The sequence below is a fragment of the Quercus lobata genome, chromosome 8, assembly GCF_001633185.2.
Source record: "Quercus lobata isolate SW786 chromosome 8, ValleyOak3.0 Primary Assembly, whole genome shotgun sequence".
Lineage (NCBI taxonomy): Eukaryota > Viridiplantae > Streptophyta > Magnoliopsida > Fagales > Fagaceae > Quercus > Quercus lobata.
Genome location: NC_044911.1, coordinates 54,594,154 through 54,666,242, shown reverse-complemented (window position 1 = coordinate 54,666,242; position 72,089 = coordinate 54,594,154). Strand labels below are relative to the sequence as shown.

The 72,089-nt window shown below is 35.4% G+C and overlaps 2 protein-coding genes, 2 long non-coding RNA genes and 1 pseudogene across 7 annotated transcripts; 3 read left to right on the top strand and 2 right to left on the bottom strand.

The window, feature by feature from the left end:
• Positions 1-6,415: 6,415 nt before the first annotated feature.
• LOC115954449 lies at positions 6,416-7,542 on the top strand. Its single transcript, XR_004083910.1, has 2 exons — positions 6,416-6,729; positions 7,237-7,542. It is a non-coding gene; the product is annotated as an uncharacterized LOC115954449 (long non-coding RNA).
• Positions 7,543-15,434: 7,892 nt separating this feature from the next.
• LOC115955757 (F-box protein At5g49610-like) lies at positions 15,435-21,025 on the bottom strand. 2 transcript variants are annotated; one of them, XM_031074072.1, is made up of 3 exons: positions 20,876-21,025; positions 19,627-19,667; positions 15,435-17,018 (listed from the first exon to the last, which is right to left on the bottom strand). In XM_031074072.1, exon 3 carries the CDS (start codon positions 17,016-17,018, stop codon positions 15,633-15,635), a length of 1,386 nt encoding a protein of 461 aa, XP_030929932.1. In that variant the 5' UTR covers positions 19,627-19,667; positions 20,876-21,025; the 3' UTR covers positions 15,435-15,632. The 2 variants fall into 2 exon arrangements, with proteins under 2 accessions (XP_030929932.1, XP_030929931.1); XM_031074071.1 differs by lacking the exon at positions 15,435-17,018 and having other exon boundaries at positions 18,090-19,667.
• Positions 21,026-34,409: 13,384 nt separating this feature from the next.
• LOC115957085 lies at positions 34,410-44,980 on the top strand (annotated as a pseudogene).
• Positions 44,981-47,927: 2,947 nt separating this feature from the next.
• On the bottom strand, positions 47,928-58,725 carry LOC115955657 (vacuolar protein-sorting-associated protein 33 homolog). Of its 3 annotated transcripts, none has more exons than XM_031073879.1 (22): positions 58,588-58,723; positions 58,458-58,497; positions 58,089-58,169; positions 57,629-57,823; positions 57,435-57,545; positions 57,253-57,318; positions 56,949-57,056; positions 56,789-56,833; positions 55,841-55,897; positions 55,313-55,407; positions 54,182-54,233; positions 53,975-54,031; positions 53,478-53,540; positions 53,281-53,387; positions 52,390-52,512; positions 52,156-52,237; positions 51,961-52,031; positions 51,082-51,162; positions 49,225-49,282; positions 49,080-49,138; positions 48,629-48,722; positions 47,928-48,282 (listed from the first exon to the last, which is right to left on the bottom strand). In XM_031073879.1, the coding sequence occupies exons 1-22, from the start codon at positions 58,638-58,640 to the stop codon at positions 48,193-48,195; spliced, it is 1,788 nt and encodes a 595-aa protein (XP_030929739.1). In that variant the 5' UTR covers positions 58,641-58,723; the 3' UTR covers positions 47,928-48,192. The 3 variants fall into 3 exon arrangements, with proteins under 3 accessions (XP_030929739.1, XP_030929740.1, XP_030929741.1); XM_031073881.1 differs by having other exon boundaries at positions 48,188-48,316; positions 58,588-58,725; XM_031073880.1 differs by lacking the exon at positions 55,841-55,897.
• Positions 58,726-61,272: 2,547 nt separating this feature from the next.
• LOC115958041 lies at positions 61,273-63,047 on the top strand. The gene is made up of 2 exons (XR_004084442.1): positions 61,273-61,313; positions 62,863-63,047. It is a non-coding gene; the product is annotated as an uncharacterized LOC115958041 (long non-coding RNA).
• The last annotated feature ends 9,042 nt before the right edge of the window (positions 63,048-72,089 follow it).

Here is a 72,089-nt window from a genome sequence, read left to right as displayed (position 1 = left end):
CCGAGAGATTGAGAGAGTGATTTAGCCAAAAAAAAGACCGAGAGACTGAGAGAGACAACGTGAGATTGTGAGCAAAGGAGAGTAGTTTTGCCCTTAAATTACAAAACATAATTTTTTTTTTTTTTTTTGCTCCATCTGGTATGCCAAGTATTGGCTGAAACACCCAAAATTAGCCAGTACACTCAGTACAAGGCTGATATGCTCGGTATATAAACTGATACAAAATGTTGGCGTTTCTATACTTGTGCACGTACTAGTATGGTACATACCATCTATACCGGCCGGTATGATACGGTATTCTCTTCCTTAGTTTCTTTAGTGTTGGGGCTAGGGGAGTTTTGGAAGGATGGTTTGGCAGGAGAAGTTCTGGAATGCATTTGATGATCGAGAAATTAGTATTGTAAAATTGAAGTTATTAATCTTGAAGACCCTATTCGGGTGGACTTCACCATTTGTATCCTTTTCGATAGAGGGACTGCCGGATTTGTTAAATTCCTTGTACATTGGCTAGCTTTCTCTAGCTTATGTTTTTTTTTTTTTTTTTAAATTATCATGAATATTATTTTTACTCTTTCCTTGCATATTGGGATTTCATTTTTTTATTTAAGGTCCTATCCAAAAAATATATATTTCTTGGCAGACGCGAAATATCTAAACAGGAAAAGATATTATGGGCCATACAAACGTGAATGATAGTATGATATCACCTAAAAGAATTCAGTCATTAAAGCCCACCAAGGGGTATGCATGAAATTCATGCGCATTCATCAGTCAAATGCACTGTTGAGAGAACATTTTGAGCTTGAAAAGAACAACAAAGTTTTAATTCTAAATTTAATTTTTGGGACTTAGCTAGGGACAGAACTAGACATCCTCCCTTAAAAGTAGGAGTGTAGCCAAGATTTTTAGTTTTTTTGTTGGGGGGTGGGGGTCATATGTTCATGCATATATTTACAAAGTTATATTTTTACCCCCTAACATTAAATTATTCTTTACTTTTTTTTTCTTTCAACATGTTTAGTCTAGATCAAGCATTGAAAAACAATTGGAAACTTAACAACAATAATAACAATAAAAGGCTTAGTCCCAAATTGAAAATTAAATATAAAAATTATATATGTGTGTGTTTGTGTGTGTCCAAGAGAAAATTGTTTTTTAAGTATTGTCACTCCCTAACATTACATGTCGTCAATGTAGTTTTTTTTTCATTTGATGCTTTGTGACTAACTAATTAAATATTAACGAACAATTTGAAACTTAACAAAAACAACAAAAAGACTTAGTCCCAAATAAAATAACTCTAAGAGAAATTTATTTTATTAAAAACTTACTATTTGAACTCAACAAACAAAACTTACCAATTAAGAGAGGAAAAAACTAAAAATTTGAAAGAAATAACCATTTATGTTACAAGGTGGATAGTTTGTTGTTTCTAACAACTATTTTTTGGAACCCAACAATTAGTTGTTCAATTCTTTTTTGTAGGGGCCAGCTCTTATTTTTGGGAGGGGCCAAATATTGATTTTAAGGTCTAATATTTTAAACAATTGCAAAATATGCCCCCCCCCCCCGCCCCCCCCATTGCTAAGTGTAGCTCCGCCCCTGCTTAGAAGGGTCAACCTCGAGGATAAACACATCACACACTTTACTCTCGTATGTAGTTATGTATGTGTTTGCTACTTACTTAAAAATATGAGTAAAATTTTCATAATTTGTGAGAGATAACTAAACCAAAATTATAAGAAAAATCTTAATTTAATTTATTTTTCAAAATTCTCAATGTAGTAAGTATTGTTGAGATACTATCTTTCACACAATATTTTTAGTTTTGTATGAGATAATTTTTACTTTATTGACCCAAAATTATTTGATTCAAAATAACAAAGCCATACACCAAAAAAGAATGATTTGGTAAACTGCCATTCTAATCAATCCAAAAAAAAAAAAAAAAAAACTCAGATTTTCTTTTCAACTCATATCTCATGTGAATTTACACTTTTTCCTATCGCATTTTTTTTTAAATAACAACAAAATAAGAAAAATAACAAAAAATTGAAGAAAATAATATTTGAGTACTCAAGAAAATTATAAAAATAAAGCATATTAAATTTCTTGTCAATTGTAATTATTCTATACTCTCAGCACGGTTCTTGTGTACCGGGGGAATTTGCTATTTTGTTAATAAATTTCTTCACTTACTTAATAAAAAGAATTTATATATATATATATATATATCATATGAAATAAATGTTTTATTTTAGATTTAACAATAAATTTTCCTTAGCCGCGTACCTTGAATATGATTGTGTTATAATCACTTATGAAGTTTCATTCATTATTTTCACGAAAGTAGTACATTTAAGTGGAGCTTTTAGAAAATTTTTATATTTATTAGCACTCAGGCATAGAAAATTTTTATATTCTATTTGTTATTTTGTTATTTTTTATGAGATACTACAAAATTTTAATTTTTTTTAAAGTACGTACCTTAAAAGAATAGTATTTTTTGGGGATACAATATCTATTTGGAAAGTTATTCTCCTAAGAATTTTAATCTTGCAAAATAATAAAGGTTGCAGAGGTCGGGCCACATGGCCTCCTTTGGCCCAAATGTAGATTCGCCCCAGGTTTGCTATCGATACTAGATATGTTAGTTTGGGTCAGCCACATATATTCAGTTTGGGTCAGCCACATATATTCTTTCTCTATTCTATTCTATCTAAAGTCACTCTCCCTATTACTTCTTTAATTGATATATCATTTCTATTACTTCCACTAATGTTAAATTTGGCATTCCCCTACCTCCTTTTGTTCTCTTAATTTGGATCAATTCATTTTTTCTTACAATTTAATTAATCGTTCTCTTTTGAACATGACCAAATCGTCCAAGCAACCCTCTCTCATTGTTACATCAATAGGGGTCCTATCTTTGAGAGGATTTCCTCATTTCAAATTCTATCTTTTCGTGTATTCCCATTTATCCATTTTAACATTCTCATTTCATCTACACTCATTTTATTTGAATATGACATTTTTTAACAACTCAACATTTGGTACTATAGAGCATATCTAGTCATATAACAGATTTATAAAAATTTTCCTTTAACTTAATAATAGGTATTCTACGATCAAACAATACTCTTAATGCACTTCTCCTCTTCATCCACCTTGTTGTTATCCTATGATTCACATTCTCTTAAATCTTTCAATATTTATGGATTATTAATCCAAGATTTCGACAATTCTCGCTCTTTAGTTTCTCTTCGCCATCAAGTCTTATCACCCATTCATCACGGTTTCTTTATTTACTAAACCTACATTTCATGTACTTTGTTATGGTTCTACCTAAACGAAAACTTTTTAGATTCTATGACGTTTTGCCAAATTTCTAATTTGGCATCAACTCCACTTCTAATTTCATTCACTAAAACTATATCATTTGCAAAAAGTGTAACCAAGGGATTTCCTCTTAATTCAATTTAGTGAGCTCATCTATCACTAATACAAAGAGATATGGACTTCATGTTAATTGAAATACAGGATTGACCACGATTATGTTAACATAAGTGAAATTTATTCTGGGTACTAGGGCGATTCATGATTTTATTCGGGAGCGTGTAACTAAGGATATTCAATTCAATCAATATGACAATGATGAAGATTTACTCCCAACGCAACCTAGATGTTGATGACAATAACGGAGAAGTGTAAACCATGCAACGATCCTTCTTGTCTATACAAATTATAAGAAAAGCTCAACGTTTACGGGTGAATACAAATTATCTATACTACTTTTTGTGTTCCGCCAATCACATCTTGCTAAGTATTTGATTTTTTTTTTTTTTTTTCTATTTTAAGCTTTGATTATTTTATCAGGAAGGTCAAACAAATACATAAAAAGTTCTGATTAGTGGAACAAAATGTGATACAAAGGATTCATATTCGTTAAGGCTCTATTTCTCTAACAATGGATGCAACCACTACATGAGATTTTGTAATATAAAAATATTTAGAGTTCTATTTTCTTATTTAGACAGATTGAGATTAAGTGAAATAGTTATGGTATTGTAACTATTAAAAAAAAAAGTTTAGAAAAAGTAAAAGTTAAAAAATGAAGTAAAAAAATTGTGTGAGAATAGTGAGATCTAGGGTATTGCACTAGATCCTAATCATGTTTGGACTAAGATGAAACAGCAGAGCAGAACTCGGTTTTATCCATGAACTAGTTCTTAGATTGGGAAGTTTATACATGGTGGTACATGTTGGCCCTGTTAAAAAGTTTTAATTCTGGTAAGCATAAAAAATACATAAATATTGTAGGTAAGCTGTTGAAGGTTTTTTGGTCAATCAACTCCCGTGTTAAGGGCTAAAAGGTGAAATGGACATTGGCCAGTGATTGAGGATACCGACTAGATATGTATTAAGGGCTAAAAGGTGACATCGGCATTGGCCAGTGATTGAGGATACAGACTAGATATGTATTAAGGGCTAAAAGGTAAAATCGCCATTGGCCAGTGACTTAGGATACCAACTAGATGATGTCCCACACTATGCATTGATACTTGGCAATTTCCTTTGAAATGATTTTTATGTTTTCTAATACTTATATGTAATACTCATTTTGTTATATAATATTTAGAGGAAAAAACATTCCCCCCCCCCCCACTTTATGTTTGGGGTAGTTCATAATTTTCCCCTTATTTTTGAAACTAATCAATTTCTTTCTTTATGTTTGGGAAATTAGCAAATATTTCAAATTCGCTACTTTTTCCGTTGAATCCAATGAAATTACAATGATTACAAATGCAATCTAAGAAAACAAAAGTGCAGTCTTCAACTTTTTCTCTTTTTTATAGTGTTCAACTAAAAATTTCTTCAAAAATTGTCGTTAGATTTAATTAATAAAATAACAAATTGGAGGTATTTGCTTATTTTTCAAATATTAGAGAGAGAAATTAGTTGGTTTCAAAGATAAAGAGGGAAATTGTGAACTACTCTAAACATAAAAGGGAGAAAGTGCTTTTTCCCCTAATATTTATATTTTTCCACAATATTACTTAATACTTTGAAACTCTATCTTCTTAATTCATATTTTATAATATTTTTTGTCCTATAATTAGTTTCTAATTGAGTGAAATTAAACTGATTAAATGATTTTGAAATCTATAGATGATAATTTAAAGCATAAAATACATTAATATTCTAAAAGTATAGAAATTCAAATAACCTTCTAAATACTTCCTCAACCTTGTTGTCATAACCAAAATACTGACTCCCAAAAGTGAAATACCCATTTCATTATTTCAATGAAAGGAAATTATTTATTAGTATCATCGTAAAAAAGAACATGACCAAACAAAGAAAAATTGGCTAAACACAATTACATTTATCAAGATTTAATTGCCTTTAGCTGAGTTTCTATATCTATTGGAAAAAAAAAAACTAATCTCATCAATAATTAATTAGAATGTGTCTTTCTCTTTATCCTTAATTCCAAAATGTAATCCACTTATGGCTTTCTCACATCAACATTCCAAGCACCCATATCAAAATCAGTCGTCGCCCATATAAAATACAAGCCCTCCTTTTTGGTTATAATCAACTCAAACGGTTTAAAATAAGAGGAGGCAACACAATATTCAACCTTAAATAGTTGGCTTTAATTATAATTTTCATATAAAATTCTGTGCTTGGAAAAGATTAGATCAGATTTTAATAGTTAGGAAGTATAAATCCGAGATAAGATTCCTCGATGAGAAAGAAAAAAACATATATAATAAATAAATAAATAAATAAAAACCTAAACTGAAAAAAGAAAAATAGGACAATAGAAGAAAAATCATTACCCGGAAGATTTAATGAAATCCATGTCGCGCTCCCAACAGAACAGCTCCATCGAGGTCGATCTTTTCTGATCTTTTAGAGGCAGAACGGCTATCAATAGAGAGAGTTCAGATTTGATAGATTGGATGAGTCACCGACGCCTCTCTCTCAGGGTTTTATTTTTTATTTTTTACTTTTTTGGGACAGGGCTATCAATAGGTAGAGTTCAGATTTGATAGATTGGATGAGTCACCGACGCCTCTCTCTGAGGGTTTTATTTTTTATTTTTTACTTTTTTGGGACAGGGCTATCAATAGGAAGAGTTCAGATTTGATAGATTGGATGAGTCACCGACGCCTCTATCTCAGGGTTTTATTTTTTATTTTTTACTTTTTTGGGAACAGGACTATCGAATCTGAACGCACATCGTGTACCGTGCGTCATGCACAACAGACTTTCAACTTTAATATCAACCATTGAACGGGGTATTGTACGGGGTGCAGTAGTTCTAATATCAACCATTGATCTAATCCAATGGTCGTAAACGATTGCCACGTCATCGATCCGTGTCTCATTATTTTTTTTCTCCATTTTCTCCCACTTCACTTCTCTTTCTCTTTCTCTTTCACTTCCTCTTTCAGATTCACCAAATTTCAAAAAATTTCTCTCTTCCGCCAAACCTTGCCGTACGTGGGACACCGGCGTCGAATCTCCATGATCATGGCTACGAATGGAAGCTTCTGAGGCCCACACGACCACCACCAGCGGTGCTTGCCGGCCTGACCTTCTCCTCTCCCAACGTCTCCCTGTATTCTCGTTTTCTCAAGTCCAGCTGTGGCCAAGCTTCTGGTTGCCCCTTCTCTGGCAGTGCTTCTCAGCGGCATCACCAACGTTGGTGGCCGTCGGGTCCTCATTTTCTCCTTAATTTATTTTCTCTTTATGTTTGCTTTTAAACATGACTGAAAGTCTGAAACCCATGTTTTTTTTTTTTGATTAGTTTGATATTGGGTATGGCAGAATGTTCAATTGGCAAGAACCCCATGTTCTTTTTTATTTTAATGTTGATCTTGGAAATGCGTAGAAGATTTTGTGAAAATGTCTATTAGAAACTTTGAAGTAATGTTTCTTGGCTGAAGCTTGACCCACTTATCTCAAATTTCTTAGTTTCTTTCATTGAAACATTACTATGCTTCTTAGCTTAATAATAATTTCTGAAATTGGAATTTATCACGGTGTATCAGTTTTTTCTCATTGTCTTAGTTTGTTATATTTTATAGTTTTCTCTCATTATCTTAGTTTGTTACTATCATGTTTATTTTATTTTAAAGTTGATTTGGAAATGCACGGAAGATGTTTGTCAAAAAATCTATTTGAAACTTTGAAGTTAAGCTAATTTATATGCATATTGTGCAGTCTTGAGGGAGGTCATCAGATTGTGAAATGCACCAGGATGCTCCCCCAATAGGTTGATTCTTTTCATTTCATAGCTAACAAGAGAGGGATCTAGGCTCTAGCTAAGGTGATGAACAGAGTTAACGGTTGATTCGTTTCACTTCCTACACCAAGAAGACTGTCAAGTTCTTGTTTTTCCAATTTCAATTGGCCAATTCCATTTCCAATCTTGACTATGGGGAATCCAAGAATCAACTAATGGCTTTGTCAACAATAATGTATCTTGTATTTATCAGCATGTATCTTCTGCAAACGGGGAAAAAAAAATAGAATGAAAGGGACTTGTTCTGGCCAGGGTGTTGTGTTTTTGCATCCTGTTGTTGCTACGGAATTGAATAGCTGAACAAGTTTTTGCATCTTCATATTATAGCTGATTTTGTGTTGACAAATATATGTAATGTATACAATTTTATTTGTGTTATAAGCTTTCTTAATGCAAGTACTAATATTGACGATGACTCAAAAACACAAATTATATTGAAGTGTTTACTTGACTCTTTATTCTTTTGAAAACAAGGAATACATATCAAGAGTCTTCAAAGAATGCTTGGCCAATTTTACAATCAAAATTCAATTCAAGAGAGTTGACAAGAAATGAATTTGATCTAAAAATGAACAGAACTTTATTAGAATGTGGCTTTGACCACAAGGCCATATAACAACAGTTTTGTTGAAATATACACTTTGTTAACAAGAAACAAATCTTCCCATCATCATAAATTCATAATACAAAATTCCCACAAAAGAAAAAAAGAAGAAGGTCTTTGACAACCGTAAGTGGCATGACCTGCTCATTAAGTTCCAGCTAGTGTGCCTCCTGCCTGCTCATAAAGTTCCAGCTAGTGTGCCTCCAGATTCTTGACTGTACAATACGAATGTAATTATAAGTTTATAACTAAGCCACACATCACATGCATAGACATAAGCAAAGTAAACCTTTTAAATTTAAAGAAGCCTACATAACCTCAGTGGCTTTCAATGTTCCAATCTAAAAGCATTATTTATTTATTTTTAACTTTTACATATATTTAACAAATCTTGGAATTACAACTTCCCCCACCCCTCCATAGGTTTTGCTAGTATAAATATTTCCAGTTCTTAAAGAGATTTGTTGTTCTACTATTGACAAAGAGCCCCTTTTACTTCCACCCATGTATTCAAAATGGAATTTCAACAAGCATGTTGTTCATTTGTATATACAAGAATTTAGGGAAATAAAAATCACAATGTGACCAACAACTTTATTTTAACCATTGGAAAATCCTTTTAACACAAAAACCAAAATTTTGATTTCCATCTCTTTGTGGGTGCATTTCGCAAAAATTATCTAGAAACTCTTTGACCTATACTATATGTTCAAGAGAAAAAAAAAAAAAGGCCATATATGTAGCAGTAAGCTAACTGAAAAGAAGTTTTTATTTCATTTCCTAGGCTATACAGTCATGAAAAGTCTAAAATCCAAAGAAAACAAAGGAAACAAGAACAAGACAGAGGTATTAGTGAAATGTTCTTGTTGCTCTCACTGTTGCACAATACAGAAAAAATAGACAAAATTTCAAACACGTGAACATTGAAATAATTTTTATGAGCTATTGAATCATTGAGTGGTAAAAAAGTGTCTAACATTTGACCGTGCATAAGGTGCTAGTTATCTTTAACTTTTCTCTGCAACTAAAGGAAACCCAAATGCAAGAATGTAAAGACAATATTTGTGCACATTACTAACCAAAAAAGAAAAAAAAATACTAGCTAATAACAGGGGAATTCAGACAGAAAAAGACCAATAGAAGATAATAGAACTCTATAAAAGAAAATAAACAAGTATGCACATATCCAACAGAAATATGAATATCTAATAAACAAATGAAGTCACATTATTAGAAGAGTAAATCTCATCCCTTTTACCCCAAAATCGGTAAGCAAACAAGAGGAAAAAAAAACCTACATACCAAAACAACAGAAATTGACAAAAACCCCCCAATTATTTTTATCATCAGTGAGCTTAACATTACTTCAAAGTTTCTAATAGACATTTTCACAAACATCTTCTACGCATTTCCTAGATCAACGTTAAATAAAATAGAACATGGGGGTATTGCCAATTGAACATTCTGTCATACCCAAAAAATCCAACCCAAGAAAAATCACCAGACTTTACATGCATCAAGAAAACCCAATATCAAACTAATCAAAAAAAAAAAAAAAACATGGGTTTCAGACATGTTTAAAAGCAAACATAAAGAGAAAATAAATTAAGGAGAAAATGAGGACCCGACGGCCACCAACGTTGGTGATGCCGCTGAGAAGCACTGCCAGAGAAGGGGCAACCAGAAGCTTGGCCACAGCTGGACTTGAGAAAACGAGAATACAGGGAGACGTTGGGAGAGGAGAAGGTCAGGCCGGCAAGCACCGCTGGTGGTGGTCGTGTGGGCCTCAGAAGCTTCCATTTGTAGCCATGATCATGGAGATTCGACGCCGGTGTCCCACGTACGGCAAGGTTTGGCGGAAGAGAGAAATTTTTTGAAATTTGGTGAATCTGAAAGAGGAAGTGAAAGAGAAAGAGAAAGAGAAGTGAAGTGGGAGAAAGTGGAGAAAAAAAATAATGAGACACGGATCGATGACGTGGCAATCCTTTACGACCATTGGATTAGATCAATGGTTGATATTAGAACTATTGCACCCCGTGCAATACCCTAGGTATTGCATGAGATGTGAATCCTACAACTAACTGCATTTCAAGTCTGTTGCTGCACCCGTGACCTGTATCTACATTTAATATCACTGAATCACTGACAATGGAATAAATTCTATACTGACGTAAATTTTTACGCCTCCAATATTAACCCGCCACATCATATTTTTGCAACTGAAAAGAGTAGGAACTGCCGCACTAAATCTCACATTCATTCAAACACGCTAAATCTCATTCTATTCAGGTAAAAAAGTGTGTAATGTTGTTTAAAATGTGAGTTATTGTGTTAGAACTAACATGCCAAATAGGGCCTAACAAATTCTAAAAAAATTAATTACTTTTTTATTTTTTGCATAAAAAATTTCTAAAATTTTTTTAAACTCTATAGCTATGTTTGGTAACAGTTTTTGTTTTCTATTTTCAAAAACTTGTTTTTGGAAATATGAAAAAAAAAAAAAACAATTTTCTCATATTTTTGAAATCAAAAACATGTTTAGTTAGTTGAAATTTAAAAGATAGTTTTTTGAAGAAAAAAATAGAAAATACTAAAATAAGTTGTTACTAGGATTTGAACTCTAATGTTAATTCATTAAATGAGACAGATTTATTAAATTAAATGTGTGTTTTCATTGATTTTTGAAAAATAGAAACTGAAAACGGTCTTTTGCATGTTTTCAATTTCCTTCATAAATTGAGTTTTGAGAACAATTTTTGTTTTTTGTCCATTTTGAGTTGCCAAACAAGTTTTTTAGTCTCAAAAATAGAAAATTATTTTTGAAAACAGAAAATAAGGGGAAAAAATAGTTACCAAACATACCCTAAGTGTTAGTTTGGAAAATGGCTACGTCTGTGTTTGCGTTTTAAACAGTGGGTCCCGTGCATTGTTCATGGGACCCACAAGTATGGATTTCAGCAAATTTTTCCTTAAAACTGGGTTCCACAGCACTATTCACACATTTAAAAATTATTTTGCTACAGTGTTTTCAATTTTCAGTAAGAAGTAGTATTCAAACAGACCCTAAGTATAACATATATGTTCCTTCAAAAAAAAAAAAAAAAAAAACGTATATGTTTGTAAAAGGGTAAAACCCGTAATGAGTCCCAAAAATCCCGGAGCGCATCAAGAATGAGCCTTATTTCCAATAGTCGGGAGAGATGGGTGGAGACCCTACGAGAAGGAACCAAAGCTTATATTGCACGTACCACGGAGAGAAAGGGCACACTACCGAGTAATGCCGTGTGCTGAAGGATCACCTGGAGCAGTTGGTGAAGGCCGAGCATCTCAAGGAGTTCTTGGTCGGTCAGGAAGGAGCAAATGTAGGTCAAGGATCAGGAAGTCGAAACAATCGAGCTCTCCCACCTCCTTTGGGAATGATCGAGGTCATTCATGCAACCTCTCGGGGCGTAAGCTTGAATAGCTGGAGTGGAGTACTTAGCGTGGTATCCCCATCTGAAGTAGAGGCCTCAAACCGACTTGATAAGATGCCCCGGAGGGCCTCCGTGCGGATCACCTTTAGTGAAGCAGATTTGGAAGGAACGTCTCAACCGCACGAGGATGCTTTAGTTGTGACTTCCCAAATTGGAGGTTTCTTAGTAAAGAGGGTCATGGTAGATCAGGGGAGTGAAGCAAAGATAATGTACCCCGATCTTTACAAGGGACTGAGGCAGAAATCTGACGATTTGAGTAGATATGATACCCCGCTTATGATTCTTTTTCTTTTTCGCCTTCCTTGATAAGAACTAGAATTTGAAGCAACAAAACCACAGGAACATTTTAGCCTGAGAAGGCCACTCATTGCTGAGGTAGCTGAACATGGGAGCATAGTTGCTAGGACTGAAAAGTGGGAAGTTGGTTATTTAGAATGTAAAGTGGTGTTTGTAAATTATCATCCCAAATCTATTCTTAATCATGGAACTTACAAATTGCTCCATTATTAATGAAGCCAATCCAAATATCAAACCCTATAAATTGGAGAATCCAAATTTATCCACACGGTGGACTCATAAATCTAAAGCATGACATAAACCCTTGTACGGGTATGATCCCGGGCCCATTGAACTTTGGGCCCTGGCCTTATGGAACAGTACATAATCCTATGCCCATTGGACCTTTGGCCTTGGTCCAAGCACACTTTAAGGCCCAATTGAGCCCAAATACCATAATAGGTCCATCTTGTCCTGAACGTATCAAGAAAAAGCCCATGCCGATCGATTATAACTGGATCAGGAATGTGCTTGTCGAGAACAGCCTATGTTCTCGGCAGCCTGGTATTGCCTTGGGGAGTATCACTGCCGAGTAGTCTTTTGGAGGCTGGAACCAGTTCCAATGCCATTACCACCGTTCCCAACAAAGCATCTTCTTATCAGAAATGATGAGATTGGACCCCATCCACACGAGTGAGATCATGAAGTAATCATAACACCATCCATCTCAAGCTATAAATAGGAGAATAGAATGAGAAGTGGTTGGCAATTCTAGAGAGAAAACAAAGAGTAAAAGAGTGATAGAACTAGCACCATCAGGAGGGAGAGCAACCCGGAGAGGAAAAAGAAAGGGAATTCGTAAGAACTAGAAGGTGTCATTAGGTCGCTTGGCAAAGGACTACCCATAGTAGGAAACACTAAGCCCACTATACAAGTAAGTTATGAGCCCAATTTGAGGCCTAGCGTGTTACTGGGATTTTGGGTACGCACAACCCTTAAGTTCCAAGTTCAATATACTCATGAATGTTAGGACACCACCCAATCCACACGAGTGAGATCATGAAGTAATCATAATACCACCCATCTCAAGCTATAAATAGGAGAATAGAATGAGAAGTGAGGGTTGGCAATTCTAGAGAGAAAACAGAGAGTAAAAGAGTGATAGAACTAGCACCATCAGGAGGGAGAGCAACCCGGAGACGAAAAAGAAAGGGAATTCGTGAGAACTAGAAAGTGTCATTGAGTCGCTTGGCAAATGACTACCCATAGTAGGAAACACTAAGCCCATTATACAAGTAAGTTGTGAGCCCAATTTGAGGCCTAGCGTGTTACTGGGATTTTGGGTACGCATAACCCTTAAGTTCCAAGTTCAATATACTTATGAATGTTAGGACACCACTTCCTTTTATATATAAAATCCAGGTGAAAATTGACAGTTAAAGCTCCCATTCACCTATACTCCTCCCAATCCCAAATCCCAGTCCCTACAATTATCATCATCACCCTCTCTTCTCCTCCGTCAAAATGAATTGACGATGGGCGGAAGCTACTGGCGCTACTAAGGTAAGCACAACACCACCAAAGCGTGGGGTTAGGTGATCGGCATGACAAGCTTTGTGGTCAACAAAGAAAAGGTCTACGGATTGGTTAGGATATACTTGATGACAGGTAGGGGTGTCCAACTCAACCGGTGGCCCGACCCATCCGATAAATTCGACCGGACCCAGACCGACTGCCAGCCGATCCGACTACTCTGGCAGTCGGTGTCGAGTTTTCTTCTCCAGAATTCGATCTAGGCGGATCAGTCTTGGATCTTCTCCCCACAACCCGAAGAAACCCGAACCGACCGAGCTTTATAGCATTTTCCGGCGAGATTTCAGCTAGATCCATGAAATCTCCATCGGATTTGGCGAGATCTCGTCATTTACGCTCAGATCCAGCTACAATCTAATGGATTTTGCTCAAATAAGGCTCAAACCCGTTGAAAATATGATGGGTTTTGCTCAAATTCGGCGAAACTCCGATGGTATTGCTAAAATCCGGCAATGATTTGGTGTATTTTTGCTTAGATCTCGTGAGTTTTGCAAAAATCAGGTGACAATTTAATGTTTTTTTTGCTTAGATCTGGAGATTTTTGCACAAATCCGACGAAGATCCGGTGAAAAATACAGTCGCCGTCAAAATGGAATCTTCAGCGGCATCATCGTCGGCTTCGACCGATTTGACCGCCGATCAAACAACTCCGATCTGACCTGACCCGTTGGTGTTTGCGGTCGGCGGCGGGTTTTCTCGTTGGAAATTCGATGTCATCGGGTCGATTCCGGGTTGGGCACAAACCCAACCCGGACCGACCCGTGGACACCCCTAATGACAGGTCTAGGTTTTAGGGGAGCTAAACATTATTTTTATAAATAGTCTGTTTTAGGTCTAGCACAAGAACACATGATGACAAATTGACAATCATCTTTAAAGGAAAACTCTTGTTTACTATATTTGGAATGCAATAATCATCAAGAAGATGAGTGAAAATGGAAAACCGCATCCCAGTAAAATTTCCCTAACACTTAAAATATTGTTGAACACACAGGCTTAAGATGTGTGTGAGTCTGAACCTTTGCTGGTGAATCTGTAAAGAAGATATTTGGGTATCCCACCTCTTAAAATGCACTTGAACCTTCAATCCAAAACTGACCGTCAGGCATAAAATTTCCATTGCCTAGTCATAACTTTAAAACATGGCCTCCGTCTTTGCCTCCAAGACCCAATTAACCACCAGCAAGCTTTTGCAAATTATGTAAATAATAAAATTTTACAAACAACATAAATTGTCCTCATAATACTTATAATATATATATATATATATAAATAAAAGAATTGTCATCAGACTTCTCTAACAAAGAACATAAATAAGACGTGTGGGGGATGACCAATTGTAACTAAGTATTAACTAATTTATAAGGATAAATTTTGACCCCAAACTTTATTGATGCTATTTTTTACAGACACGGCTTGTATTTAGTGCATTAGTGCATTGGACACAATCCCAACCCATTTTTTACAAACCCATTTCTGACAAATTATAAGACTATCTATGTGTATTATTTAAACAAGTCATAAGACTCATTAAAAATCTCATGCGATTAATACTACACATAAATAGTATCTTCAACTGCCGCATAATAGGTTGAAGTAAGACAGTTCTAAATTTGTTTGAAGCCAAACTTTTTTCAGTCTATAATAACATATATGATAACTTTAGTCTAAAATAAAATCCACCAAGTTTCTATATCTTCAGGGTTAGGCTACTCCCAGGTCAATTGCCTACAAGTCAGCACTCTAAAAAATTTGTTTGACCCACAAAGAGATATTCAATCCACCAAGTTTCTATTATGCATTTTACAAACTAATTTTATAAATGGCTAACAATGATTCAATCAATGTCAATTCAACACAAGATTTGGTGCTCTCATAAATGGCTAACAAAGATTTCCTTAACAAATCGTTAAATTTAACGGGTTAACAGGCAAGTACTAGAATTTTGCACAACTAGGCATAAACAGTGGATAACTGGTTAGATTATATGACAGCCAAATAACACCCAGACAAGTGTTTAATCTAAGGTCAGGATATCCATATACAATATCAACAAATGCCATTATCCCCAAACCAAGCATCCTTTTAGGTTTTCATCAATTTATATTCAACACAAGACAACCGTACGAAAGACCTAAACGCACACTTAGTAAAAAATGAGATACCAAAATGAAAAAAACAATCGTTGATAACTTTAGCACTTGATGCAACAAACACAAATATGCCTGAATAGTTAAGATGGTAAGGATTAAGGAAGTCAAATATCTTTGTACATGCCAAAAAACCTAAGGCTTCATTAAGTTGGTAGGCTGATGCTGCCAATTCAAGCAAAAGAAATACAGATAATTCCAATTCAGTGGGCACCTGTTTATAAATGTGGTGACCTTACGGGTTTGATTCTTTTTCTTTTTCGCGTTCCTTGATAAGAACTAGAATTTGAAGCAACAAAACCACAGGAACGTATTAGCCCGAGAAGGCCACTCATTGCTGAGGTAGTTGAACATGGGAGCACAGTTGCTGGGACTGAAGTCAAATCATCAATGGAGTTCTGTTTCACCTTTAGAACACCATTTGCTGCCAAGGTAGCCAAGTACGGGAGCACAGTCGCAGGTACATAATTATAATGGTCCAAAAAAAAGGCATGATACATATAATGACGTTTTAGGACTCCGTTCCTAAAATTATATGACTCCAACCTGCCCCATCTAATCATATAAATAACCTCATCATAGAAAGTCAAAATTCCTAGTGCTAAATAACCAGGTGCAAAAATATCATCCTTAGGAATGCACCCAACACGACGTATACTGAATTGAAGATAGTCAGTCATTACTTGACCTTCCACACGAAACTGATCTAAATTCAACTGGTGCTTAAGGACCCAATCAAGTTTGTGACAATCTTTTAACATCCATACTCTAAGATCAGACTCATCAACACACGCGTAATGAAGATACCCATCTGAATCCCCAAGGCAATCGCTATTTCGAACGCCATATCTCAACATGGGACCTGGTGCTATGATCACTCCAGACAGCTCTTCTTCCAGATCAAAAGTGATTATTCTCTGTTTCTTGGTCAACCAATAAAACCTTCCTTTGATATGAATATATTTGTTCTCGTTAAGATCGTCCTCGCAGTGGCAGACTTCCATGGAGGTTTTCCATTTTCCAGTTTCTGAGGAGTAAATAACGAAGGAATAAGAATTCTGGTCATATTTTTGACGCTGAATGCTCACCACTTTAAAACAAGAGGCCTTGTTTGATGAAGAGCCAAATGGGTAGAAAGCAAATGCAAAGATGTGACCAACATGGCAATTAGTGGGTCTAAGGGAAATCCATTCCCTTGTAATTGGGTTGCAAATGAAGATCACTAGCATTCGTTGTTCCAAAGTTTGACGACTTCTACAACAAACGAGTCCATTACTGGAACCCATTATGACAACTCCTTTTGCAGGAAAACTATCTCGTATCATAATTGGAACACGACGGTCGTCTTCAGAAAAAGGTCCACAGGTAGTAAAAAACGACATCCTACATCCTAAACGATCACCAGTAATATCACTACGCTGCTGAATAAGGAGGGTTGTGATGCCCCTGAGTTGGGACCTTTGGTGGTGAAGACGTAAGAAGGATGGATCAGATATAAGGTTCTTCCACCTCTTGGAGACACACTTGAAACGTGAAAGTTGCAAAGCTGAAAATCGGGATAATATTTCCATTGCAAGATCATCATTTGAAAAGATGGCTTCCATCTTTCTTTAGATCAAATTAACCACCAGCAAGCTTTTGCAAATTATGTAAATAATAAAATTTTACAAACAACATAAATTGTCCTCATAATATATATATATATATATATATATATATATATATATAAATAAAAGAATTGTCATCAGACTTCTCTAACAAAGAACATAAATAAGACGTGTGGGGGATGACCAATTGTAACTAAGTATTAACTAATTTATAAGGATAAATTTTGACCCCAAACTTTATTGATGCTATTTTTTACGGACACGGCTTGTATCTAGTGCATTAGTGCATTGGACACAATCCCAACCCATTTTTTACAAACCCATTTTCTGACAAATTATAAGACTATCTATGTGTATTATTTAAACAAGTCATAAGACTCATTAAAAATCTCATGCGATTAATACTATACATAAATAGTATCTTCAATTGCCGCATAATAGGTTGAAGTAAGACAGTTCTAAATTTGTTTGAAGCCAAACTTTTTTCAGTCTATAATAACATATATGATAACTTTAGTCTAAAATAAAATCCACCAAGTTTCTATATCTTCAGTGTTAGGCTACTCCCAGGTCAATTGCCTACAAGTCAGCACTCTAAAAAATTTGTTTGACCCACAAAGAGATATTCAATCCACCAAGTTTCTATTATGCATTTTACAAACTAATTTTATAAATGGCTAACAATGATTCAATCAATGTCAATTCAACACAAGATTTGGTGCTCTCATAAATGGCTAACAAAGATTTCCTTAACAAACCGTTAAATTTAACGGGTTAACAGGCAAGTACTAGAATTTTGCACAACTAGGCATAAACAGTGGATAACTGGTTAGATTATATGACAGCCAAATAACACCCAGACAAGTGTTTAATCTAAGGCCAGGATATCCATATACAATATCAACAAATGCCATTATCCCCAAACCAAGCATCCTTTTAGGTTTTCATCAATTTATATTCAACACAAGACAACCGTACGAAAGACCTAAACGCACACTTAGTAAAAAATGAGATACCAAAATGAAAAAAACAATCGTTGATAACTTTAGCACTTGATGCAATAAACACAAATATGCCTGAATAGTTAAGATGGTAAGGATTAAGGAAGTCAAATATCTTTGTACATGCCAAAAAACCTAAGGCTTCATTAAGTTGGTAGGCTGATGCTGCCAATTCAAGCAAAAGAAATACAAATAATTCCAATTCAATGGGCACCTGTTTAGAAATGTGGTGAGCTTACGGGTTTGATTCTTTTTCTTTTTCGCCTTCCTTGATAAGAACTAGAATTTGAAGCAACAAAACCACAGGAACGTATTAGCCCGAGAAGGCCACTCATTGCTGAGGTAGCTGAACATGGGAGCACAGTTGCTGGGACTGAAATCAAATCATCAATGGAGTTCTGTTTCACCTTGAGAACACCATTTGCTGCCAAGGTAGCCAAGTATGGGAGTACAGTCGCAGGTACATAATTATAATGGTCCAAAAAAGGGGCATGTAACATATGATGACGTTTTAGGACTCCGTTCCTAAAATTATATGACTCCAACCTGCCCCATCTCATCATATAAATAACCTCATCATAGAAAGTCAAAATTCCTAGTGCTAAATAACCAGGTGCAAAAATATCATCCTTAGGAAGGCACCCAACACGACGTATACTGAACTGAAGATAGTCAGTCATTACTTGACCTTCCACACGAAACTGATCTAAATTCAACTGGTGCTTAAGGACCCAATCAAGTTTGTGACAATCTTTTAACATCCATACTCTAAGATCAGACTCATCAACACACGCGTAATGAAGATATCCATCTGAATCCCCAAGGCAATCGCTATTTCGAACGCCATATCTCAACATCGGACCTGGTGCTATGATCACTCCAGACAGCTCTTCTTCCAGATCAAAAGTGATTATTCTCTGTTTCTTGGTCAACCAATAAAACCTTCCTTTGATATGAATATATTTGTTCTCGTTAAGATCGTCCTTGCAGTGGCAGACTTCCATGGAGGTTTTCCATTTTCCAGTTTCTGAGGAGTAAATAACGAAGGAATAAGAATTCTGGTCATATTTTTGACGCTGAATGCTCACCACTTTAAAACAAGAGGCCTTGTTTGATGAAGAGCCAAATGGGTAGAAAGCAAATGCAAAGATGTGACCAACATGACAATTAGTGGGTCTAAGGGAAATCCATTCCCTTGTAATTGGGTTGCAAATGAAGATCACTAGCATTCGTTGTTCCAAAGTTTGACGACTTCTACAACAAACGAGTCCATTACTGGAACCCATTATGACAACTCCACTTGCAGGAAAACTATCTCGTATCATAATTGGAACACGACGGTCGTCTTCAAAAAAAGATCCACAGGTAGTAAAAAACGACATCCTACAGCTTAAACGATCACCAGTAATATCAGTACGCTGCTGAATAAGGAGGGTTGTGATGCCCCTGAGTTGGGACCTTTGGTGGTGAAGACGTAAGAAGGATGGATCAGATATAAGGTTCTTCCACCTCTTGGAGACACACTTGAAACGCGAAAGTTGCAAAGCTGAAAATCGGGATAATATTTCCATTGCAAGATCATCATTTGAAAAGATGGCTTCCATCTTTCTTTAGATCAAAGACTAGAGTCACCACAGGAAAGCTTCTGCAAAAGATATAAATAAGAAAATTTTACTAATAAGATAAATTGTCACTACAATCTTCTGTCAAAAATATTAATGAAGAATAGAAATAAAACTAATTGACTTAGTGAGGTGAGATGAATGGGGACAACGCTAATGGACCATATGTCAATCGCTGTTGATTTGTGTGTGATAGTGTCTATGATTTGATTTGCTCCAAATTAACATTTTAAAAATCCATCAGGTTCCTACATCTTTCAGGCTGATCCCAGGTCAATTGAATTGAGTAGAGGTCAGCCCTTTTGTAGAATTCGTTTGATTCATTTAGGGCTATCCAGGTAGGTTATAATTTTCATAGAGAGGACTCTTACATTTAAACCATTTAGCACTGAAAATTCAGCTCAAAAGTAGTTCTCCATAATTTACCAAAATTCTATTAAGGTGACAAACTCAAATCTGTAATAGAAAGATTTCTGTAAAGAAAAATTCTCACAGTAACTTTACTTAGAGAAGTCCATTTATATTGAAACATAATTCAATATTAAAGCTATGGATGTTAACTTTCAATCTAAAAGTCCTAGGCTTTCAAAAAACACTCTGTTGTTTATTATTCCAAAACTAGGCTTTGATATCTGTAACACATTTTTAATCATAACACACAGAAGGAATTACAAGGTAGACAACATTGCAAAGAAATTTTATAACTTGTGAAGTGTTAACACAAGGAGTCATACACTAATCCTAAACAAAATCTGGAATTTTACACAGTGGGAAAAAAAAAAGGCTTGAAAAAGCTGAATAAGGAACTTTAAATCTAATATCAAGATACACAGATGCAACATGAACAAGAGCCATTGTACCCCCATACCTTAAAGCTTCTTTTAATGAATTATTCATCAAATTTAATCAAACTCATGTCTAAAATCAAACGTATTTAACTTCTTACTCTAATACTCGTTTCACGGCCGGCCCTTCCCTTAGGCGAGTTAGGCAATTGCCTAAGGCCCCCAAGTCCCAAAATTTTAGAAAAGAACCAACCAGGTAGTAGAAAATTTAGTTTCTAATGAATTACAAAAATAATCTGGCACATCCTTTTAACCAAAAAAACAAAAATTTTGGTAAATCCTATTAAACATTGGTTCTAAACAAAATCATTGACCAGATAAACTACAAATCCGGTCTAAGAGATTAACCACAAAACAATCACAAATCAAAAACCTAAAAATTTTACCTTTCTCTCTAGTCTCTAGTCTCTGCTCTCCGCCTCTCTCTGGTCTCCAGTCTCCACTGTTCAGTCTGGTCTCATCTGCCTCAGCCTCTCTCTGATTCTCTGCTCTCCGCCTCTCTCAAGTCTCAACTGCTCACCTCACCGTATCAGGTTCTGTGGTTCAGGAAGGAATCAGGTATAAAATTATAAATATTTGGGCTTTTATTTGTTAAGAACTTAACTTAAGATAACTTTGTTTATTTGGGCCCTCCCTGGCTGGTTTTGTAACTTTGTTTATCACTTATCAGTGACTGCCTGGACCCTCCCTGGACTGGGCGTTAAGTTTGGGCCTTCAAGGTTTTTTTTTTTTTTTTTTTTTTTTTTTTTTTTTTTTTTAAGAGAATGAAGCTTGCTACTATTATTCTTCAAAATTGGCTAAATCAGCCTGCACAATATGGTGAATGTCTGGTGGTATATCTTCCATCCAGACAGTTAGATTTGGCTTACTTAGAGCTCTTCTTGTCAATGCGTGTGCTACATTATTCCCTTGACGATATACATGAGAATATCTAACAAATTGGAGAGCATTTGACAAACATTTAACATCCGAGAGAATATGCCCATGTAGAGCTAGGGACAAATTTGTTATAGATAGGATTTGTTTTGTGTTTTGTGTTTTGTGTTTTTTTTTTTTTTTTGGTGGGTCTTATTAATAAGTCTTGTGTTAGTGTTATGGCTGTGCTTAAATTTTTGTTATGCTTGTGCTTAATTTTTTTCTTTTTTTAATTTATGCAGGTTGAGATTGCTAAAAATTTGTTATTGTTCAGTGAAACTACAATAATACTTTTTATATAAATCAAGTTCTATTTATCATTTGCTCTACACTTGAAAGTTATTTTTTATTTTAGTCTTTATAAATATATTGTTTGATTAGAAATGTTTACTATAAAATATGCATCTGGATATGAAAAACTTAAAAAAAGAAAAATTAATTGAGTCTCAAAAATGATCAAGGGATAAATTTGTTATTAGTAATAAACAAAATATAACACAAAATTTAGATGAAAATATCACAAATGAGCAAGAAATTCACCAAAATAATTTAGAAGAAAATGATGTTCAATTTTGCAATACAACAAATCTTGATAATGAATTTCAAAATAATTTAGAAGAAAATGAAAATAATGATGAAAAATATAATATAAAAATATTAAATAAACATTAATTTAATTAATATATAAGTATAAAAAGGGCCCCATTTTTAGTTCTCGCTTTAGGCCCCAAAATATCTAAGGCCGTTCCTGTTTCCTTCTCATCCTCTCTCTGCCTCAACCCACGCCACACTGTGTTCCATGGCTGGCCACCAAGCTCTCCTTCTAAACCTCCATGGTCGGAGCTTTTCAAGCTCATCACCTCCAACCACGCACCACTGCCGAAATCCAGCCAAAATCAAATCACGACCACCACCACAGTCAAAACCCAGCCAAAATCAACACATACATAAACATACACATACACATACAAATACACATAAACATACATACACATACACATAAATATACATATACATAAACATAAACACACATACACATAAATACGTACAAACTCACATAAACGTAAACATACACACACATAAACTTAAATATAAACACACATAAATGCTCAATTTAGCACACCAAAGTAACTAACGAAATTGTTTAAGGATTGGTGTTAGTTTGCAATTTTTTCGAGTCTATATGAGGGTTTAATTTTTCTCAGTTTGTATTTGTGTTTATGTCTATGTATGTTTATGTTTATGTGTGTGTGTGTGTGTGTTTATGTGTATATATGTTTATATTTGTTTATGCGTATTTATGTAGATGTATGTTTATGTTTGTTTATTTGTTTTTGTGTATGTTTGTTTGTGTTTGTGTCCATGTATGTTTATGTGTATGTTGTTTCTATTTATGTTTATAAATATAAACATATATAAACATACATACATACATAAACATAAATGAACATAAATATAAACACACATGCACATACACATAAATATAAACATACACATGCACACACATAAACATACACATACACATACACACTCATACACATACACATACACATATATAAACATCCACACATACATAAACATACATAAACATAAATGAACATAAACATAAACACACATGCACATATACATAAATATAAACATAAACATACACATACACACACATACACACACTCATACACATACACATACATAAACACACATACACATATACATACATTTTTAGTTCTCGCCTTAGGCTCCAAAATGTCTAGGGCCGCCCTTGACTCGTTTAGCAAATCAAAACGCTCAAAATCGCAAATACATAACAACAAAAAAATATTACATAATCTAAGCGATCAATCTGTTTATCAATGATTAATAATAAAAAATAAATCAGCCCTTAAAATCTTTGAAACACATTGTATAAACATGCCCAGTCAATCAAATAATGTATTGTCCATAATCTAAGCAATACTAATCAAATTAAATCATAACCATAAAAAGAGAGAAAGAAGAAGAAGAAGAAGAAGGTTTTACCTTGAGTTCTCTGTGGAAAATCGAATCTGTAAGAGACAAAAACTCAAAACTTTAGCGAGAGAGATTGGTGGTAGTTTACGTTAGGGTAGGTCGGGTCGGCTTAAATAAGAGAGAGAAACACACATGACATGAGATTTCCACCCCGGACGCGGAGAAGGAAAAATTAAAAAAATAAAGGTTATTGTGATGATTTACCAATTCACCCTTGTACATGTGGGCCGTTTAGAAATGCGGTTTTTAGAAGGTTAAAGTTAGAGTAATCCAGCCCGACTTTGAAAGCCCCGTGTGTTCTAGGCTCTAAGAATTTCGGAATTTTTATTTTTTAAGGTCATTTTTTTGGAGTATTCTACAACCTTTCACAAAACAAAGCCCAAATTATTTATGAGCCTATTATCTCCACTCATATCATTATTTATTTATTTATTTATACTATTATTTAAGAGGTTTTTTTTGTTTGGATTCCTCAATTTTGATACCTAAACTACCCTCATCATACTCACTTCTAAGTTTTCAACTAACGGGGATAAATATGTAAATTAAAACTCTTATACTTTAAAATCCACAAACTCGCCAATTAACTTGGCTGACTTAGAAATTTAAAAAATGAGAGTTTATGCTTAAACTGGCTACTTGAGAAAGGATATTGGTAAGAACTATTTCTTTTTGTTATGGCCTGCAATCAAACACAAACTCTTTTTTGGTTTTTTTTTTTATTCAGAATATACACTACTAGAAACACAAGAATTGCTATCTATAGAACCCAACATCTTGGTTGTATCCTAATGACAAATTTGCGATAATCCTTTAGTAACAATAGTGTGAGGGGCAAATATTGTCTAAGGAAAATGATATTGTGCCTCCAAGTTATCTATTTTCTATTTGTCTTTTGTGTTAACTTTGTTCTTCTATTATTATTTTGTGTAATATCCCCAACATATGTTATCACTGCTTGCTGTCAAAGAAGCTGTTTGTACCTTTCTTGCATGATATTTTCCACCTATACAGCTTGGTTGTATGCCTCAAAACACAATCAAGCAAGTGTGTAGACTTAGCAAAATTTTGTATTTGGATTTTCAACCCACACTCAAGGGATGGGCAATCATCTGCTCCTCTATTTCATTCGGATCTTACAAAATTATTGTTGACACCTTTAGATAGCCAATAAAATTGACATGTGTACAAAATAGTCCATCACGTGTCAAGTATTAGGACCTTCATATATGACACATGGCAGAGTCCAAGTAAAGGCTTTTGCTCTAATAATTTAGATTAAATTAGATTAGATAGATGTCATTTTTCTACATATTGAAATCAAGTGCAATACTTAGGGTATATATACTCAATCTCAACTATTAAATTAAATATATTAAAATGAAATAAAAAGTTAAAGTTAAAAAGTTAAAAATGTAAAATAATTTGTGAGAGAAATTGGGTTAATTGCATCTAGGGTATTACACCTGATTTCAATCCATTTTTTACTACCACTAATGTATTATAGGTATTCCTCCATTAAAATAAATAAATAAATACATCACAAGTCAACAACCTTGGTTGTAATTTATCAGTCCCTCATTTTGTTCTAGCTGAAAGTTCCTAGTTGGTCTATATGGTAGGGAAACAATTTCCAAATTTTGTTAAGACAAAACAATCTAATCATGAACTTTTCTTGCTTGTTATCCACACACACACACACACAAAAAAAAAAGAAAAAAAAAAGAAAAAAGAAGAAGCCTTCATCTATTGAAAAAAATGCCTAATTAGTAGAAGTAAAGGCCAAAATAGAGATCTTTTTAGCCCTACAATTGAATGAAAACAAAACCTAAAGGTAGACACAATTGTATAAATTTCTTTAAAATCAAGTCTTTGCTCTCACTCGAATGAGTTTATTAAAGGTGTAGTAACCCAAGACTGATTCGACGATAGTGTTTAGGACACAATTTATTTGTCTGTGGGTTAAGTCTTAATCCTACAGATTAGGCTCGAAACTTCACCTAGCTTCTCTTAACTTCCTAGTGTTTACCAGTGTTTCTGCTCTCTGTCTCTCACTTCCCCAGTTTTTCCAACCCCCAAGCATCTACCCTCTTCCCCTTCTTATAGTCTCTTGTTAGTGAGGTGATCATTATTATTTTCCCATTTCACACGTATACCTATGTTCATCAGAATCCCAAGGGATCTTCATGACTTTAGAGGATTCCCTTGGAACTTGTTCCAGGCACCAAATAGTGTTCGATAGTGGTTCCCTAATGGCATTATCAGTCCTCAGCTACCAATCTCGCTAGGTTTGTGCTTCACCCTAACTTCCTTCGTTCTTGGTCAGTGTTTAGCCAACCACTTAAGACTCCCACAAGTGGTTGTCTCCTCGGCCATAATCCCGACCTCAGGATTGGGCCCAGGGTCAACTCTCTCCCTGTGTACCAAGCTTAACTCGTCTGTTGGGCCTTGGTCTTATGTTGGGTTTTGATCAAGTGGGCAAACATGGGTTGCTTGGGCCCAATTCCCCCCACAATAGCCCCCTCACAATCTTGTTTCCACAAAATAAAGATAGGATCGAGGTTTTCCTGCCCCGTGGTTGAGGCCTTTGCTTTACCCTTTCCAAGAAAAATGACGGTTACACCTCAGGAAGATCAATCATCTACCATATAATGTAATGGACAAGACAGCTTGCTCCTTTCAAATACGTGGCAGAATCTGAAGTATTGGACGGTCCAGATGGCCTGACGCTTCGCTTACCAAGGTGCGTATGAGGCGACATGATGGTACGCATTAATTGTATTTGGGTAGTTATAATTAATGACCCTTGTTTCTATAAATACCTCCCTTAATTCAGGTTTTTTGTTTTCTTTAGTTTCTTCTAAGTTCATAATATTGCCTTCTTCCTGTTCCTGAGCCCTTAATCTCCCTACAAGATCACTCTCCTTTTTAAGAAGTCACTTAGTATGTCTTCTTTCCTTTAACAATCTTCTCGTAACTTAGTTAGATTCAAAAACATGCCTTTTGCTTACCTTTTGAAAACTAGAGCAGACGTAGAATCTTTCAGAGTTAGATACAACATTCCTCATGACGTTGAAATTTCGTATTGTCATGAGGGAGATATAGAGGACCAGAGGCTCCCCCATGTAGTATTTTTCCCTTTAATGTCCATACTTGAGGGCGGGGTTAGGTTCCCAGTGGATCCCTTGTTACTTAGGACCCTTAGTTTTTAAAGCCTTAGCCCCAACCAGTGTTTGCCTAATTTTTATAGGGTAGTCAATTGTGCGGGGCGTCTCAACCGATTGTATGGCCTTAGACTTACCCACCATGATATCAACTTCTTGTATGCCATTCTGGGGGGTCTAAAGCTCGGGCATTATCTTCAGACCCGAAGCATAATGGTTAAGTTGATATCTTGCCTCCCCGACTCCAATAGGAACTCAGCAGGAGAGTATGTAAGGATGAGCAGAAATTGGTTGAATGGTGAGCTAACCTGCCCGACCTCTCCTCGGCAGATAGGTCAGTACTTTTCTTTTCCCCGATTCCTCAACATACATAAATCGTGTCTCCCTCCCCTTTGTTTTATTAGTATGCTCATTGTCATTTACTTCTCATCCATTTTATGTACATGTCCTTTTCTTTTATTACTTTCTTGGCATCTTACTAACTTATACCCCCTCCCGACTACAGTTTCCAAGAAATTTTGGCCAGATATAAATGTAGTGCATGTCCGGGAGCTCAATTTCGTCCTTCGCTAGAAGATATTTGTGCTACGATGGACAGTTAAGAGCTTCTCACTTGATCTTAGGTTGCGTGCCTTCCTACACTAGCTACCAGGATTTGTCGAGCACTTTGACAGTCGGCAACCCGCTATTGTCATACGTGGACGTTCGGCTGCCTGAATTCCTGCCACAAGGGCTCACTTCCAAGGAAGCCAGGCATTTAAATCCCCGACTGGTCAGACACGATTCCCTTGAACCTATATAAGATGGTTTGGGAGATACCGTCTTCAAAGGTTGAGTGGTACAAGTTCCTTTGGCGACCCCCATTTTAGGAGATCTTGCAGAAGAGGGTCCAGTTGCCAAGGAGGTAATTCCTAGCGAGCCCGTTCAACCCAACCCGGCAGAAGAAATGGTCCAAAAGCACTCTATGGCTTTGGACCATTGGTTTCCAACTGTGCAGGCCTTGGGAGGTTAGGTTGTTGCTCAACCTAATCCCTAACAAACTATGCCCCCTACTTCCCAACAGTGGAGGAAGCGGCAAAAGGGTGCCAATGGCGCTGCAATTGGGAACAGTACCCCCCCTGTTACCCACCTCCCCACTCTAGCCTCGAGTCGGGCAACCATTCAAACGACTGGAAAAACCCCCTAGAGATGCAGCCTGTGAGCTAGCCTGTCATAATCAGCTCTCAATCAAATAGATTAATTTTTTTAAAGAACTATTCAATAAACAAGTGATTCCTTTTCTCGCTACCAGTTGATCCCCAGACATATTCCTCTCGTTTCATCAACCAATCTTATTCTTGAATCTCGTTTGTGAGATTGATAAAAATAAATATCTTTATGTATTCCGTATAATTTCTATTCCCTGTTGTCCACTCTTTACAGTATTTTCCGTACTAAAGAAATTAGGAATAAGGAATCTATATCAAAATCAAAGAAAGGTCTAAGGAATAGTGGTATCCATTGTTATTTGCTTTGATCCATTGCTGTCAATAAGATCGGTGAATTGGTTGAAAGGTACGGAAAGAGAGGGATTCGAACCTTCGGTAAACAAAAGCCTACATAGTAGTTCCAATGCTACACCTTCAACCACTCGGCCATCTTTCCTACACAATGATTATGGCCCCAAAACCATGAGGGATCCCTAGGAGAGCCGCCGACTCCAACTACTGTCCATGTACGATCCATACTAGATCTGACCAACTGCCCATCCTACCTCCTCTATGTTCTTGATAGTCCATCTTTGTCTCAGTAGAGTCTTTCAGTGGCATGTTTCGGTCCTCTTTCCCATTACTTAGAAAAAGTGAGCCACCGGTTCAGGTACAAGATACTATCATTATCGCCTGGACAAATAGACATCCAACCCGTAATCACAACGACCCAATTGCAAGAGCGGAGCTCTACCAACTGAGCTATATCCCCTTGTTGCTTTGTTTGGTTCAATAATACCGCTTATCCTAGTGAGTTTTACGGACCCACTGGACCAGAAGCTTCTCAAGCTCAAGCATTTACTTTTCTGGTTAGAGACCAACGCCTTGGGGCTAACGTGGGGTCCGCCCAAGGACATACCGGTTTAGGTAAATATCTAATGCGTTCTCCGACTGGAGAAGTCATTTTTGGGAGAGAAACTATGCGTTTTTGGGATTTGCGTGCTCCCTGGTTAGAACCCCTAAGGGGTCCCAATGGGTTGGACATGAGTAGGCTGAAAAAAGACATACAACCTTGGCAAGAACGGCGTTCCGCGGAATATATGACTCATGCTGCTTTAGGTTCTTTAAATTCCGTGGGTGGTGTAGCTACCGAGATCAATGCAGTCAATTATGTCTCTCCTAGAAGTTGGTTAGCTACCTCTCATTTTGTTCTAAGATTCTTCCTATTCGTAGGTCATTTATGGCATGCAGGAAGGGCTCGTGCAGCTGCAGCAGGATTTGAAAAAGGAATTGATAGTGGCTTCTTCCTCGAGTTCTAGTACCGAATGGGAGTGCTTCTTCCATTTCGAGGATAAGGTCCTGCACTCAGACTCCTATGTCCAGACATAAAGGAGCGACGAAGAAGGGTTGGTATCGGACAATCTCGGGCGGGCTTTACTGTTGCCTGCTGATCTAGAACATTACTTCGATTGCAAAGATGAGGACCTCGTGCTAAAATCAAAGTGGCACACTATAGCGGTTAGCTTTTTATTTGTTCGAATTTATTACTGTTTTGTTGTCTCAGTCCCTTTCGTTTCCTTCGCATACCTCTCAATTTACAAGTGTTACCAATCTGGCTTGAATAATCCCGCTTTGCTTTTATGTTGTCTTAGGCTGCCCAATTGACCCATGTGGTGGAGGGTCGGCTGAAGGAGGCACAGGAAGAGACCGACAAAGAAAAAGCCCTCAAACAGGTAGCTGAAACCAACCAGCAAGAGAAAACTCTAGGGCTAAATGTGATGGAGCGGCGGGTGACTATTATCGAGAAGGCATTGGAGTTGGCCAAGCAAAAAGCCAGTGATCTTCAAGGTAGGCTTGGGGAGACCCAGCTTAAGCTCGTGAAGACAGCTAACATCTTCTCTACTTGAGACAAGGAACTCACCGACCTCAAAGGCGTAGAGAAAGCTCGGAAGCAGACCTACTACAATAAGGGTTTCAGGGATATCGAAAACTCAGCTAGTCCCTTGATCTTCCAAGCCCAAAAATTCAAGTTCATGGAGGGCTGGATGGCTACAGTTAACGCCATCGACCTCCTAGAGGACTCCCCTTTCAAGAGTGCTGACCAAGTCCTGCTGCCCGAGGACCCTGAGGTCAAAACCCAGGATGAAGAGCAGGGCAAGGACAGTAGAGATGAAGTGGAGGGCATGGAGAGTCCAGAGGCTAGGGTGCTATCAAAGCAGATCAATTCCCATGTAGTGGTGTTGGATTATGACAACATAAGAACCACTGCTACCACATCAAATCCGGACGTTGTGTAGCCTGTAGTCACCTCAAACCCTCCGCCCACTAATCCTTCAACTGGCTAGGAAGCACCCACAGCAACTCCCCCGGCTACCGACACCCCCAGCGTCTAGATTTACCATAAATATTTGTATTTTGTTATTATATATGTGTGTGTATATATATATATGGTTGAAATTCTATGTATTTTCTTAAATGGATTGGTACCCACGTACTAAACTCTTTTTCCTTTTCTAAGTTTATTCCAAATTGATGGTTTTAATTTTTTTTTCCTTATTCTATTGTGATTGTATGAGAAGGGTTAATGCCAACAACTTACTTTCATCAAGTTTTTACTCATTTGGTAATGGTATCAATGTTACATTCGTGCTCAAAATCACTTAAGTGTTAACATTGGGTAACACAATAATCCGAACGTTCAATAACAACATCAACTTTTTGATATTAACGTTAAGAACTGCCTAAGTGTTATCATTCGATAGCACAACAAATAATTTCGACATTCGGTAGCAGCATCAACATCTTGATATTAATGCTAAAAAATTACTTAAGTGTTATTGTTTGGTAATGCCACAAATAATTTCAATGTTCATGGTACACCGCTCTCGTGTGTCCTCATTAGTTAGTATTGGAGACGCGCTTTATATTCCCCGATCATCAATAATATGTAGGGACGTTCGGTGATTAAAGGATGAGTTTATGTCATGACCCATACTCTAAATCGAGTAAATTTATCGAAGTTCTTGCATAGTCGGTGACTAGAATCAGGCCAAGGCCATGTTTCTGTCCTTTGAGATATATTAAGGTTTCCACCTGGTTGGTGACCGGAGTCAGGTCGAGACCAGGTTTCTGTCCTTATAAATATGTATTAAGGTTTCCACTTGGTCGGTGACAGGAGTCAAGCCGAGGCCAGGTTTCTGTCCTTAGGGGTATATTAAGGTTTTTGCCTAGTCAGTGACTGGAGTCAGGTCGAGGCTAGGTTTCTATCCTTAGGAATATATTAAGTGAATGCACAGATGCTTCACTGTTTACTTATACTCTACACAAGATCTTTTAACTGAATTTCATCTACCTTCACTGTTCATGTTAGTTTACAAACTCAGTAATGCATCCCACATGCTACATTACATTCATGGGTAGTATTTCTTTAAATTACAGACGTTCTATGGTTGGGGCAGGGGTCTTTCTTCCATATCTTCCAAGTAATAAGCTCCTGCTCCGCCCATAGCTATTACTCGATAAGGTCCTTCCCAATTCAGGGCCAATTGCAAAAAGAGGTCTCCTAACATAAGCTCTCGAGGCCTCACTCTCCTGTTATATCCTTGAGCCAACTTTTGTTGATAGTCAGCAAGCCACACAGATACCACATCTCTTCGTTCTTCTAGGGTATCCAAATTTCCGAACATACACTCATCATTATGGCTTTGTGTAAAGCCTGTAATCCTTAAACATAATGAGCTGATCTTTATCGGTATAACCGCTTCTATATCATAGGTCATGGAGAAGAGTGTCTCACCTACTGACCTTTTAGGAGTTGTTTGGTATGCCCATAGAACGTTCGACAGCTCTTCTACCCAGTTTGCCTTCACCCCCTCCAGTCTCTTCTTCAAACTGTTAACGATTGTCTTATCATCACTTCGGCTTGCCCATTGCTTCGAGGATATGTGAGCGACGAGTACCTGTTGGTTATCCTGAGGCTACCACAATACTCCCAAAAAATCTTGCTATCAAACTGTAGCCCATTATTAGACATCAGTGCTCGAGGAACCCCAAACCTCTTAACGATATTCTTCCAAACAAATTTCTTCACATCCACATCCCTAATATTTGCCAAAGTTTCGGCTTCCACCCATTTGGTAAAATAGTATGTCGCTACCACCACATATCTTCAGTTCCCCAAAACCCGAGAGAATGGCCCGATTATATGTAGCCCCCATTGGGTAAAAGGCTAAGGACTGACGATCGGGTTGAGATTTCCCCCTAGCTGGTGCAAATAGGTGCATCTCTCTGGCACTGATCACATCTTTTAACGTAATTAGTTGCTTCTCATTGCATATTTGGCCACCAGAATCCCTGAGTCATAGCTTGGTGTGCGAGTGACCTACCCCCTGAATGGCCACCACATATTCCCTCGTGAAGCTCAACTAACAACTCGGTAGTTTTGTTGGGATAAAGACACATCAAGTAAGGTCCTCCAAATGAACACCAGTACAACCTTCTATCTTCGGACAGCCAAACTTGAGCCGATGTTCTCCGTACCTTCTTAGCTTCTTTGATATCATTCAGCAAGGTCCCATTGGACAAAAAGGTTATGTATGGATCCAACCAACTTGGCTCTAGTTTTGACGTAGCTGCTACCAATGTCTGCTATTCAATGCTCAGTTCCTCTAACAACTCTACAGTAATCATTCGGGGTATGCAGTCATTTAAAGAGGATGCCAATGTAGCCAGAGAATCGGCATGACTATTCTGACTTCTTGGCACTCTAACCACACTATTTTTTTGGAGATCTACTCGTAGATTCCTAAATAGTTTTAAATATTGTGACATACGGTGATCCCTTGCCGCGAAGCTTCCCTCTATTTGACTTACTACCAATCTTGAATCAGAGAACATCTTCACTTCTTTCGCTCCAAGTTTCTTTGCTGCCCAAAGCCCCGCGATGAAGGCCTCATACTCTACTTCGTTGTTTGAGGCTCGGAAGCCCAGTCTAAGCAATTTCTACAACTTTACACCTTTGGGTGATACTAATACTATCTCGACCCCTGACCCCCGACCCCTTTGCATTAGATGCTTCATCCACGAACACTTTCCATTGTCCAACTTGAATGTGACATACTCCTACCGAGCCCTGGAGAGGAGGGGTAAACTCAGCCACAAAGTCTGCAAGCACCTGTCCCTTAATGGAATTCCTCGGTTTGTAGCACACATCAAACGTCCCTAGTCTCGTCCCCCACTTTGCTATCCTCCTTGTAAAATCCGATCTTCTTAACAATGACTGCAAAGGGTACTCAGTTAACACTCATACTGTGTGAGTTTGGAAGTAATGTGGTAATTTCCTTATGGCATGTACTAGGGCCAGGGCCATTTTCTCCAATAGTAAATACCAAGTCTCTGCATCCACCAAAGTTTTGCTAAGGTAATACATAGGCCTTTGAATCCCCTTATGCTGCCTTATCAACATCGAACTAATGGCGTGGTCGGAGACTGCTAAGTACATGTACAAATCCTCCTCCGGCTCAAGTCGTGATAAAACGGGTAGGCTGGCAAGATAGGACATTAAGTCTTTGAATGCCAAATCATACTTTTCTATCCAATGAAAACCTTTCCACTTCTTTAACAACTGATAAAACGGTCGGCATCTGTCTGCCGATCTTGACATAAACCTATTCAGTGTAGCAATCATGCCAATGAACTTTTGCACTTTTTTAGGATTGCTAGGCAGGTGTAATTGTTGGATGGCCATTATCTGGTCAAGGTTCACCTCTATGCCATGCGTGGAGATCATGTACCCTAATAACTTACCTGATCCTACCCTGAAGGCACATTTCTTTGCATTAAGGCGTAACTTGTGCTGCCTTAAAATATCAAAGACATTCACCAAGTCATGGGCATGCCCCACTTTCTCCCTCATCTTTACCACCATATCATCAATATAGACCTCTATTGTTCTGCCGATCAGTTCCTTGAACATGTGTGTAACCATCCGTTGGTACGTAACCCCCGCATTCTTCAATCCAAACGGCATCATTATGTAATGATAATTCCCCTCGAGCATTATGAAAGAAGTCTTTCTCCTGATCCTCGGAAGCCAACACTATCTGTTGGTAACCTTGAAAGGCATCCAGAAAGCTCATCCGTTGGTGCCCGACCATAGTGTCCACCAACTGATCTATCTCTGGCACTAGAAAAAGGTCCTTCGGGCACGCTCGATTAAGGTCGTTGAAATTGACACAAATTCCCCATTTTCCATTTTTCTTCTTAACAACCACTGTGTTAGCTAGCCATTCAGGAAAAAAACACCTCCCTTGTGGCCCCAAACCGTTTTAACATTTCTACCTCCTCCTTTACTGCCTCCGCGTGAGGTTTTGTAGACCTCCTTGATTTTTGTTTCTTCGGTGGGATTTGGGGATCTAGGTTCAACTTTTACATAATAAAATTCGGGTCAACCCTGGGCACTTTGTATGGACTCTAGGCAAACATGTCCATATTCTGTATCAACGACAACAAAATCTCTACTCAATCTACAATAGGCAAACTTTTCCTAATCCGGAACCATCTATTGGTATATGGCAAGATTGGTATTTGAACCAACTCTTAGGCATTGTCAACCCCCGCCGATCCCTCGATCATCGGTAATTGCTATAATGGCTCCCGATCAACTTGCTATAATTGCTATAATGTAGGCATGAATCATTGTTTATATATATATATATATATATATATATATAAATAATAATAACCTTTTTTGCATTGAATTTTTAGAAAATAAACTGAGAGTAATGTTTTGTATGACTATTGGAAAACCTAATTTGGAGCCGTGATTTAGAATTGATTTTTAAAAACATCATTGTTTATGTAAATGAAAAAGTTTTTTTTAGACCCCCCAAACACTTATACAGGGGACTAATTCATGATTGAGATTAGGTGCAAATGCAATAACTACAATATTGTACATGATGCAATTCCTATGGAGGGTTGAGATTGATAGTTGCAAAAAGCAACTTTCAATCTCAACCATTAATTAAAAAAGTTTAGAAAAAAATTGAAGTAAAGTAAAAAGTAAAACTTAAAAATGTAAAAAGTAATTTTTTTTTCTTTTTTTGTGAAATATAGTAGGGTGAACTGCACTTGATGCAATACCCTAGGTATTGCACCGGATCCTAATTCATTAATTCAACAAATAGAATGTTTCAAACACATAATCCAACACACAATTCAAACTCAATAATTAATCACCATATATATTACCTAAAGCAGGATTAATGAAAGCACTAAAAGGGACCCAAATTTTAGTAATGAAGTGGAGAATCAATCAAGAATTTCTTCAATGAAAATTACTCATTCGCTAAAAGTTGAACAATTACGTATAATCTATTGACAAATAGCATTTGCGACCTAGAGCTTTTGAACTTAGCAATTGTGACCCACCATTGGAGAATTAATTATGTGGTTTCAAAAATAGCTTACGGGGGTGTTTGTTTGGAGATAAAATAAGGTGGATAGAAAACTTTGGAGAGAAAATAGGAAGGGAAACTTTTTTATAGTGTGTTTGGTTGAGTGGGAGAAAAGGAAAATAAATAGTGGGACTCATGTGTTTTCTCCCTAGACTCACTAAAAGGTTTTCCCTCCAAAATTGGGAAAAAATTGAAAGGAGAAATTGAACATCAATTTTGGACGAAAATACCCATGTGTAGTTGCACATGGCTTGTATGTTGCTCTTATGTACTTTTTTTTTCTTCCTCCTATTGGATGTTGCTTCTTCTACTTCTTCCTCCTTCTTTTTTTTTTTTTTTTTTTTTTTACTTGGTCAGCTTGTCCAGTGCTTATATTCTTTTCTTTTCTTTTTCTTTTGCTTTTGCTTTCTTTTATTTTATTTATTTATTTATTTTTTTGTTTGGAAGTGATTTTTTTTTTTTTTGGACATAATTCTTATTTTAAATAAATTTAGGTGATTGGTTTTTTTTTTTTTTTTATCTCTTTTTTGGTTTTAATTGGGCATCATTTTTTAATAATGGTATATGCGTAAATTTCTACAAACTCACTTTTTACATTTTTCCACTTTTCCACTCCTAACCGAACAAAAATGAGGAAAATTAAAATATTTTCTATCCTTCCACTTTTCCATCGTCTCACTATTTTCTATCCTCTTTTTTTTCCACCCCTCCAACCAAACGAACCCTAAAACTCAAGATGAAGTAATTACACAATTAGTTTTTGTTTAGGACCAATACACAAAAAGGGATTATAAATTTTTGCTTAGGAGAAAAATTTTCAAATCTACTTTGTGGTTACTCTCTCTCTCTTTAGAGCAATCACTCTTCTAGTAGAATTCAAATTCAGATTTCAACAATCTTGCTCGAGTGAGAGTGGAGCAAGTGTCGTTTAAACTTTCTGCCTATTTTAATTTTTCACTTGAGTGAGTTCAATTTTCACTCGATTGAAATTCCTTGGTATTCAGATTCTTAAGCAGCTCTTAACACCACATATGTTAACACAACCTAAACTAATTACAATAGATTTGAACCCTTTGTAACCCTATGTTAGTCGACTAGAATTAGCCAACATCTAAACCATAATAATCAATCTCCCCCTTTTATAATTCTATGACAAAACATCACATAATTACAAGAGTCAAACACAATTACAACACTTAATGTTACAAGTAAATATTATAAACCACAAACGAAACTAATTAAAGAAGCAAGTCACTGTCCATTTAGATATTTTCTTTTTGCTAGCAGCAAGCAAAAGGGAAAATTGCCACCAATGCGTGTATTACCCGAATATTGAATTTGAACCAACCTAAGAAAGTAACGAGTATTACAAAAGAATAGGTATACAATTTTTTTTTTTCGATTTTCAATGGGTATACAAGATTTTAGTCATAACATACAAAGTGACAAAAACTTGGTATATAAATTGTGGTAATTTTTGAGTGGTAAAATATTGCAGATTGTAAATATAGTTGCATTGGCTTATATATATGCATGTACTGGATTATTTTGGAGTGTTAGGAAGGAAGCAAGTGCATACTCATTGTGAGATAGATAACCACACACTTTGGAGGTTAGCTACTGTATCATTGCATTTTCTTTTATATAATCCATAATTTCACTCTTTATTATTTATCTATCTCTACGTTTTCTTATTATAAAGCATAAAAACAAAAAGCCTCTAATGGAGCTTTATTATGTTGAAATGTTTGTTCTTCTTGTCGACTCATTGATGCAAACTGAAGGTATTACTTTATCTTCATAAGTAATATGATGTTGTTGGAAAATATAGCTATGAAAAACAAGTATTGGTTCAATAATATAAATCCTAAAAACTAGCAATGATAAAAAATAAATAAATAGAGTTAGAAAGATCTCACAAACTATAGAATCACACAAATTGCATTGTCCTTAAAGGTTGATTTATGCCACTTGGAATAGAATTCGGTACGAATGGCTCTCTTCAGAAATGGGCCTAGGTGGGGCCCAAAGGAGCCCAACCCCCTAACTAGCAATTGTCCAACCCAAAAACTTAACAAAAACAATAAAAACATTTACAATAGTGATTGTATTTTAGCAACCAAAAAAAAAAAAAAAACCATTTTACCATCAAAAAATCATGTGTTATTGGAGAAACCAAAGCTATTTTTTTTTGCAACTACAATAAAATGGTATTTATCAAGTTGTTAAAAATAAAATACAATATTTTATTAAGATTATCTCTTTACCTTCAATAATAAATAAATAAATAAAACTCAAATTCTCTCTCTTCATTTATTATTTTAATAAGTTGTTTATATTATTTTTAAAAAAGTGGTAAAAAAAAATTAGAACATTTGATGTTGAATGTATTGTAAAATAGGTGGTAAAATAGATAAATTAGTTTTTTCAGGTGTTAAAAGGTAACTTTTTTAGCACCACTCCTATGAATACTCTAATTTAAAAAAAAAAAAAAAAAAATCCTAGCCAGCCTAGTATTAACAAAAAAAAAAACATTTTTTTGTTTTTGTTTTTGTTGGTAGATGATTGCATCTTAATGCATTAAAAAACAATGATTTTGTGTATTTATAATTTATTAATACTATATGAATGCCTATTTGGAGGTTTTTTTTTTTTTTTTTCCTTATACTCTTGCCCCTTCTAGCTTGAAAACCCCGATCCGTCCCTGGCTCTCTTGGCCGAACAACCCCCTCGGATTAAACTATAATAATTTCTTCAAGTTCGATGCACACCCAAACAAGAAGAACCAATAACAACCTTATTTGTCTTTCCTTAAAACCAAAAAATTAAGCTGATATTTATGTGGAGATGAGTAAAAAAAAAAAAATAGAGCAGAACAGAGGGAGAGGGCGACTGTGTGGAGTTGAAAAAACTAAAGAGAAAAGAGTAAAAACAAGGGTTTTATAGCAAAGAAGTAGAGGGCTTATGGGTTGCTCCAACAGTCACTATGCATGCCCAACACAGCACATTAAACGCTTCTAATGGGTTGCTTAGTTAATGCCTAACAGGTGTTGGGCTGACTAGGAAAGAAAGGGAAAAAAGATAAAGCCCAACAAAGATATGAACAAAGCCAAGCCCAAGCCTACGACCAACACCTAACCCATTATTTTCAAGTTATCATGTAAAATGTGCAAAGGTTTATAAACATATAATGTGATACCCCAATTTGATTGATTGTGTGATGTGTGTGGGTGTGTAATGAGTCTCACATCAGGTATTTACTGGGTTGAACTGGGCTTTATTAACAATTACAAGGAGCCTTAATTGTGACTAGTTCTTTTGAGGTATAGCGCAGATATGGTTAGCGCAGATATGGCTAGCGCTTTTCTTTAGGTCATTACATATGGTATCAGAGCCAGCTCGGTAATCCCGTGTGGGCTCAGAGACAGTGCCCCACAAAGTGGGCCCTAACGAGGACGTTAGGGATTTAAGTGGGGAAGATTGTGATACCCTAATTTGATTGATTGTGTGATGTGTATGGGTATGTAATGAGTCCCACATCAGGTATTTACTGGGTTGAACTGAGCTTTATTAACAACTATAAGGAGCCTTAATTGTGACTAGTCCTTTTGAGGTATAGTACAGATGTGACTAGCGCTTTTCCTTGGGTCGTTACATATGGTATCAGAGCTGGCCTGGTAACCCCATGTGGGCTTGGAGACACTACCCACAAAGTGAGCCCTAACGAGGATGTTAGGGATTTAAGTGGGGGAGATTGTGATGCCCCAATTTGATTGATTGTGTGTGGGTGTGTGATGAGTCCCACATCGGGTATTTACTGGATAGATCTGGACTTTATTAATAACTATAAGGATCCTCAATTGTGACTAGTCCTTTTGAGGTATAGCGCAGATGTGGCTAGCGCTTTTCCTTGGGTCGTTACATATCCCAATTTAATTGATTGATTGTGTGATATGTGTGGGTGTGTGATGAGTCACACATCGGGTATTTGCTGAGTAAATCTGGGCTTTATTAACAACTGCAAGGAGCTTCAATTGTGACTAGTCCTTTTGAGGTATAGCGCAGATGTGACTAGCGCTTTTCCTTGGGTTGTTACTTATGATATCAGAGCTAGCCCGGTAATCCTATGTGGGCTCACAGACACTACCCCACAAAGTGGGCCCTAACGAGGACGTTTGGGATTTAAGTGGGGGAGATTATGATGCCCTAATTTGATTGATTGTGTGATGTGTGTGGGTGTGTGATGAGTCCCACATCGGGTATTTATTGGGTAGATCTGGGCTTTATTAACAACTACAAGGAGTCTCAATTGTGACTAGTCCTTTTGAGGTATAGCGCAGATGTGGCTAGCGCTTTTCCTTGGGTTGTTACACATAACAAGGTTCACTCCACACAAAGCAAAGGCTTATTAGTGTTTAAAACACACCCACTCCAACAGATGTTTCTCTTGTTAAATTTATAACATCAACCTATTCTTATTTTCCAATATTATTTTGATTTCAATATGAAATAGAAGATCTAAATTACATGTACATAATATTTGATATTTGATTATATTTTTGAGTAATCTTTTTTTATTCTTTTAGAATTCTTAATACCTTCAAAGTGGTCAAGAGGAAGATAAATAAAGAGGGTGGTGCAGATGGAGGTAGAGTCATGATCCCTGATCTTATGCTAATGGAGGTTGAGATTGTTCTTCAAACTTTGGTACTGCCATCTTATTTATTTATTTATTTATTTGGAATTATGGAGAGTCGATCAGTTAATAGTTGAGATTGTTGCTTTTAGTTAATAGTTGAAGTCGGTAAAGTGAGAGAAATGACTTTTGAAATTTTAGAATTAAGTGATTGATGAAGCTTGCATGTATTCTTTTTCAACATAGTTCATTAAGGACCACAATATTTGTCATAATTTTTGTAACAACTTGGTTGATTGTGAATGACATAAGAGCATTTTTACATAAATTTATCACTTTTTTTCATCACTAGCTCACAATTAATTACATCAAATTTGTGTCACAAAGGATATGTCACTAGACTTCTCTTTTGAAATGAGTGTTGTCAATTTTTTTGTTTTGAACAATTTGTAGTATTTGTTGAATGGTTTTCTTTAAGTTTTGATTATGTACTAGATCTATAATTTTTTTTCTTATTGTGGATTTCCTTTGATTGGGGTAGGTTACTCTCATAGTAGTTTTTTCTCCGAAGACTCCATTAGTTTTCCAATTAAAAAAATAAAGGTTATTGTGTTGATTTACCAATTCACCCTTATACATGCGGGCCGTTTAGAAATGCGGTTTTTAGAAGGTTAGAGTTAGAGTAATCCAGCCCGACTTTGAAAGCCCCGTGTGTTCTAGGCTCTAAGAATTTTGGAATTTTTATTTTTTAAGGTCATTTTTTTGGAGTATTCTACAACCCTTCACAAAACAAAGCCCAAATTATTTATGGGCCTATTATCTCTACTCATATCATTTTTTCTATTTATACTATTATTTAAGGGGTTTTTCTGTTTGGATTCTTCAATTTTGATACCTAAACTACCCTCATCATACCCTCTTCTAAGTTTTCAACTAATGGGAATAAATATGTAAATTAAAACTCTTATAAATTAAAACTCTTATACTTTAAAATCCACAAACTCCTCCACATGACATGAGATCTCCAGCTACGCCCCAGATGCTTATTGTGTTGATTTACCAATTCACCCTTATACATGCGAGCCGTTTAGAAATGCGGTTTTTAAAAAGTTGGATAATTTGGGTCCTTGAGAGTAAATCCAGCCCGACTTTGAAAGCCCCGTGTGTTCTAGGCTCTAAGAATTTCGGAATTTTTATTTTTTAAGGTCATTTTTTTGGAGTATTCTACAACCCTTCACAAAACAAAGCCCAAATTATTTATGGGCCTATTATCTCTAATCATATCATTTTTTCTATTTATACTATTATTTAAGGGGTTTTTCTGTTTAGATTTCTCAATTTTGATACCTAAACTACTTTCATCATACTCACTTCTAAGTTTTCAACTAACGGGGATAAATATGTAAATTAAAACTCTTATACTTTAAAACCCACAAACTCACCAATTTCTCTCATTCTTCTTCAGGTTGAAGACATTCAGTTTAGCTTTCAGATTTGGTTTCTAAACAATTTAAACAAACATTGTCAAAGGCTTCAACGGCTTTTCAGGTTCTATTTTTTGCAAGCTTCTCTTTCTTTTCTTTTCTTTTGTTTATAATTGACTTTCTTTGAGTTCTTTCCTGACATAGCTGTCAAGTATTCATAGTTTGAGGAGTGCTTACTTTTGGGTGAATGTGATTAGGGATTGAAGGGTGTTTGACAGTTGCTTATTATTTGTGGCTGACTTAGAAATTTAAAAAATGAGGGTTTATGCTTAAATTGGCTACTTGAGAAAGGATATTGGTAAGGACTATTTCTTTTTGTTATGGCCTGCAATCAAACACAAACTCTTTTTTGGTTTTTTTTATTCAAAATATACTCTACTAGAAACACCAGAATTGCTATCTGTAGAACTCAACATCTTGGTTGTATCCTAGGAACAAATTTGCAATAATCATTTAGCAACAATAGTGTGGGGGGCAAATATTGTATAAGAAAAATGATATTGTGCCTCCAAGTTATCTATTTTTTATTTGTCTTTTGTATTAACCTTGTTCTTCTATTATTACTTTGTGTAATATCCCCAACATGTGTTATCACTGCTTGTTGTCAAAGAAGCTGTTTGCACCTTTCATTTTGGTCATTTAGTTCAGGACATATAGTATCTTGCCTCTTGTTTCTCAAAGATACACTATTCCCATGTTCTCAGGCATTGTAACATTGTAACTCATGCTTTAGCAAGAAGAGCAAACTCTATTTTCCATTATCAAGTCTAGATGGAAGATGTACCACTAAATATTACCTCTATATTAGAGGCCGGCTTTATTGGCCTAGCTTATTGAAATGCAAAGTCTTGTTTCTCAAAAAAAAAAAAAAATGTGAAAAATGAAATAATAAAAAAACAATATATATGCAGAGGGCAATATTGTCAAAAAATATAATAAAAAAAAATTTTGGTACCACCTCCCATTCTCCCTCCATTCCAACTTCCTCACCAAACTGGTCAACAGTAAATCATAAAGACAAGTAACCGATTTCCCAACTTGTGTTTCTAAAAATTTTCTAATAATCCCATAATTAATTATATAAAACTTTCCTAAGGCTATGATTACATGTTAAAAATACTTCCGTTTATTTATATATTACTATTAAAAAAAATTAATAAATCTTTGTTCCATTCTTTCTTACATAAATCTTTGTTCCATTTATATATTACTACTATCTTTCTTTCAGTTTCAGAATTCTCAGACAACCTCAGCAAAAATTCACGTGATTTTTGCTCTTTCCAATTTTGCCCTTCAAATCCTGAGCATATTCCCAACCAATCCAATTCTCCCAAGCTCTAAACTTTTTTTTTTTTTAAATAATAATTCAGCAGTAGTCATTACCCTTTTAATTTTAATTTTAAGGAGTAAATAGTCAAAATGTTGTCTAAAATACCGTTCATAAATGAATTTTAACGAAAAGTGACATTTAGTTGATTTGAAAGTTTTAACAATTGGTGGGACATTTTTCTATTTCTTTCAGATTGAACTAGTACAAGCTCAATTCCAAAGAGCCAAGTGAAGAATTGACACACTTGATTTACAACTGGACATTGATTTAGCCACAGCACAGAAAGAAAAAGAACCCGGTCCAGCAGTACTTCAAAGACTTTCTGAAAAGCTGCACCTCAAGACTATCAATGATATAAAGAAAGAGTCACTTGCGTTCCATGAAATGGTTATCTCAAGCAATGGAGATCCAGGGGACTGCTTTGAAAAAATGTCATCCCTCTTTAAGAAGATTAAGGACTGGGTTCTGACTGAAAATCCTCAAGTGGAGACCTCTGAGGGTGAAAAGGGCTTGATTAAGCACAGATCTCCTGTTATCCCAGATGATTTCAGATGTCCAATATGTCTTGAATTGATGAAAGATCCTGTGATTGTCTCTACTAGACAGGTATAAACTGGCAGCTGCCTTCACAGTTTTTAAGTTTACAGCAGTTTATTTGTATCGGACTATCAGTAGTCATTACTAGAGAAATATTTACCTTTTTTTTGGCAGACTTATGAAAGGTCTTGCATTCAAAAATGGCTTGATGCAGGACATAAAACCTGTCCTAAGACACAGCAGAGACTGTTGCACACAGCCCTAACTCCTAACTATGTTTTGAAGAGTCTGATTGCTTTATGGTGTGAAAGCAATGGTGTCAAGCTTCCAAAAAAGCAAGGGAATTGTAGAAGCAAGAAATCAGGAGGAGGCAGTGTTTCAGACTGTGATTGTGCTGCTATTGATGCCTTATTGGAAAAACTAGCAAATGGGAATACAGAACAGCAAAGAGCAGCTGCTGGTGAGCTCAGGTTGCTTGCTAAGAGGAATGCAGATAATAGAGTATGCACTGCTGAGGCAGGAGCCATACCACTTCTTGTAGAACTATTGTCTTCTCCAGATCCCCGGACACAGGAACATGCTGTTACAGCACTCCTCAACCTTTTCATCAATGAGAGTAACAAGGGAACTATTGTGAATGCAGGAGCAATACCTGATATAGTAGAAGTATTGAAAAATGGCAGCATGGAAGCTAGAGAAAATGCTGCTGCCACTCTTTTCAGCTTATCTGTAATAGATGAGAACAAGGTGGCAATAGGAGCAGCCGGGGCTATCCCAGCTCTTATAACATTGCTTTGTGAGGGGACTCCAAGGGGGAAAAAGGGTGCTGCCACGGCTATTTTCAATCTTTCGATCTATCAGGGAAACAAGGCAAGGGCTGTAAAGGCTGGTATCGTGACCCCATTGATGAGATTGTTGAAGGATGCTGGAGGTGGGATGGTGGATGAAGCACTTGCAATTCTGGCCATTCTTGCCAGCCATCTGGAAGGGAAGACCGCAATTGGTCAAGCAGAGCCAATTCCAGTAGTAGTGGAGGTTATAAGAACTGGTTCCCCACGCAACCGGGAGAATTCTGCAGCAGTATTGTGGTCATTATGCACAGGTGATTTTGAACAGTTGAAACTATCAAAGGAGCTTGGTGCAGAGGAGGCATTGAAGGAATTGTCAGAGAATGGCACGGACAGAGCGAAGAGAAAAGCTGGAAATATTTCAGAGCTCCTCAACCAAATTGAAGTGGGTGCTACTGTTAATACATAAAATTCTAGCTGTATTTTAGGAGTTTGTTGGAGCCATCTTTTGCATGAAGAAAGTTTAATTCCTAGATATGTTTCAGAAAGCTGTGCAGGAAATCTAGTTATATAAGAATTTATGCGTGAAGAAAGCTCAATTTAGCGTTTCAGTTGGTGTTTATCTACAAAGAAATATGCTTAAGGATGGCATGTATCGGTTATATGGGAATGAAAAGCAGGAAAGATTGTCGACTGGAACACTTATAAATCTGACCAGCATGTTCAAGACCCAGCCTTTTGCAACAAAGGGCAGCATGGCATGAAAGTTTTCACAGAACTTTCATAGCATGCGGGTGGTCAAGTGTACATTTTTAACTCTACCTATATGCTTCATCAATTTTCTGTTGTTGTATATGGTGTTGTAGAAAGAGTTACGTCTCATATTCGTTTATTCATAATGACCAAATAAAATGTTACTTTATGGTAGCAGTGTCTGTGTTTATTACGGTGAGAAAATACTAGAAAAGCTAAATTTTCTGTTGCAACTTGCAAGTTTTACTTTGTTGTGGGTTATGGTGACGCCAGAACACTAAATTCTTTTTTCCATCTCTTTTTTTGGGGGGGTACATCATTAGTACTGCTATAATATCTCTAAAATTTCAATACTCAAAAATCCAAGAAAATTATTTTGAACATGTTACAAACCTAGACCAAGAAGCTGACTACAAATACCAAATAATTTTTCCATTGCCTTCACACTAGAGTGAGTTTCAAATTTGGTTTTTATTTTCAAGAATTTTTTTATTTTTTTATTTTTTATAATCACTTAGACTCCATCTGGTATTGATGTTATTGTTTATTTATTTAAAATGAATTTCAATCAAATTTGTAAACTGGATACATCAAGAGAAATTGCACTAGAAATGGAACTAGGACAATCTTCAATCCAAGCTACATAATTTAAAACATTCTTAAGAGTGTTTTTGCAGGTAAGTGACAGGCATGTTATCATTCCTTTTGAGACCTGTTTTACAAACCTCCTACACCAACCTCCCTTTGTTGCTTGAAAATAACTTCGTCCACTTCCATCTTATATAACTTCCATCAGGTGGTTTGCATTTTGTATCCTCCCCAGTGCAAGTTGGTTGCGTGATGGCCTGGTCATAGTGAAACCCTGCAAGGATGTTCGAAGCTCTCTTCACCACTTCTAAGTTTGACAGCTTCTTGCGCTCATGTCTAACTTCATTCCATCTAGTAGTTTAATGGAATTCATTTTCACTGGATTTAACTCAACAGGTAAAAGTCTTTCACCTATACCAAATATATATATATATATATATATAGCATCCTCCAAAGCCTCTGTTGCAAAAGATGATAATCCCTATTATCCCTATGATCAGACTTTGGTTGAGCATGACTCAATTACTACTCCAGACTTAGCTGAAGACTAATTTCTTGCTTCAGCTCTATAATTACAAAAGATGATACTATCAGTACATACTAACAAAATTGCTGAAGTCACTACTTACATCACTATTGTCTGCATATACCAACAAAATTGTTGAAACTATTGCTTACATCACTATTGTCAGCACATACTAACAAAGCTGTTGAAAACCTGCTGAATAGTAAAATAATCAAATTTACTATTCACTATTCAAATAATGCTTAATTTTGCCTACAAAAAGGCTGCTTCTCTTCAATTGTAATCGGAACTTAATTTTTAGCTTTCATACAAATATCTAATCTTGTAAGCTTTCTTTCCTACTTGGAAAAACCTGTTTCTACCTCTATTTCCTGTAGGCTATAAGTATTTGTTTTGACAATATTTTTTTTAAGGAGAAATTTTTTGACAATTTTTTTTATTTTTTTATTTTGTTTATGCTTAAGTATTGACTTATTTACTTTATTTTTTTTAATATTACTTTAATATTTACTTGACTTGACTTTATTATTTACTTTACTTATATATAATATATTTACTTAGTTTTCTTCATTAATATATATATACACACACACATTAATTTCTTGCCTTGATCATAATCATAAAAAACAATTATAAAGAAAATGGGACATCATAGATTCAAATTGAGCAATTCTTGGACCACAACTTTTCTCACAATTTTTGCCACAACTTGCTCACATGGCAAGTTGTAAGCGGTAAAGTAAAAGTGATGGATCCATAACTCCAGACTTATCAAATGAGTAAGTTGTGGCAAAAGTTGTGGTCCTAACATTTTTTACTCAAATTTTATTATATGAATATAAAAAAAGAAGAAGAATTCCTCTATTAAAAAAAAAACACAAATAATAAGAATCTACCTCATAGAAACCTCATCATATTTGTTTTAGCAAGACATCTTCAAGCCGAAAACATTTATGTTAAAATAATCCTTTATGTAATTTTGATGTGCTGACTGGGGCAATCTCTTTGATTAGCCTTAATTGAATATATATATATATATATATATATATTGACAATAAATAGTTTTGGTAAGTTTATAAAATGGTAACAAAAATTAATTTTAGCACTCTACACCAATTGCACGTTTAGGGATGTAAACAATCCGGTTCAGTCGATCTTTTGCAATTTTTAGGACCGGACTGGTATATTACAACCCTTGACTAAACCTAACCTATAGGCCACTGGTCCCAACCGGTTTGGGTCTAATAGGTCCTAGTCAGTTTGGTCCAAATTTGGGTCTTGGGCTTGCACTGATGATGGGCTATTGGCAAATAATTTTGGGTTTTTTTTTTTCTAATTGATTCAAAAATGCTACGTTCAACCTTTAGGCTGTTCTACCATTGCATTCTCTAATTTTCGGCAACTTTACTTTACTCCCCCTTAATCCAAACTAACTATTACGGACAACATTATTTCATTAATTAGACCATTCATAGCAAAAAAATAAAGTCCAAAAAACAGCCCAAGCAATATATGCAATTGCCTTGATCAGCCAGCACACAAATGCATTCTCTCTCTATCGGATTTGTGTGAACAAGGGTTTATCTTCTAACGGGTTTGAATTGGGGAAAGACCCAAATTAAACAGATTTCTCCGTCAGATCCAAGCATGTGTGTGATTTTTTTATAATAAAAAATTGTCATGTCATGTCCTCACTCTATTAGACACATAGACAAGAAAACTAACATAAGTAGTAAGAGGGACTATTATTGCTTATTTGTTAAAATTTAATAACTAATAGCATGCATTTGAAACTTCAAAAATTAACAATGTATTTCACCCAAATTTAAACATGGTCTTTTGGACTTGTTGTGTACGAAGAAATATGTTTTAAGGATGGCGTATATCAGGTGTTATATAGGTTGTAGATGAAAAGCAAGAAAGCTTGCTTCTAAATCTGATCATCGTGATTAGGATTATGGACTCCATTTTCATTTTTCTGGTAACATCACCTAAGGCATTCCATGCTCTACACTTTCTTCACAATTTCATGTATGCAATGCTGAAAGCCATTAGCCATAGAAAAATAATCACAACAATGTGGAAATACTCTCTTTCAATTCAAACCAAATAATTCCTTGAAAGGGTTGCTGGGATTTGACCTCGCAAAATCAATACAGAAAAGGTGAAGTCAGAAAACCGTACACGCTACTCTCAACAAGCTAACAGATATATAATCAGTTCAACATGCCCTACAAGGGCTTCAAGTCAGGCCAACAACCCTCAGTTTCTACTCTCATAGCCAGTAAAACTTTACAAAAAGAAAAAGAAAAAACAAACAAAAATTTCACCTTAGCCCAACCTCTCTACAAATGTTTCAGCTAAGCTATGCCCACTGACAATTTTGGTTGTCCCAACAATCAAATCATATGCCATCCCTTCCTGCAAGAACAAGTTACTCAAACATTATAGAAACCTAAAAATGAGGATGAAAATAGACATCATTGTAACTGGTTAATCAGTCTGGAACACTAAAGCAAGATGCACAATTCCATGAAATTTGTCATATCTGTAACAAAATTACTCTTTGATTGGCCATTTACAGTATAACTTCAAGAACAAAAAGACCATTATCACCGGTTAGTCAAATCAGGGCTGGTAATGACCTTCAGAAATTTCAAAACTTTGAAGTTTGGAAGAAAAATGGTAAGGTTTTACAGTATGTTACAATTCAAAAAATTGATAAAACAGATGAGTAGATTCCATATATGCAACAAATTTGACACACCTGAGCACTGAGAAATCGAAGAGCGGAAATCTCTGCAAATGTTATGCCTCCAATGAAGACAACGAGAACTAGAGACCGCCTTCCATCAGCAACTCTGAATTATGTCAAGAAGTGTCAGAATAAAGGAGAGTATAGCATTTCTTTTTTCTTTTTTATTGTTAAGTTACATGTGCACCAATGGATTTTGAAATCATGACCTCATCCTCAATCCCATACTTATATTAAGTGACATTATTGTATTTGAAAATAAAACTACAGTAAAAATTAGGGGGCAACTGCTTCAGCTATGGAAATGGAATGTGATACTGCTCCTTATATTATCAGCAAAGTCTAATGTTCATCTGTACAGGCTTATCATCATTAAAAGATTTGCTGTCACTAAAGACAAAATGACCCAACATAAGAAAGTCAATAAAGAAGAATCCTAGATACTAGGACGAGCTGAACATACTTGTCTATATTAGCTGAAGCCTGCAAGGTGTCATATGATGGACTGCTTGAGAATCTGCCCTGTAAAATAGTACAGCATACAAGAGTCACCTAAATTGCGAGGATAGAAAAGAGATCCAAAGAGTGCATGATCATGAGAAGTTTACCCTTTTTGTTTCTGAATGTGGTCCTGGTAGCAGCTTCAGGATTTCTTCTATAGGACGCCTGAAGGGTCAAATTGTTACTTTCAAGAGAAAATAAAATTTTCCTAAAAAGTTCAAATTCATAATCCAAAAGCAGCGAGAATCAATTGTGGTAATTGTTGTAAAAGACCAGTTAGAACAATTGTAGATATTGTCACAATGGTGTCTTGACTTCTATCCCATGAATGGAACCAAGACATTTCTATGGGCCACAAAATAAGTGGGGTATTCAGGGGGTTGAGGGTTTCAACAAAGGCCATGTTATGGCCATGTTCCAATGCCATAGGATCAAGAGATCAACATATTAGGCACCTGCCAGGTAATGAAACTTGTCTCAGACACCTAAGACCAAAAGACTTTAGCTACTACGCCACATACAAAGATAACATAGCCTTAACCCTCATTTGGGAGGAAGGAAAGAATGGAATGGAATGGAATGGATTGAAAATAATAATTTTAGAATATTCCTTTCTTTCCCCTGTTCGGGAGTTTTAACGAAGTCCATTCCCTTGTTCAAAAGTTTAAGTGAGAGGGAATGAAATGAGTAAAGATAGAACACTCATTCCTCTCTATTCCCTCAAAACTTCAAATTTTCATTCCCTCCAAAATTGGGAGGAATAAAAGGGAATGGAATGAAGTTTAATGAAATTTTTCACTAAAACTCCCAAAATACCCTTATATATTCAGCCATTTATTTTAAAATAATGGTCTAATAGTAATATTGTGATAAAATGGTTTCATTCATTTCCCTCTATGTTACTCTCAAACAAGGTTACTTACCTTTCATTGCTCTATTTTAAAACTTCCTAACAACTTTACTTAATTTCATTTCATTCCTTTCCATTACTTAAATTCATTATATTCCATCTATTCTATGATTTATTCATTCCATTCCATTCCTTTATGAACTCCCAAACGAGTGTTAGAGAACTTTTAGCCAAAAAAAGCATAAAAACATAAAATTATAAAATTATTATTGGGAAAAAAAAAAAAAAGCCTTAGATCTCATCACAACTATCACACTTTGCAGAACCAAAGCATGTGTAAACATTATATAAATACAAATGAGCCATCCTTGCTCGGTTACTCTACACATGATAGCATAATAAGCTTGTCTGTTACAGGTATTCAAGGAAGAGGCTGTGTCCATCATGTTTCAAATGTCAACAAAATAATAGCAATGCTCTCAATATAAAAAAATTTGGCAGAGTTTAAATGTGCGTGTGAAAATTTGGGGGAAAAAAACCTTCATATGTTATTTATGAAGACAATCAAGACACCCCCAGAAATTGAGGTATCACATGATGCGTGAGCTTTGATACCAAGACCCTTATTGGAGTCTAATCACTTAATGTGGCAATTTTAGAATTGTAAGGTTCTACGGAACCTAGAACTAACTATGATGATTTAATATAAATCATTAAAGCATGATGGGATCACTGATCCACTTCAAGAGGCTGCTGCCAGTCACATTGGATTTGCTTTGGTCTTTTTTTTTAATGGGATTTGCTTTGGTTTGAACATTATAAGGTTTCCTCTTTTTTCTTTTTTTCAATTTAGTAATATTAACAACAATACTAAAATAAGACCAGGATATGTATATATATATATATTTTAATTATTTTTTCCATTATTCGCCCCAAAAGTCAATTTGTAACAAGAATTAGGCTAAAGAGAATTGATGAATTAAGGCAATAATCTATCTTTTTTTCCTAGGTTAAAGGAAATAATATGTATTGCTGACAACAAGAACTTGTAAGAAACTTAGAAAATGACCTATCCAAAAAAAAAAAAAAATAGCAAATAAAGAATCAATCTGACCATCCAGACCGCACAGCATGCTGAACAAGACGAATACTAAGAGGTGCATATCCAGAAAATACGTAGGCAATATCATTCGGGCTGTTACATAAGAAAGCACATAAAAAGTTAGTAAGAAACACAACAGTGCTATGGGGAAATACACACACCCACACAAATAAAATAAAATAAAATAACCTAAAAACATTTTACATGGCTAGATTCAGAATTAAGTGTATTATATTTTCCTATGTAATAAGGAACAGCTTGGAATGCATAAATATGGTGCAAGTAGTTCCAGAAACTGCGAATTTGTTTCAGTGACACCAAGAAATGAGAATCAAAAGAGATAAAGGGAGAGAGGGAAGGAGAGCCTTAATAGATATGAATTGTAAAACTGGCTAAAGAAAGAGCCGCCATATCCATAATTCATCATCATACAGCTTTCTAAGAAAAACTTCTAAATATATAAGCACTGGAATATGAAATCCACCATGAAAAGACCTATATATTGAGCTTATAATCAAGTCCATCTTGCTATTATAGTTTACTTCTGCCCACCCAATAAGTGTTTCAGCATCTACCAAAGTAGCTTATGCCTATAAAAATTCTATGACGCTGTACAGTGCATCATCCCCCCTAGTGTTTGGTTTTGCACACCATGAACAATAAGGTCATATAATTCTATCAAATGAGCCACCCCAGTAATGATTAAATAATGTAGGTGCTCACTTGTGCCATATTGCGAAATCTGGGTACGCTAAAAGGGCACAAATCAGTTTGAGGAATGTAAGACATGCAAGCTATGAGCCCACCACCCTAGACGTAAATGTGGACCAAACTCTTAATAATTTTCAATTATGAAGAAGAACCGAATCACAAGGTCAAATAGAATAATACTTGGCTGTATCAGTGTCCTCAACAACAAGTTGTAGAGCACGTTTAATTGTCAGCCAGTTGCTTTTTGACTCCTGCAAGGTTAAGATGATGTTACCATGAATCCAATAATTTGATAAAATCCAGTTAACATAGCCAGTTGACTATAAAAATCAAATATAGGAAATGCTTGATTATAAAGGCAAAATGACACCAAACCTGCTTTCTGAGCAACCCAGCTTTTTCTAAATTATTCAGTGTCGCCATGTGCTCAAATCCATAGCTGTGGAGTAGTTCTCTCCTAGACCAAGAGTTGAAACTAATAAATCAATAAAAATACACATCCACAGTAGTAAATAGGTAAAAATTGCTACAAAATTCAATTGCCAACAAAATCAAAATATGTAAGACCCCAAGGAATTAACAGTAATGATAATATGCATGAAGTCTTGCCTCAAATAGTCAAACTGCTTTTTGGGCAACCCAGAACTTGTAATGGAAAATAAGATGAGAAGGCGTAGGACATTGACAAGAGGCTCCTGCTTATGGATCAATTCTTCAATGTACTCAAAGCATCTGCATTAGTTTCATGCTTTTGGAAATTAGGATAGGGGACTGAGAATCCATAATTCGTATCTATGACAAATTGAAAGGAGTTGATCTTGAGAAATGACTTGAAGATACCAAAAATGCATAGATTTTAGTAACCAAAGAAAGATTATAAATACAATTGCTTAAAAAGAAAAAAGAAAAATGAAATGCCATTTCAGTTATTCCATATGATACAAGTAGCACAGGTCAGAAGACTCAGAACAGGTACTATCACCAATCAAAAAGGGGGGACATTTATTATTTATACTTGATTGAATTTTGAAGTGCGCTGCACCTAAAAGATGCCAGCACAGTTCGTCAATCCAACAAAAAAAAAAAAAATTCTTTGAGTAGAGTGGTTGGATAGCTTTGATGCATTCCAAAGATGACAAACAATAATCTGGTTTTAGGTTAAGAAAAATTGGCGCTTCTGGAAAGTCAAACATGTGTCAGGAACAGAAAGACCATAAGCTGATTGTTAAACAAACAAACATGATAATAACATAATAACTACATGGCCATAGGCAGCACATCAACCCTTACTCCTGAAATTCAGTAAACATGATAATAACATCATAACTACATGGCCATAAGCAGAGCATCAACCCTTAGTCCTGAAATTCAGTAAACCATTTACTACCCAATCAGCATGCTTTTGAATTGAGTATATTCACATATATTATAAAGCGAAAAGCATATAATCAACACATTAGGTCTTCAAAAGTTGGAGATAACAGTAGAAATTGTGCTCACATGTCATAACTCTGTGCCTCAACAATTGTGTGTTCCATGTCAAGTTGCCCAAGAAAGGCTGGCTTTGATGTGAATGTTGACAGATGCTGAGCAAGATTTATGTGCCTCTGAAGCAACAAATTCCAGAAAATTAAAATCAATTGGAAACACACATATTGATCTCGAAAATGAAAAATTAAAAGTAGGAAAATACTTACAGTCATTTCTGGCAATGAGTTCAGCTTTTTGACAAAGTCCTTTAATTCAGAAACTGACTGTGTCTGTGCACAACATAGCAGTCCGTTAGAAAACATTTACAAAATCATTTAACAGTCTAGAAAGGAAGGTATTGAGATACTGATTGTGTTTTGTGGAGAGAACTGTATGTGTGGTATAATACAAGAAGTTGAAAGTGCACATCATCTGACACATAAATAATCTTCTTCGTTTTGTTCATAAGTAAACAATCACATAACAATCATGTTAATCCCCTCAATTATGGGTTGAACTATTCAACCATGCATGCAATTACATCCAAACAAGTAAGTAACAACTATAGCTAATACATATTTTACTAAGGTACTTGAATTTTATAGCAGTGAAGTTGGACAAATGTATTGTAGAACTAACATCAGTCTCAAGGAAATATTCAAGTTTGCATCAATCATAAACACAAAAGAGACAGCAATGTTCAGATGTTAAACCATTCACTTACAGTTGTTGTCACTTCTGTGTAGTCCTGCTTCATGGATGTTGCTTTCTGACGTAGAATCTGCAATCATACTGCAGATGGCAATTAAGAAAATAGAACTCCAAGAAGAATAATGGGATTTTTTTTTTAAACAACTGACAAGAGACAGATTTGGAAATTGAAGTATAAGCTATGATTGCAAGTAATGTAAACTGGTTTAAATAGATCAACCTGGACAACAACTTCGAAGTTGAGATCCCGTATCTCCTTAAACAGCTTGTCACTAACAAATTTAGACCATCAGCAGTAAGTGAATGTGACAAGAAGGAAGAAGAGAAATAAGTTGGAAATAAAGAAGTGGAAAGGAACTAAAAAACCAAGAAGGAAAAGATATATTTAGTGAAAGCATTTGGGACAACTGGCAATTCTTGCATCAACATATAATCCAAGAAAAATAGAATAAGTAAATAAATAATAGTTTGGCACCAAATTGATGTTTTCCCTTATGTACCTGCAACTAACAGATGGTATGCAAGGTATCAACAACATTAAAATGTTGGAGCATCTAACATTCTAAGGTGCATCTGTTAAAACTAGGGAAGTAATATAATAACTATCTTAGGACTAAAGGGCTTTGTGGAACTGTGGAAGTGAATCTACAAAAAAGGACACTCCACACGACATTAGAACATCCAAGGCTTAGCCGCCACAATTTTACCCCCAAAATTTCATGAGTATTAGTGATTAGATATAGTACAGAGATATTAGCTTTTTCATCCTTAAATGGTTATTCTGGAAAATAAGCATTTCATAAAAAATAAAAGAGAGAGAGAGAGACAACAAAAAGAGCATAAACATTTTGAAACTCAATTTTTGGAATTCTTAAGATGCTTTGTGATATGCTCATGTGAAACCGAAGGTTTCTTTATTGCTATCCTCATAGGATCTGCAGAATTTTGTACTCTTTGTTCCCTCATTTGTATGCCTTTCTAGTAAATTATGCATATCATATTCTAATACAATTATTTGATCCATACGTACGATAAGTTTAGAAACTATTTTCGAACAGTATACATAACTAAATACACACACATACATAGCTTCATGGAGAATTTGAGGCTTAGCCACCAAATTGAACGTAATATTTAGCCATATCTTAGAAAAAAAATCAGTATAACTAGAAACAAAAATTAAAAAGAATAAAGAACATGACTTTGGATTGAATAGATGGAGGAAAAGAATCATGTCGCTGACCATGATTAGTTTATTGAGGATCTGTGGCTAACCCCAAAATTTTGGAACTAAAGCTTGGTCATTGTTGTCAAGAGCAGCAAGATATATCAAGCAGAGACAGTAATTTACCTTGAATTAAGTGGAACTTTTATCTTTTTTCCCTCTTGTTGGAGACCCATGATAGATGCATCCAGCTCCACAGAACCATTATTGACATGCAGACACTGCAGTAAAAGTATTAGAGAGGTTATAACAAAATCGATTTAACCAGAACCAATAGGTATCCCATTTCAGGCCCATGCAAGAAAGTAACAAAAATAATTTCTCTTAAAAGATTGAGCTTTAATGATTTAGCTTGAGCATAAATAAAACTAAAACAATCTGATGGTCATGCAATTAGAGGTTCAGTAGTCTCACAAGTCCATGTAATGTAATTTTGACCAGAATGGATATAAGATAAAGGAAAAACACAATGTTAAAAACAAAGTCAAATTCTTAATGGAGGAGGAGTTTTCACCAAGCTAATTGAATTTGTATAAGGACAATATGAGGACTATAAATCATTAAACTTGTCAATCACATCATTCCAGGGTCATAACTATCATGCCAGGTAACAATTATGCATTGCATAAGTATGGGCCAACTTCCTCTGCTTACCTCATCAAGTAGCCCCTCATACGTTAATTGAGACAACATAGGAGTAACCATGTCCACCTGCAGCCGAGGAATGGTCAACTTTAAGCAACAGCAAGGATCTATAATATCATAGACATTATAAATCTACAACTAAGCATTGCAAAAGTAGCTCAAAAATGAGAACTAGTTTAAAACCTTCTCTTTTTTTTAATATGTGAATCAGATTTTGAAGTGTGCCAAACTGCCAGCTCTTAATAAGAACTTATAATTCCTTTCTTTATTATCAACTTCTCTATATTTCTCTACATTCTTCTTCCGATAAGAAACTGGATTTGTGGTATTACAGAACAGAGTAAGCATTTAAATCTGAAATTCTTGACAAGAGCCTACGGAAATAAATTATTTGGAAATTGATTCATTTTTAATAACAATACAGATTCAACTCTAAAACAAATTAAAACCAAACCCACAAGCCAATATTTTAATGAAGTTAAGTATATAAAGTATTGGTTTTTTTAATTTAACGTAAAGGGTATTTTTATTCATTTTCATTTTGGGCTTATAGTACTGTTAGTTGTGCTTAGTCATCTTCTTCTCTCTCTCTCTCTCTCTTTTTTTTTTTTTTTCTTTTGAGGTCGCACTTAGTCATCTTTTGGAATATAGGTTTTTCAATTTAATGTCATTTTTGGTCCCTTTTATTTCGACATGTAGTGCACTGAGTTGTCTTTAGTAAACTTTTGGCTTATATTTCATGTCATTTTTTATCTCTCTATTGGATTAATTCTAGGACCAACCATACATGGCTTGTTCTCCAATTCGACAAGGTTTTAAAATTTGCTTGTCCTCCAGGCATAAGGTAGGTTAAGAAAATACACAATTTTTAAACATATGGTTGCATATCATTTGCAACTAGCATGACTTCACATCAGAGAACATGCGGTAAAATAGAGGGGACGAAGAAAAGGTTACCTCCCTATCTAAAAGGATGAGTGTATTTATCTCTGGCACAACCATCTGTAGTAACGAACAAAACATTAGTGGGAGGCAGTGAAGTGTGCATCATTTTATAAAAATGCATTTTTTTCAACTTAGTTTGCATAAAAAGGAGCTTGAAGCTGTAGATAATTACATCAGGTGAGTTAACAGGTTCCTCTGCTTGCATACGGTTTAGAATGTCTGCAACACGCACTGATGCTTTGCCTTTGGCTCTCACGTTTGGTATCACTCCAAAAGAAAACTATAATACATAAATCGATGCAAACCTTTCAGGTAAATGCAAAAATATACAAGAAGAGCATATAACCATATTAAATATCTGCATTCATAAAAGATTTATTATATTTCAAATAAGTATTCTCTCTTTATAGGTCAAATTATTTTAAGGTTTCATCCCTTATATGAATTAATAAATTACACTAGTAAAATTTTACGACCTCAAGCTTGTGAATGGCTTTAGCGATATGCCAAAGTGAGCTTGTATCACCATCGACTTGGCTTTCCTAAGATGTACGGAAAAAAAAAAAAAAAATCAAAAAAAAAAAATAAGACATCAGAAGCACAAAGAGAAATAATTAATAGAAATCAGTAGAATGGACAAAAACAAATTTTTACGTACTTTATAAGCAAGGTCGAGTTCAAATGATAAAACATCCTCGTCCAATGGAACTATGTACAATGGGTACTCCCCTATAGTCATCAAATTATAAACATTTTCCTCTTCAAGGATCTGCAAAACCAAAGGCTACTCACCATAAATACATACACATAGCTTGGGTTTTACAAACAGAAAGACTGCCAACAAACATTTACCTTCTCACATACAACTGTGCGGCGAGGGACAAAATAAACAAAGTATTCCCTTTGAAATCCCTTCGATACATCATCTTGAACATTCAAACATATGAATTTCATTAAATCAAGCTGAGAACGGACAAGGAAAACCACTTTGATGCAGTCAGTTTGAAGGGGGTCAGCTGAAAGATGCCGCAACTCAACCCCATGTTCCTGTTTGTAATTAGCAGAAATTTCTCAAAAATAGCAGCTACTTATTATCGATAATTCCCATTCATTAGAGCTCTGCTAGTTTCAGCCAGGCTATACTTTTCACCAGCAAAATATTTTCAAAGATAAAATACTGAATCTAAACAAAGCTATTTATAATGATTCCAAAAAAATCTAAAATCAAGTGCACATTGTAATGACTAAGTGTAAATTTCTTCGTATAATCTAAATTCCATTGAAGATGTAAGTAGAGTTTGAGAGAAAATGCCTTAAGAAGCGATGTTTGTATGATCGATGAGAGAGAACTCCCGAGCTTCGGATCAATAACCAAGCACTTCTTCCCTCGAATCTAAAAATCCATGAAAATTTAAATACATACATAAATCAATCAATCAATCAATCAATATTTATCATCAATTTCAACAAAATTTCAAACACTAGAATGTTCCTAGTGATAAACAAGCAATGCGAACTGAATTAGAATCCTAAATCCGATGTTCCTCAATGTTTGGGAGCCAGGAAAGCATAGATTCCACTTATAACTGAAAAACAGCCAGAGACTTCTACTAACTATATAATTTTTTCTCGGGAACCAAACAGAGAAATGATAAAGAGATAGAGAGAAAGAGAGACTCACATTCTTGAGGATGTTTAGGAGCTCCTTCTGTGACTGTTCTCTGAATATGAACCAAAGGCCAGTTAGCAAACGAGAATTGAATTGTTGTTATAGAAGTTGATTGCTGTGGAAAAATTAGGGTTTAGCGTACCTTAGAGATGTGAGATTGAGAGGAGCATTATCTAGGTTCGGAATCTGAGCCATTGGAGCGAAATTTCTCTCTGTGCAGGGAATTTCTCTTTTCTTCGCTGGCACAAGAAGACGATCGCAGAAGTTGAAAGCTTCGAATGGGCCTGGACCCTGTTTCCTGGGCTTTCATGATTTGGGCTTTGGAACGAACCGAGCTGAACAATATTAAAGCTTGGTACATCTTTGGATTTTTTTTTCAAAATAACACCAATTTTTAACCAATTTTGTTAGTTAACATTATTTTCAAACTATTTAAGAAACTAATATCTCGAATATTTAGAACTCAATTTTACTGTAGCAACTCGAGCATCACAGATTTGATTTCTATGAAAAATCACGTGAAAATCGAGTCTTACGGACTCAAGTTTCACAAAAGAAATCAAAACTTAGGGAAGCTCAAATGGAGAACTTTGGTGATAGATCAAGACCTAAAGAGAAAATCAACAACAAGAACGAAGAAACCCACCCAAAGTCGCCGAGAGCTTGATTTCAATCGCCGCCGCCGCCACCTGGTTTTGATCTCTCTAGTTTGTTGTTTTTTTGTCTTCATGGTTTGGGTTTCGTTAGAAAGATCTCTTTGGTTTGATCTCTATGTTTTTTGTAAGGTTTTTTGGTTTGATCTCTCTGTTTGATCTTTCGTTGTTTTTTTGTCTTTGTGTTTTTGTGGAACTCAAGTCTCACAGACTCGATTTTCACGTGAATTTTCATAGAAATTGACTTTGTGATACTCGAGTTGCTACAGTAAAACTGAGCCTCTAATACTTGAGATGTTAGTTTCCTAAATAGTTTGGAAACTATGCTAACTAACAAAATTGTTTGAAATTTTGTGTTATTTTGAAAATAAAATCCGTACATCTTTTATCAAATAAGCTAAAAAAAAACTCATGACTAAGTGTACGTTTGGTATGATTATTTTTGCCAATTTATTTTATTATTTAGTTTATTTTTGCTACTATTCATGGGTCTCACTATACTTTTTTATACTATTTATGGGTCCCACTATACTATTTCAACCAATATTTACCTTTATCTACAGTACTTTCAACAAAATATTTTCAGTTTTAGAAAAATAAGCCCTATTGTTGGAGATCAAGCACGTGTTATTTCTACTAACTATATAAAAAGAGCGAATAACTCTATCTACAGTGTTTTGGTTTATTCAAGTTTTGGTGAATAAAATGGTGCGTTTGGGTGAGGTTTTAGTGGGAGACCAAACAAAGACAAAACTGAGAGAGAAATAAATTATCTTCTGGCTCAGGGAGTGGGGTATGTACTGTTTGAAGAAGAGAGAGGCCAGCAGAGAGAGAGAGGCTTGGTGAGAAAATACAGAAAGAGTAATCTCACTCTTTTCTTTGGACAAATCTGAGAGATGGAGAGTGGGGTGGGTTTGGTGTTTTTACTCAAATCACACTTCAAGTATTTTTATATTTATTTTTTTCTCTCTAAAAAAATTGTCTTTCTCTCTAAAAAAATTGTCTTTCTCTATGGTTTGTTTCTTTTCTTCTTTCCATTCTTTTTGGTTTCATTTCTTAAAATTTTAACAACTAAATTTTTGGATGGAGAAGATGTAGCGGTTGTTTTTTGTTTTTGGTGTATTTTATTGAGGGCATGATTTCTAAATAAAGGTCTCTCTCCCTATGGTTGTATATATATAGAAAGAGTACTGTATCAACATAGGAAGATCTGACTGCAAATGATGAAACCCATAAATGTTTTTGTTTCTGTTTTTTTTTTTTCTATTGTTATTGTGAATTTCTAGGAGTTTTCAGAGGTTATGAAGTTAAATTGTTCAATTTTGATTTGGATTTTCAAGATCTTTATTTTTAGAAATACAATTTTGCCAAGTGATCAATTTTTATGCTTTTGTTTGTGAGAATACAAACTTTCTTGGAATAAACTACTTATTAGACAAAACTTAGCACCAAATTGATGGGCTCTGCCACTGCCTAAACTAATAGGACTTCAAAAGTATAAAATATTCAACTAAGAAAAATAAGGGAACAAGCAATGTAATCACAATATATAGATATCTTAATTCAGAATTCAAGTTCATACAAGTAGGAAAAATTCAAGTCACACAAACACCTAAGTTAAATTACAAAACTATACTTTGATAATTCATGTGAGGCAAACGCACTTACAAACATGAAGTTATCCTTCCATTGACTGGGTATGTGAATCAAGTTTTTCAGATTTTTGTTGTGTCCTCTGTGATAATACTTTTAATCTTTATTTATAGTAGACAAAATAGTTACTGCACTTCTCCTTATTTTTTGGTAACTTCTACTGCTCTCTGACTTAGTGGATAACTGACTGATATTCTCTTGTTTATAACAGGTCATGCAAGTTTTGCTTTTTGGGCCAGGCTTACACTGATCAAAATTTGGGCCACTGATGGGCCACGTGAACAATATTTATTTTTTTTATTTTATTTTTAGCCTAACAGCTTTGTATCACTTACTGGTTCATTCTTGATCTTTGTATGATTCGTTTTTTCTTTTCTTTTCTATTCTCTTAATGGATTTGTAGAAACTTTAATTCTTGATGTGTATAACATACTCAAGTGCCAAGCTCTGAACAGTTCTTGGTTTTTTTCTTTGTTTTTGATGCCTTAGTAGAATTCTAATGGTATTTGGAACTTTGAATGCAATTAGAAGAACATTCATGGATACAGACGGATTGAGATGGGTACTTACACTTTATTCTTTCCTCCTTTAGTTCTATTGACTAAATCTTACAATACATTAATTTTAAAAAAGTTTTAATTAATATTTAACAAATTTACGTATTTTAGTATTCTATATCTCTCTAAATTTTTCTTTGGTTTATTCATTTCGCAAATCACTGGTGAGTCTTTTACATGAAACAAATACTTTGTATTTTGTCTTTTTAACTAGAAACCTTTAATTGTTTCAGGACCTACATTGTGCTTTATACTTTTTTTGGGTTGATTTTGCTATTTTACAGTTGCCTTAGTGTCTTCTCTTGTACTTTTAGCTTGGGATCTGTGATATGTTTGGTTCTACTACCTCGTAGGGCTGTTAATTTGTATATAGCTTTCTTTTGTTCAGTGAGAATTTACTGATTTATCAAAGAGCAATCACCTACATTTTAATTTATTTTAATTTTAGAGGATGCTGTCATCTGTGCTCTAACATTGGATGTGTGAATAAATTATTTTTTTACATATAATATGCAGCATATTAAGTGATGGGAACATATTATATTAGTTACCTAAATCTATAATTCCCCTATCCTAATCAATTTTATTCATTTTACCCCTAAAACACTATCATACAATTGGATGGCTAAAGCTTATTTGCATGGGGAATTTTTAGACTACACCTTGAACAATTTAAAACAGAGTTTGAAATGTTAATGAAATTGGTAGTTCTTGAAGGTACCGATACTTATAGATTAGTGATTGCATTCTTCTTTCATACCCTTTGTACTGCTTCCATTCTTTTCTTTGGTATGACAGCCAGCTAAAGGACCTCAATCTAATGGGAGTTCGGCCTGCTGAATTTAAAAATCTTTGTCATTTGTGAGAACTATAAGAAAAACATACATGTTTTCTAGCATTATAGAAGTCATTTAACCTAATCATGTCATCATTTTTTTGCTGAATTTTTCTTAGAGATTATTGATTTTGGAGAGTTGTTAGTGAGTAATCCATGCAAGGTCTGTTGCTTGAGTCTAGGGAAATTGTCTGATATGACTTGTGTGTGATAGTTTTCCGTTGTTTGTGTAGGCCCTGTAAATAGCTTTATGGAACTATTACCGTGTACTGTTAGTGTTAACTGTTAGCTGTTCCAAGTAGCTTGATGTTGGTTTTATTGACTCGAGTTGGGTTGTGGCTTAATTTGTTGATTTGATTTTTGAAAAATGAAAAATTCTATTTAAATATCCAAACTAGCTGTAGTGCTGCGTTTTTGTACTTTAGTCCTAGATATAATGTTTATTTTTTGTTTTCTTGACCAAAGGTTTTGTTGTGGATTATTGATATGTGGATTGTAATAGTTTTAGGATGCATTAAGAAAGAGTTTGGTGGAATCGTTAACTAAGAGGGATAAAAAGAACAACCTTTAATTGAGTTCATGTTTTAGTGTTTTAAATCATTGGTTTTTACCTTATTTTTAAAATTTGATATTGCCCTCATGTTGGACTTTCGGTTGGTTAAGTTTTTGTTATACGATCATAAAACTAACTATGATTATGATTGTTGTGTTCATTTTAGGTGGCATGACAATATCACTTGGTAAGATAAGAGATTTATGGTCGTGACAGGTTTTCTGCTGAACTTCAAGATCAAACATTCAAAATTAATCCCTTTAAGAAGAAAAGATTGGATCAACTTTAGCATGCAAGGACAACCTGGAGAGAACTATAGTGCTTTGCTGTTATGGTGCTACTGCAACAATAGAAAAGGAGATATTCATTGTAGCTCTTAGAAAAGCTCTTGGGGGAGTTTTTTTTTTTTAATAACTTTTAGAAGTTCTTGGAGAGTGATTAATGATTAGGTTATACTTTTACATTGTATAGCTCTAAAAAGATAACTTAATTATATAGATAAATCAGTATCTTATATGTAATTATTCTAATCATGTAGAAAAATTTGTTAAGATTAAGAAATTAGTATTATCTATGCATTTTTTAGTACAAAACCTTGTGGTTTTGTGTTTTCTAATTAAAAATATAATTTTTTTAGTAAAACAAAGGAGCGGCACGTGCAGCTCTATCTAGTATTAAAAAAAAAACCCTAACTCTCTCTCTCTCTCTCTCTCTCTCTCTCTCTCTCTCTCTCTCTCTCTCTCTCTCTCTCTCTCTCTCTCTCTCTCTCACTTGAGCCTCCATTCTCACCGTCACTCTCTTACTTTCTCTCACCAATATCCATACCCAACCCATATATAAAAAAAAAAAAAAAAACCCTAACTCTCTCACTTTCACTCACTCTCTCTCGGCGAAAATGGCCAAATGGCCATAAAACTCTAACTATATAGTTAGTAGTTTCGGTTTGGAAACTATATCAATTAATAGCATCTCGAGTCTAAGATGCTCGATTTTGGTCTATAAATCGAGCCTCAAAGACTCGATTTTCATGTCCTGATCTGGCATTTGTTGCCCACTTGGAAATCGAGTCTCTCAGACTCGATTTACAACCCAAAAAAAATTCTAAGTCTCATCGTCTCTGGTACAAGCCTAAATACCCAGAAAAAATTTAAGAAATCCAAAAAGAGATCAGAGGGAGAAAGAAGACTCAGATTAGAGGGAGAAAAAAGAATCAGATCAGATAGGAGCTGAAGCAGGCCTAGGCCACGCACGACTTGGGACTAGCGCGCTGGGTCGCGCACCGTCGCGACCTAGGTCGCGCGTTGGGTCGTGTACCGTTGCGCACTGGGTCGCGCACCGTCGCGACATGGGTCGCGCACGGTGCGCGACCGACCCAGGCTGCGCACCGTGCGCGACCCAGTGCGTGGCCTGTGTCGAGCACAGTGCGCGGCCTGCGTCGCGCACCATGCGCGCCACCGACACCAATCTCGATCTTCTCTCTTTCTGTTTCTAGTTTTTTTTTTTTTTCTTCTCTGATGTTCTGTTTTGGCTAGGCTAGGTTGCTTTAGTTATAGGTATTATAAACTTAGAAATCGAGTCTTTAAGACTCGATTTCCACGTCATCGCCACGTGAAAAAATATGCCAGATTGGACCATAGAAATCGAGTCTTTGAGACTCGATTTATAAGCCAAAATCGAGTCTCGAAGACTCGAGATGCTAGTATATGATATAGTTTCCAAACCGAAACTACTAACTATATAGTTAGAGTTTTATGGCCATTTGGCCATTTTCGCCCTCTCTCTCTCTCTCTCTCTCTCTCTTTCACTTGAGCCTCCATCCTCACCGTCACTCTCATCTGTCATCTCACGCCTCACTCTCTAAAAGCAAGCTCTCTCAAGCTCACCCTCTCTGAAATCTTGAATATCCCTCACTCTCTCTGCCTCACTCTCACGGTCTCACCTCTGAATTTTTTTTTTCCCTTCTCATCATTCCTCTCGGCATCTGAAGCTGTATTCTGGGTTTTTTTTTTTTTTTTCCTTCGCATAATCGGTCTCGCCCTCGCCCTCTCTGCTCTCTGCTTCTCAGCGTCTGAAGGTAATATTTTTCTTTTGATTACTTCATTTTGATTTTCTCGGTTCTGGTTTTTTTTTTTTTTTTTGGCTTCATCAGGTAATGTAATAATTAATATTCTTTTCTTTTGATTTTGATTTTGATTACTTTATTTTGATCATTTTCTCTCTGTGTTTGTTTGTTTGTTTGTTTTTTTTTTCCTCGGCTTCATCTCAGATTCTCAGTTCATGTTCTCGACTTCATCTCAAGTTCTCCTTCCGTGACTTCACAGATAGAATTCTCAGTTCATGTGAAGTCATTCTTTAATAAGTCATGGGTTTTAATATTCTGTAATGTTCATGGGTTTTGCTTGGGTTTTAATAAGTCACAGATAGAATTCTTTAAAAGACTTGATTGGTTTGGACTTGTTAACTCTGATATGAGATGGGTTTTGCTTGGTTGTTAATTCTTAATCTGTTTTTGTATTGCTTAAACATATAGTAATCTAGATGACTGGAATATGAGATTATGGATGTAATTCCTTGATTTTGATTTCTGATTTTATCCTATAATTTTTTTTTGGGGGGTAAACTTCATTATTATAGTTGATTTTTGAAGTTTTTGACTTTGATATCGGTTGGGTTTTGCTCAATCTAAATCTGGGTTCTATTTGAAAGTTAATTGAGGATTGGAAATTTTTTGTCTGCATAATGGTTTCTTCTGAGCTTAGGCACCTTATTATTTATTGATTTACATGCTTTATTTCAACTTGTTTTGCTCTGTTCTAAGCACCGTATTATTTATTTATTTACACCCTGCCTGCATAATTGTGTTTGGATTTTAAAGTTAATCATTAAGTATCATCAATGACCACTGTTTGTTTAGTGTTTTATTTTCTGTTTGTTGTTAAACTTAGTAGTTGTTTGCCATTTGGATGTAAATGTAATGACTAATGAACTTATTTACTTGGTTTTGTTGAAAGTTTATTATGTTAAGGATAATTGTTTTGTAATGTTATTATGATAAATTCTTTAAAAATATGTTATATAGTTATATACTTGTATTTTTTTTTTTAAGGAAACATATTTATTACTATTGGTTTGTTAGTTTTAGTGATGAGTTAGAAATATGAGAATTGGGTAATGAGTTTGAGTGTTGAGATATGAAAATTGAGTACTCTCTAAACCAAACATGGCCTATATGTTCTCTCTTTGTTTGCCTTCTTGGGTTTCCATTAAGAAACTTAAGGAAACCTGGCCGAACCGACCAAACCGATCGGACCCGACCCGTCACGACCAAATCCGACACCTCCGACAGTCGGTGATGGTTCCTATTCTCTAAAACCCAACTTCGGCGGGTCGAGTGGTGGGTTTCAGTCTCTAAAACCCGAGCCACCCAATCCGACCGACAAATGCTAAAAAAATGCCAAAATTTCCTAGATCCGGCAAGTTTCTGGTGTTCCTTAGCTCCGATCCGGCCACCCTTGGTCTTCCTTCTCTCAGATCTGATGGTATTTGCTCAGATTCACTCAAATTTGGCCAAGATCTACTCTCCTCCTTCGTCAGATTTTCTCAAATCCGGCGATATATGGTTAGATCTGACTCAGATCAGCGAAGATAGGCTTAGATCGGCGAAGATAGACTCAGATATTTGATTAAATCCGGCTATTCTTACTAAGATCGGCGAAGATAGACTCCGATCTACTTGAATCCGACCCCTTCAACTCAGATCGGCGAAGAAAGATCTTCTCCTCCGCCCGTCGTCACTCATCATCGAACTCGACCGACCCGACCGATCGCCCCCCTGAGCCCGGCCGACCCGACTTGTGGTGGTCGGCGGTTGGTTGCGGGTGTGTTTTTGTTCCACCCGATCTGAGCGGGTTGAGTCTGGGTTGGGCACAAACCCGACCCGACCCGACCCGTGGACACTTAACAACTATTATTTTGTCTACATTTTTTTTTTTTTTTTAAATTATGAGTTTCATTTGCTATTGGAGGCACATCAAGACACATAAAAAGACTTCCAAGACCTAGAAATGAACCCTCTCTAACAGCATGAAAGCAAGCTTGATCAAGTCTCTGACTGTACCCCTCCATTCAAAGAGGCGTACCTTTGTCAAAGAGGCAGAGAGGTACTTTTCATCTCCATAATTATTGCAGCCAACAAACTTAACAGAAAATTCTCTGTTCTCGAGCCAACTTCAAGTTGACCAACAAAATCCTCATGTTTAGACCTGTTTAGACCTAAGTTGCTCTAGTATAGGAGCACTCTCTGAGGGAACCGAGAACCTTTGGATGCTTGTCTTTGGACCTATAAATTTGAAGAAATGAGAAGTTGGAAATTAAGAGAATGAAAATTTGAATAATAACTTTGAAACTTAAAAATTTTAATTATACCAAGAGAAATTAGAAATATATAATGCATATTAACTAGAAGAATATGGACCATTTCATAAAAAAATAATATCAATAAAAAACAATATACTTATATATTTGTAAAAATAGAGTAATGGAAATTACTTTTTAAAATGAGAGAACAAATTATCTACGATAAATTTAGAGAATAAATTATACATATTCAGTATAGGTTTTTATTATCATAATATATTGATACATATTTAGAATAAGATTTTTTGTTATAAAAAACTTATAATTCAAATTATACATAAGTTTTCATCCCAAATAATAGAAACATCAAAAGTATTAAAGGAGCGTTTGGAAACTGTTTATTTTGCTGAAAACCAAAAATGGGGAAAAAATAATAAAAAAGTTACTGTTTACACTGAAAGTACTGTTCATTTGCCTATTTGCACTGATCATGGGACATGAACAATGCAAGAGGCGTTGGTTCTTAAAAAAAAAAAAGAAGAGGAAAACGTAAAACATTGAAACATTTTCAGCCATTAAGTATGTATAATTCAATTTAAGTCTCAATTAGTCCAAAATGGACCGAATGAGACAAAAAACCTAAAGAACATAATTCGCCTATAACTACTTTCCCCTTTCTCTCTTGTAAGCTCACTCTCAAACATCCAAAAAAAGGAATTTCCACCTCCTTCTCTACCTGAACGTGGAAATCTCCTCCACTCAAACTAAGATGGTGATACCCAATGTAAGTTTAGTCGTTCCACACCATCCATCTCCTTTATGAAGATTGTTCTTAGTCTAGTTCTTTGTTGTTGTTGGTAGAGGAGTTGGTTCTGTTTTTAATAGTGTGTAGACTTGCTATCTTTTTAGGTTGTAAGCATTTAAAACATGGAAAATTCTTGCTTTATGTGGGCAACATTGCAAATGGTTGAGCACTCGCAAGAAATTAGAGAGATAGTAGCACAACATAAGTGTTGGTCTAGGAGATTTTGTTTGCCTTGTTAGCTTCGACCAGTGTTGGATGCAATCCAAGATGAGCAAGTTGATGTATTTTCGCTGGTCGACCTTTATGAATTTTTACCTAGTTGTTTCCAATTTCTTTAACTTTTTTATAATTTTTTTTTTAATAAATTCTGATTAGGTTACCTAGTTGTTTCCAATCTTTTGTAGCTTTTGTTAGCACGTATTTCTGGGGAGATCAATTTGATGCAGTGGAGTTTTTCCAATTTTTTGTTACTCAAATGGGATTGTCTATATCAGAGGTTCAATCTAAAAAGAGGTTCAAATTCAATCCAAAAAGGGGTTCAATCTCTGATACACCCATTCCCATTTAAGTAACAAAAAAGTGGAAAAACTCCACTATATCAAATTGGTCTCCTTGGGAATATGTGCTAACAAAAGCTGCAAAAGATTGGAAACAACCAAGTAACCTAAGTAGAATTTATTTAAAAAAAATTATAAAAAAGGGGAAAGTAGTTATAGGCGATTTCTCTCTTGTAAGCTCACTCTCAAACATCCAAAAAAAGGAATTTCCACCTCCTTCTCTACCTGAACGTGGAAAGCTCCTCCACTCAAAGTTTAGTCGTTCCACAGCATCCATCTCCTTTATGAAGATTGTTCTTAGTCTAGTTCTTCGTTGTTGTTGGCAGAGTAGTTGGTTCTATTTTCTACAGTGTGTAGACTTGCTGTCTTTTCAAGTTGTAAGCATTTAAAACATGGAAAATTCTTGCTTTATGTGGGCAACATTGCAAATGGTTGAGCACCTGCAAGAAATTAGAGAGATAGTAGCACAACATAAGTGTTGGTCTAGGAGATTTTGTTTGCCTTGTTAGCTTCGACTAGTGTTGGATGCAATCCAAGATGAGCAAGTTGATGTATTTTCACCGGTCGACCTTTATGAATTTTTACTTAGTTGTTTCCAATCTCTTTAACTTTTTTATAATTTTTTTTAAAAATAAATTCTAATTAGGTTACCTAGTTGTTTCCAATCTTTTGTAGCTTTTGTTAGCACGTATTTTTGGGGAGATCAATTTGATGCAATGGAGTTTTTCCAATTTTTTGTTACTCAAATGGGATTGTCTATATCAAAGGTTCAATCTAAAAAGACGTTCAATCCAAAATGGGGTTCAATCTCTGATACATCCATTCCCATTTAAGTAACAAAAAAGTGGAAAAACTCCACTATATCAAATTGGTCTCCTTGGGAATATGTGCTAACAAAAGCTGCAAAAGATTGGAAACAACCAGGTAACCTAAGTAGAATTTATTTAAAAAAATTATAAAAAAGTTAAAGAGATTGGAAACAACCAGGTAAAAATTCATAAAGGTCGACCGACGAAAATACATCCACTTGCTCATCTTGGATTGCATCCAACAATGGTCGAAGAAGACAAGGCAAACAAAATTCCCTAGACTGACTCTTATGCCATGCTACTATCTCTCTAATTTCTTGCGTGTGAGCAACCATTTGCAATTTTGTCACCATAAAGCAAGAATTTCCCATATTTTGAATGCCTACAACTTGAAAAGATAGCGAGTCTACACACTGTTAAAACCAGAGCCAACTCCTCTGCCAAAAACAACGAAGAACTATATTGAGAACAATCTTTGTAAAGGAGATGGATGGTGTGGAATGACTAAACTTACATTGGGTATCGCCATCTTAGTTTGAGCGGAGGAGCTTTCCACGTTCAGGTAGTGGAGGAACTGGAAATTCCTTTTTTTGGATGTTTGGTGGTGAGCTTACAAGAGAGAAAGGGGAAAGTAGTTATAGGCGATTTCTCTCTTGTAAGCTCACTCTCAAACATCCAAAAAAAGGAATTTCCACCTCTTTCTCTACCTGAACGTGGAAAGCTCCTCCACTCAAAACTAAGATGGTGATACCCAATGTAAATTTAGTCGTTCCACACCATCCATCTCCTTTATGAAGATTGTTCTTAGTCTAGTTCTTTGTTGTTGTTGGCAGAGTAGTTGGTTTTGTTTTCTACAGTGTGTAGACTTGCTGTCTTTTCAAGTTGTAAGCATTTAAAACATGGAAAATTCTTGCTTTATGTGGGCAACATTGCAAATGGTTGAGCACCTGCAAGAAATTAGAGAGATAGTAGCACAACATAAGTGTTGGTCTAGGAGATTTTGTTTGCCTTGTTAGCTTCGACCAGTGTTGGATGCAATCCAAGATGAGCAAGTTGATGTATTTTCGCCAGTCGACCTTTATGATGTTTCCAATCTCTTTAACTTTTTTATAATTTTTTTTTAAAAATAAATTCTAATTAGGTTACCTAGTTGTTTCCAATCTTTTGTAGCTTTTGTTAGCACGTATTTCTGGGGAGATCAATTTGATGCAGTGGAGTTTTTCCAGTTTTTTGTTACTCAAATGGGATTGTCTATATCAGAGGTTCAATCTAAAAAGAAGTTCAAATTCAATCCAAAAAGGGGTTCAATCTCTGATACATCCATTCCCATTTAAGTAACAAAAAAGTGAAAAAACTCCACTATATCAAATTGGTCTCCTTGAGAATATGTGCTAACAAAAGCTGCAAAAGATTGGAAACAACCAGGTAACCTGAGTAGAATTTATTTAAAAAAATTATAAAAAAGTTAAAGAGATTGGAAACAACCGGGTAAAAATTCATAAAGGTCGACCGACGAAAATACATCAACTTGCTCATCTTGGATTGCATCCAACAATGGTCGAAGCAGACAAGGCAAACAAAATTCCCTAGACCGACACTTATGCCGTGCTACTATCTCTCTAATTTCTTGCGTGTGAGTAACCATTTGCAATTTCTCCACCATAAAGCAAGAATTTCCCATGTTTTGAATGCCTACAACCTGAAAAAATAGCGAGTCTACACACTGTTAAAAACAAAGCCAACTCCTCTGCCAAAAACAACAAAGAACTATATTGAGAACAATCTTTGTAAAGGAGATGGATGGTGTGGAATGACTAAACTTACATTGGGTATCGCCATCTTAGTTTGAGCGGAAGAGCTTTCCACGTTCAGGTAGAGGAGGAGCTGGAAATTCCTTTTTTTGGATGTTTGGTAGTGAACTTACAAGAGAGAAGGGGGAAAGTAGTTATAGGCGAATTGTGTTCTTTCGGGGTTTTTGTCCCATTCGTTCTATTTTGGACTAATTGGGACTTAAATTGAATTATACATACTTAATACTTTTGATGTTCTTATTATTTGGGATAAAAACTTATGTATAATTTGAATTATAAGTTTAAAAAACTTATACTGAATATGTATCGGTCTATTATGATAATAAAAACTTATACTGAGTATGTATAATTTATTCTCTAAATTTTATTGTAAATAATTTGTTCTTTCTAAAAATTAAACAATTTTAAAAAGTAATTTTCATTACTCTATTTTTACAAATATATAAGTTTATCGTTTTTTATTGATATTATTTTTTTATGAAATGGTCCATATTCTTCTAACTATTGTTAGTATGCATTATATATTTTTAATTTCTTTTGGTAGAATTAAAATTTCTAAGTTTCAAAGTTATTATTCAAATTCTCATTCTCTTAATTTTCAGCTTCTCATTTCTTCAAATTTACAAGTTCAGAGACAAGCATCCAAAGGTTCTCGGTACCCTTGGAGAGTGCCCCTATACTAGCAACTTAGGTCTAAACACGAGGATTTTGTTAGTCAACTTGAAGTTGGCTCGGGAGTAGGGAATTTTCTGTTAAGTTTGCTGGCTGCAGTAATTATGGATATGAAAAGTACCTCTGTTGCCTCTTTGACAAATGTACGCCTCTTTGAATGGAGGGGTACAGTCAGAGACTTGATAAAGCTTGGTATGGCTGTTACATTCCTTCGTCTTCACCTTCACCTTCGTCATATTGCCATGGAGTGGTTCATTTGGACTCAGATAGTGTTCTTAAAGAACCAGATTTCCAAGTGGAAGGCAGAGCTTGCTTTCATGCTGTTAAGAAAGTATTCCAGATGAGGCAATCTTGAACGGTGATGCCACCTATGTCTTGCTTTG

Coding starts and splice junctions, on each gene's coding strand:
- LOC115955757 (XM_031074072.1), bottom strand. CDS start 17,018: ATGGAAGCCATCTTTTCAAATGATGATCTTGCAATGGAAATATTATCC.
- LOC115955657 (XM_031073879.1), bottom strand. CDS start 58,640: ATGGCTCAGATTCCGAACCTAGATAATGCTCCTCTCAATCTCACATCT. Junction 55,408..55,840: donor ATGAGGGGCTACTTGATGAG/GTAAGCAGAGGA, acceptor CTTTTACTGCAG/TGTCTGCATGTCAATAATGG. Junction 52,238..52,389: donor AAGCAGTTTGACTATTTGAG/GCAAGACTTCAT, acceptor CTCTTGGTCTAG/GAGAGAACTACTCCACAGCT.